We start from the raw sequence: 72,089 nt of genomic DNA on the forward strand, positions 1-72,089 counted from the left end.
CAGGTTAGTTTTAAAGAGTAAGTAAAAAGAAAATCAAATCTACCTTCCATTGTGTATAAAAACACTGGTCTCGGAAGCTTTGGAACAGATTTTGGCTGTTATGAAAAAACTGTCTCCATTGAGGAACTCTTTTTAGATAATATAGGAGTTAAATGGTGTATATTCGTACAAGTTATTCTTATAATGACGTTATTTAATGTAAAGATTTGTATTTTAAAATAGGGATTTTGCTCATAAACTTGCATTGGTTTTGATAAGTAATCCAAATGTACCTTTTCATACTTTGGACCTATCAAATAACCTAAAAGAAGATAAAGGTAATATATTTACTAACGAAAAAAGAAATATCAAAGACAAATAACAACAATAGCTCTTCATTGTATTTCTTAATGAAATATCTCTTGTCAATTAATTGTAAAGAAAAACAGAAAATAAATGTTACCAATAAACATTGTGGTGAACTTTTTATGAGGATATTATTTCTGCATTTTTCATAATAGCGCTGAACTGCCTATCTGTACGAGGTTGAATTCAGGGTTCGTACAAACCTGGGAAACTGGGAAAACTAAGGCAAATAAATAACTTTCAAAAATTCAGTGTTTTTTCTTCTTGGCGGTCTAGTGTAAACATGTTTTACTGTGCTTTGGTGTGTTTTATTGTAGTTTTGTTGTGGTATAGTGTAGTTTTAGAGTGTTTTATTGTACTTTTATTGTGTTTTATTGTAGTTTTATTGTACCTTAGTGTATTTTTTTGTGTTTTACTGTGTTTTATTGTAGTTTTTTTGTATTTTATTGTAGTTTTATTGTACTTTTAGTGTATTTTATTGTGTTTTATTGTACCTTAGTGTATTTTATTATGGTATAGTGTAGTTTTAGAGAGTCTTATTGTACTTTTATTGTACTTTTAGTGTGTTTTACTGTGTTTTGATTTGGTTTTATTGCGTTTTACTGTGTTATGGTGTGTTTTTATTGTAGTTTTAGTGTATTTCAGTGTATTTTGTTGTAATTTAAGTTATTTGTCATAAATTCACAAAGTTTCTGTAAGACTCAATATCATATTGAACATAATAATACGTGGAACAAAGTATTTAGTTTATTATTAGTTTATTTAGTTTATTATTATTATTAGTTTATTATTATTATTAGTTTATTTAGTTTATTATTATTATTTAGTTTATTATTATTATTAGTTTATTTAGTTCATTATTAGTTTATTTAGTTCATTATTAGTTTATTATTATTAGTTTATTTAGTTTATTATTATTATTTATATATATTATGCATTTATAACATTAAAGTAAAACGAAATAAATTTCCTTACCTACATCCCCAATATAACTCCAAAATTATTATGATATTTTTCGTTTGAATCAACTAACCATTCCACGAACATCTGTCACGACAAAACGGAAACAGTAGGTGTACCATTTTTGAACGCTTTTCTCCCAATACCAGTTCAGTATAAATCTCTTCAACTAGAAAGTGTATTTTATTGTCCTTTTCGTGTATTTTATTATGGTATAGTGTACTTTTAGTGTGTTTTATTGTACTTTTAGTGTATTTTATTGTGTTTTACTGTGTTTTATTATAGTTTTATTGTACCTTTGTGTAGTTTTAGTGTTTTATTTTACTTTTAGTGTATTTTATTGTGTTTTACTGTATTTTATTGTAGTTTTATTGTACTTTTAGTGTATTTTATTGTGTTTTACTGTATTTTATTGTAGTTTTATTGTACTTTTAGTGTATTTTATTATGGTATAGTGTACTTTGAGTGTGTTTTATTGTACTTTTTGTGTATTTTATTGTGTTTTACTGTATTTTATTGTAGTTTTATTGCAATTTTAGTGTATTCTATTGTGTTTTACTGTGTTTTATTGTAGTTTTAGTGTATTTTATTGTACTTTTAGTGTATTTTATTATGGTATAGTGTACTTTTAGAGTGTTTTATTGTACTTTTAGTGTATTTTATTGTGTTTTACTGTGTTTTACTGTAGTTTTTTTGTACCTTAGTGTAGTTTTAGGTTTTCGTGACACCTTAAGCAATATGGTTTTTTGTTGGGGCATGCAAAAACATTTTCTAATTTAAAATAGTCTTTTACAACGTGATTACCGTGACACCAATCGGGAATATTGTGCGGTAATTGTGAGGGGCGCGTCATAACATAATTGTACTGTAGAAATGAAAGTTTATAATGCGCTTTAACTCGAAAACCTCTTGTGCCGAAAGATAGTTTAAAATGTTTGAATCGAGACACTCACCGGTTGCAGCGAGTGATTCTTCCAGTTCAGTAGCGATATGAGTTGGTAAACAACCCGAATAAAGATCATGCCGAGAAGCGAGTTCATACTCGTATAGTATATTAAAAGTTTCGCGCGACGCTACTTTAGCCAAGGTATACAGAGAAGGTATGTTCGATAAAGACATGACTAACAGTTTTTTTTATAAAGCAAAGGCAAGGTTGGTTGATGTCAAAGATAATTTGAAATAAACGTATGACGTCAAGGTTATCCGTGATAAAAATATATTTTTATCACGGTATAGGCGCTATATTATTCACCTTGAGGTATAGAGAACCAACCTATTCGTTATACGTATATTTCAAATTATCTTTGACATCAACCAACCATGCCTTTGCTTTATAAAAACACCTGTTAGTTATAACGGAGCAAAATATAACACGGTATAGGCGCTATATTATTCACCTTCAGGTATAACGAAGCCTCGGATCCTAGCTAGCTTAATAGTATTTTATGGAACGAAGTCTATAACCAGCAACTGTTGGAAGAATCACTCGCTGCAACCGGTGAGTGTCTCGATTCAAACATTTTAAACTATCTTTCGGCACAAAGCACATTATAAACTTTCATTTCTACAGTACAATTATGTTATGACGCGCCCCTCACAATTACCGCACAATATTCCCGATTGGTGTCACGGTAATCACGTTGTAAAAGACTATTTTAAATTAGAAAATGTTTTTGCATGCCCCAACAAAAACCATATTTAGTCACGAAAACCTAAAACTACACTAAGGTACAATAAAACTACAGTAAAACACAGTAAAACACAATAAAAGTACAATTAAACACTCTAAAAGTACACTATACCATAATAAAATACACTAAAAGTACAATAAAACTACAATAAAACACAGTAAAATACAATAAAATACACTAAAAGTACAATAAAACACTCTAAAACTAAACTATACCATAATAAAATACACTAAAATTACAATAAAATACATTAAGGTACAATAAAACTACAACAAAACACAGTAAAACACAATAGAATACACTAAAATTACAATAAAACTACAATAAAATACAGTAAAACACAATAAAATACACTATACCATAATAAAATACAATAAAAGTACAATAAAATACACTAAAAGTACACTATACCATAATAAAATACATTAAGGTACATTAAAACTACAACAAAACACAGTAAAACACAATAGAATACACTAAAATTGCAATAAAACTACAATAAAATACAGTAAAACACAATAAAATACACAAAAAGTACAATAAAACACACTCAAAGTACACTATACCATAATAAAATACACTAAAAGTACAATAAAACTACAATAAAATACAGTAAAACACAATAAAATACACTAAAAGTACAATAAAACTACAATAAAATACAGTAAAACACAATAAAATACACTAAAAGTAAAATAAAACACTAAAACTACACAAAGGTACAATAAAACTATAATAAAACACAGTAAAACACAATAAAATACACTAAAAGTACAATAAAACACACTAAAAGTACACTATACCATAATAAAATACACGAAAAGGACAATAAAATACACTTTCTAGTTGAAGAGATTTATACTGAACTGGTATTGGGAGAAAAGCGTTCAAAAATGGTACACCTACTGTTTCCGTTTTGTCGTGACAGATGTTCGTGGAATGGTTAGTTGATTCAAACGAAAAATATCATAATAATTTTGGAGTTATATTGGGGATGTAGGTAAGGAAATTTATTTCGTTTTACTTTAATGTTATAAATGCATAATATATATAAATAATAATAATAAACTAAATAAACTAATAATAATAAACTAATAATGAACTAAATAAACTAATAATGAACTAAATAAACTAATAATAATAATAAACTAAATAATAATAATAAACTAAATAAACTAATAATAATAATAAACTAATAATAATAATAAACTAAATAAACTAATAATAAACTAAATACTTTGTTCCACGTATTATTATGTTCAATATGATATTGAGTCTTACAGAAACTTTGTGAATTTATGACAAATAACTTAAATTACAACAAAATACACTGAAATACACTAAAACTACAATAAAAACACACCATAACACAGTAAAACGCAATAAAACCAAATCAAAACACAGTAAAACACACTAAAAGTACAATAAAAGTACAATAAGACTCTCTAAAACTACACTATACCATAATAAAATACACTAAGGTACAATAAAACACAATAAAATACACTAAAAGTACAATAAAACTACAATAAAATACAAAAAAACTACAATAAAACACAGTAAAACACAAAAAAATACACTAAGGTACAATAAAACTACAATAAAACACAATAAAAGTACAATAAAACACTCTAAAACTACACTATACCACAACAAAACTACAATAAAACACACCAAAGCACAGTAAAACATGTTTACACTAGACCGCCAAGAAGAAAAAACACTGAATTTTTGAAAGTTATTTATTTGCCTTAGTTTTCCCAGTTTCCCAGGTTTGTACGAACCCTGAATTCAACCTCGTACAGATAGGCAGTTCAGCGCTATTATGAAAAATGCAGAAATAATATCCTCATAAAAAGTTCACCACAATGTTTATTGGTAACATTTATTTTCTGTTTTTCTTTACAATTAATTGACAAGAGATATTTCATTAAGAAATACAATGAAGAGCTATTGTTGTTATTTGTCTTTGATATTTCTTTTTTCGTTAGTAAATATATTACCTTTATCTTCTTTTAGGTTATTTGATAGGTCCAAAGTATGAAAAGGTACATTTGGATTACTTATCAAAACCAATGCAAGTTTATGAGCAAAATCCCTATTTTAAAATACAAATCTTTACATTAAATAACGTCATTATAAGAATAACTTGTACGAATATACACCATTTAACTCCTATATTATCTAAATAGAGTTCCTCAATGGAGACAGTTTTTTCATAACAGCCAAAATCTGTTCCAAAGCTTCCGGGACCAGTGTTTTTATACACAATGGAAGGTAGATTTGATTTTCTTTTTACTTACTCTTTAAAACTAACCTGATAAATTACTTCTTTTTGTCATGTAAATGGAAGCTTCGAGATCAGTAGCACTTCCTGGAGGAGTCTGGATATTTTTCCTTTAGTTCAGTTTTGAACTGTCGAAATAAGATACGGCTCTTTTCTTGATCGGTATCCTTTTCTTTATGGAATGAGTTGGCCATTTTCAGGCCATAATGGATGACAAAAAGCGTTATTTAAAACTGAAAATTAGTATCTTACAACGTGTAATTCGCAAACCTACAAAGATATCAATCAATGGGTTAGTTATCGATGGTTTCTTCTTTCTACACACGGTGGTATCTTGGTCTTACTTGACTTTTAAATTAAAGTCATTGTCTAAACCTTTCATCATGATAAGGCGCTGAATTTCTGCTGAAGAAGAAGGTTCGCAAGGATCTCTCCACAAGACTTCAAAAATGACAGCTAACTTATTAGTCATTGGTTCTCTATACCAGGCTTCGTAGTCAATATGTTTCTGACATTTCCAACAAAGCTCGATGTAAAAGAGGTGGGCGCCCATCATTTCCAAACGTTGTCAGTTTTATCCTTGGGTATTTGGGCTATTTCTTTCATTTCGAATGCGGGTACAAGGTAAACAGTTTTATCATCTTTTCGAAATTCGAGAAAGAGCCTATTTTCTCAGGCATACTCCAGGAACATTTCGTGGAGGTTATAGTTGGGCATCATATCGACGTCTAAGACTAATACAAATTCTGTGGTGGAATTTCTTCTCGCCACCTTACGTAATAACGTTATAACTTGGAGGTAGGTTAGGTTTAGACACGTTAGGACGAGTCCTGGCGTTTGGTGTTGGCCTGTAAACGGGGTAGTCTCTGCCTCTAACGTTGACTTTAGTACGATACTAATAGAAAAATTAGATGTGAATTGTTTTGAATACGAATGATTTGAAAGGAGAGTATTTACACACGCTTACTTTTCTGTGATTGTATTTTGAAACTAAGTACTGGTATTTGATTCCGTTTGAGCTGTCAAATCTTTGTTCCTTTTGTAAGTATAACTCTACACCCGTATCAGTCCTTTTCCAGTAAGCCATTACCGACCCAAACCTCTACTGTATCGTTATGAACCTGACACATTTTCATTTAGCAATGTTAAAACTTTACCGCCACCCCTTAATATACGTTACGCGATACAACAACTCTTCGAATGACGTCACAATTGTTGGATTATTATAGGTAAAATTTAACCAAGGCTTACAAATAGACGCTAACACACCAGTAACACTTTGATTTTCAGAGGTTAATTACGCTTTCTACTATTACGTCTAAGATGATTTTCTTATATATTAATTACGCTTTTACGTGTACCTTTTAATTAAAACAATACCATAATCAAAATAAACTCCTTGAAAAAAGGTTGAAATTTTGAGTCAAACTAAAAATTACAATGGATTGCGCAACTTCCAACAGACATTAACCCTTGGCAATGTACGTTTAAAGCTATCCATTCTCGTCTATACTACCGCCACCCCTTAATATACGTTACGCGATACAACAACTCTTCGAATGACGTCACAATTGTTGGATTATTATAGGCAGAATTTAACCAAGGCTTACAAATAGACGCTAACACACCAGTAACACTTTGATTTTCAGAGGTTAATTACGCTTTCTACTATTACGTCTAAGATGATTTTCTTATATATTAATTACGCTTTTACGTGTACCTTTTAATTACCATTAAAACAATACCATAATCAAAATAAACTCCTTGAAAAAAGGTTGAAATTTTGAGTCAAACTAAAAATTACAATGGATTGCGCAACTTCCAACAGACATTAACCCTTGGCAATGTACGTTTAATAAATTCTCGTCTCTTATCAATGACGTCACAAATACAGTTGTAGAAGGGAGGAGTTTCCCAATAGGCGGCGCACGGTGTTTTCCCGCCAATGACGTCATAGATACAGTTGTAGATTTTCCCGCCAATGACGTCACAGAGACAGTTGTAGACAGGACTGCCAGATTCCCGCGCAATGTTTTCCCGCGAGGGGGCGCAGCCGCCAGGGGGCGCGCGGGGGCCCGCGAGTTTTCCCGCGAGGGGGCGCGCGCGAGTTTTCCCGCGAGGGGGCGCGCCAGGGGGCGCGCGCGAGTTTCCCAAGGGGGCGTGGCGAGAGGGTGACCTTGAAATTCTACACCTACACTCTACACCTACATTCTACATTCTACACCTACGGAGGTACGAAGTGCGGCTTTACACTACTTACTTGTGGGTGCTTGTAGGAACTTGTGGGTGCTTTTAGGTACTTGTGGGTGCTTGTAGGTGCTTGTCGGTGCTTGTGGGTGCTTGTAGGTACTTGTGGGTGCTTGTGGGTGCTTGTAGGTGCTTGTGGGTGCTTGTAGGTGCTTGTCGGTGCTTGTGGGTGCTTGTAGGTACTTGTGGGTGCTTGTCGGTGTTTGTAGGTACTTGTGGGTGCTTGTAGGTACTTGTGGGTACTTGTGGGTACTTGTAGGTACTTGTGGGTACTTGTGGGTGCTTGTGGGTGTTTGTAGGTACTTGTGGGTGCTTGTGGGTACTTGTGGGTGCTTGTGGGTACTTGTGGGTGCTTGTAGGTACTTGTGGGTGCTTGTCGGTGTTTGTAGGTGCTTGTCGGTGTTTGTAGGTACTTGTGGGTGCTTGTAGGTACTTGTGGGTACTTGTGGGTACTTGTAGGTACTTGTGAGTGCTTGTGGGTACTTGTGAGTGCTTGTGGGTACTTGTGAGTGCTTGTGGGTACTTGTAGGTACTTGTGGGTACTTGTGAGCTCTTGTGGGTACTTGTGAGTGCTTGTAGGTACTTGTGGGTGCTTGTAGGTACTTGTGGGTGCTTGTCGGTACTTGCCCCGGGTACTTGTGGGTGCTTGTAGGTACTTGTGGGTGCTTGTAGGTACTTGTGGGTGCATGTAGGTGCTTGTAGGTACTTGTGGGTGCTTGCCCAGGGTACTTGTGGATGCTTGCCCAGGGTACTTGTGGATGCTTGCCCAGGGTACTTGTAGATGCTTGCCCCGGGTACTTGTGGGTGCTTGTAGGTACTTGTGGGTGATTTTAGGTATTTGTGGGTACTTGCCCCGGGTACTTGTGGGTATTTGTAGGTTCTTGTGGGTACTTGCCCCGGGTACTTGTGGGTGTTTGTAGGTACTTGCCCCGGGTACTTGTGGGTGTTTGTAGGTACTTGTGGGTGTTTGTAGGTACTTGTGGGTGTTTGTAGGTACTTGTGGGTTCTTGCCCCGGGTACTTGTGGGTGTTTGTAGGTACTTGTAAGTGCTTGTAGGTACTTGTGGGTGCTTGTAGGTACTTGTGGGTGCTTGTAGGTACTTGTGGGTGCTTGTAGGTACTTGTGGGTGCTTGTAGGTACTTGTGGATGCTTTTAGGTACTTGTGGGTGCTTGTAGGTGCTTGTCGGTGCTTGTGGGTGCTTGTAGGTACTTGTGGGTGCTTGTGGGTGCTTGTAGGTGCTTGTGGGTGCTTGTAGGTGCTTGTCGGTGCTTGTGGGTGCTTGTAGGTACTTGTAAGTGTTTGTAGGCACTTGTGGGTGCTTGTAGGTACTTGTGGGTGCTTGTCGGTACTTGTGGGTGCTTGTAGGTACTTGTGGGTGCTTGTAGGTACTTGTGGGTGCTTGTAGGTACTTGTGGGTGCTTGTAGGTACTTGTGGGTGCTTGTAGGTACTTGTGGGTGCTTGTAGGAACTTGTGGGTGCTTTTAGGTACTTGTGGGTGCTTGTAGGTGCTTGTCGGTGCTTGTGGGTGCTTGTAGGTACTTGTGGGTGCTTGTGGGTGCTTGTAGGTGCTTGTGGGTGCTTGTAGGTGCTTGTCGGTGCTTGTGGGTGCTTGTAGGTACTTGTGGGTGCTTGTCGGTGTTTGTAGGTACTTGTGGGTGCTTGTAGGTACTTGTGGGTACTTGTGGGTACTTGTAGGTACTTGTGGGTACTTGTGGGTGCTTGTGGGTGTTTGTAGGTACTTGTGGGTGCTTGTGGGTACTTGTGGGTGCTTGTGGGTACTTGTGGGTGCTTGTAGGTACTTGTGGGTGCTTGTCGGTGTTTGTAGGTGCTTGTCGGTGTTTGTAGGTACTTGTGGGTGCTTGTAGGTACTTGTGGGTACTTGTGGGTACTTGTAGGTACTTGTGAGTGCTTGTGGGTACTTGTGAGTGCTTGTGGGTACTTGTGAGTGCTTGTGGGTACTTGTAGGTACTTGTGGGTACTTGTGAGCTCTTGTGGGTACTTGTGAGTGCTTGTAGGTACTTGTGGGTGCTTGTAGGTACTTGTGGGTGCTTGTCGGTACTTGCCCCGGGTACTTGTGGGTGCTTGTAGGTACTTGTGGGTGCTTGTAGGTACTTGTGGGTGCATGTAGGTGCTTGTAGGTACTTGTGGGTGCTTGCCCAGGGTACTTGTGGATGCTTGCCCAGGGTACTTGTGGATGCTTGCCCAGGGTACTTGTAGATGCTTGCCCCGGGTACTTGTGGGTGCTTGTAGGTACTTGTGGGTGATTTTAGGTATTTGTGGGTACTTGCCCCGGGTACTTGTGGGTATTTGTAGGTTCTTGTGGGTACTTGCCCCGGGTACTTGTGGGTGTTTGTAGGTACTTGCCCCGGGTACTTGTGGGTGTTTGTAGGTACTTGTGGGTGTTTGTAGGTACTTGTGGGTTCTTGCCCCGGGTACTTGTGGGTGTTTGTAGGTACTTGTAAGTGCTTGTAGGTACTTGTGGGTGCTTGTAGGTACTTGTGGGTGCTTGTAGGTACTTGTGGGTGCTTGTAGGTACTTGTGGGTGCTTGTAGGTACTTGTGGATGCTTGTAGGTACTTGCCCCGGGTACTTGTGGGTGTTTGTAGGTACTTGAGGGATTATTTAGTGGTTCCAAGCAATCATTTTAGCACTGTTAAAAGCAACGCGTCGAGGGGCTATTCACTAATGAAGATTTTCTTTCATTGGTGATTTTTATTGATGCTTTTAAATGTGATAGGGATTTATTGATGCTTTTAAATGTGATAGGGATTTATTGATGATTTTAAATGGATGGGGATTAAGGGTAACTAATACCCATTCCAAAGATAGAATGTCCTCGATAGATGGAGCCTTACAAACGATGGGGCTCTAATTTGGCCGGGGCCATCTTGTTAAACTTTCATAAATAAAGTACAACATTATATGCTTATGAAAATCAATGTTATTGGATATAAGTTAAATGTAATTAACTCTAATTAAGTACTTCTTTAAGGAATTAGAAATAGATCAACCCCAAATATATGACGGTAAAGCAAAAATAAAATTATTCATATTTTAAATACATTAAGACTGAAGTGACAGATATTATAAAAAAACGTCTTGGTTTAGACCAAGGCCGAAAAAACAAACGATATGTGTGAGGTTTATCATTTGACTGAAGTTTCAGATATTGCAATTGTTTTAGTTATTTTTATCCGTTTAATCCTTAATCAATATTAAATTCAATCAACTGATTTTACTGATCCATTCCCTCTAAATTAATTTAAAAAATTACATATCTACGCTTTTTCAAGAACAATTACATTTTCCGAAAACATTTTATCATGAAATTAATTATTTTGAAGGGATTTCGTGTCGTCGATTACTAACTTGAAAGCACCTTGACGGGCATAGTTTTAATTAAGGCTGGCTTGACAAATTTTGAAGTTTGCACCAAAAAAGTTTAAATCTGTAGTAAGTTTCTGAGAAGACTGATGTTCAAGAAATTATGATAAATAACTTATTCCGGACGTGTCCGCCAACCTTAATAACCTAAAACTATAAAACATTCGAGTACATGAATGATTACGGTTGTGGCTTGACACTCGCTAGCGCCTGAAGGACCGATCACTCAGTGTAATCGGTGTTCATTTGTAAGTGAGTGGACCATTTTGGAAATTACATACAGATAATTAAAACACAGGGGTGATGCCACCATTGAGGTCTTCTCTCTCTCTCTTGCCTAGAAGCCCCGCTATAGGCAGTGAGAGTTGACTAGCCTCTGGCAAGAGGCTAGGCATGTAGTGAACTTTGGCACAGTCTGGCAGTGACCCTTAGTGTGAGGGAGAATAACCCAATGGTGGCCTCGCCCCTGTGTGTTTTCCGAAATGGTCTTTATGCGTACTAAAATAATTACACGTAATACGTAACCGGTGTACAAGTAGCGCCAACAATGTAGAAATGACGTTTCAAATGAAGACTGAATTATGACTAAGAAATTCTAAAGCACGGAGAGGGAAATTGCAGTGCAATCTATTCTTCATAGAGGCGACAATAGAAATGTACCATTTCGATTAACGAAATTAAAGGTATAAATTCATGCAACACCCTTGTTTGGCATCCACTATTAAATATTTACATTTTCCTTTCGAATTATGTCAAAGTTCTCCTGCTCTTTTTAGAAAGTCAGTAGAATATTTCAAATATTCAATATTGACCCCTCAACACGTACTCCCTTCAAAATAATTAATTTCATGATAAAATGTTTTCGGAAAATGTAATTGTTCTTGAAAAAGCGTAGATATGTAATTTTTTCAATTAATTTAGAGGGAATGGATCAGTAAAATCAGTTGATTGAATTTAATATTGATTAAGGATTAAATGGATAAAAATAACTAAAACAATTGCAATATCTGAAACTTCAGTCAAATGATAAACCTCACACATATCGTTTGTTTTTTCGGCCTTGGTCTAAACCAAGACGTTTTTTTATAATATAAAGTAGGTTTCAAGCTTTAATATAGCTTTAATCCCATGAAACCGAATTCCCATTCGACAGAAGGGGGTTTTTTGGAGTCCCATTCAACCGAACGTAGCCAAAAGGTGCGATTTTATTTATAATATCATCCCATTAGACCGAAATTCTATTCAACTGGAAGAAGACCTAGTGTGTGGTTTTGAATTAAATATATTTTTATCCTTATCAATGATTTTGATACTTTTTACAATTTTTTAACGTGACTTTTTTACTTCATTCTCACTCTGTATAAATATTAAGCTACCCAAAGTTTCAATTCATTGATTTGAAGTCCAATTAAAATGGAGCGTAACATTAATAATGGTTACTTTTTCCGTCTTAACAAGAAGAAAGATAAATCGTGCTACTATTCTTGTAGAACTCAGTCTTGTCGAATCAGAATCGTTACTTTGGATGGTTTAATTACTAGCCCGGCTCCAGAAACCCATCCAACCCACGAACCGGACACTACAACTATCTTACAGCTGAAAGCCAAAGCAAAGATGATAGAAGAAGTTCACTCTACAACGCCTAGTAATAAAAGAAAACGCATTCTCGACATCTTCAAAGATGCAAACACAGAAACAAAACGTCAAGCGATTGCTGATGGATTGGAAAAGCTTCAATGTCACGCCATATTACCAGAATTCACATCAATAAAATCAACTCTATTCCGACATCGCTCAAAGAGCTTTCCTTCCAATCCCCTGCCTCGTCAAGACATTCATCTAGAAGGTGAATGGCGCAAATTTGGAAACGCTGGCGGAACCTTTCTACTAGAAGAGGATGGTTCTGTAGAAAAAAATTCAATTTTTGCCTCTGAAGAATTTTTGAAATTACTTCGCGAAGCCGAGTACTTATTCATGGATGGCACCCATTTCTCATATCCGAAACAGGTCTCTCAACTCTATGTAATTCACTCGCCTTACAAAGGTATGATGCTACCATTGGTTTACGTGCGGCACTTTTACCAGGACATTCCAAAGTCGTTTATAATCGTCTTTTTAATGTCATCGTTGATGCTACCGGAACGTTCGGACTAACTTTTAGCCCAGTGAAGTTCCAAATAGATTTTGAAAGATCAATGATATCAACCATAAAAGATATGGTCAGTAGCCCTATCTTGGAACACTTTCTCGAACTCTTTGGAAAGTCAGATTTTTCAGTACCAAATAAGTTACTGAAGTAAACAAGCAGACCAACACATAAAGTTTGAACTATTGCCAATCTATTGCACCCATTTTCAGATTGCTAAGACGCATACTTTTCCTGCAAAATGGGTTTTAGAAAAGGTCGATTTCAGCCCTAACTTGGAACGGTTCGTCCTAAATTGGAACGCCTCCGTCCTAAATTGGAACACCCCGTCCTAATTTGGAACACCCTAATTTAAATACGAAAAAATCTGAGTTTTTGTAACAAATATTAAGCAAATACCTATAATTTGTTAGCGATGCTACGACCATCTAGCGACCAACGCTTCCCATTTTATACCTGTACATGGGTTTTGAAGGGCACTGAGTGTCATCTGCTTAGAGCTCCAAAAATTGGCGCGCTCTCATGTTCATTTAAATGCACTCTAACGCTTATGTACGGTATTTCAAATGAAATAATTACTAAGTTAGATCAAAGTAACCTACACTGTTATGTTTTTGTGGCGTAATTGTGTCAAATCTACATTTTACATCAAGTGAGTCATGATACGGTGTTTGGAAGTATAGTTAAACCAAATATCACTCGGCCCAAAATGCTAAATCAACTAAAATTGGCATCACGTTTATGACTAAATCTGGATACTGGGCTAAAAATTCCCGTATGTTTTCTGCATTTTAATCTACGCTTACGGGACCAACATTATTAGACAGGTAATGAATCGATGCATCTTCTAAGGTGTTTTTTGTTGTCTTTTAGCGAGTAAAACATTAGTTATGGATGTAAAAAGATAAAGTAAATTTCCGTGTTTCGGAGTGTTCCATTTTAGGCAAATGAGGACATATTTTTAATTCGAGTTTTCTCAATAAATTTTAGGCCTAACCTGGCGTTTAAAGTGTTTAATGTGAAGAGAAACATTCGAAGTTTTCAATGGAATGGTTTTCGTAAGCCTATGTTTTTCCCATCGGCCGTGAAACCTTATTTCTCGAGACCCATGGGAGAACTTTCCCTTCATTTTGGAAAAAATAAATTATGCGAAATATGAGGTTGTGTAATTATGCTTGTATCTTCTATGGATTTTATGATAGAGTCTTAAGGCCGTGTTTTATGGATAGAGGAAGTTTCAACCTTCCAAATAAGCCCTTAAAATATTCATTTGAAGCTTACAAACTTAAATCATGACCATTTTAAGAAAACAGTTAGAGCTGTTCCAAATTAGGGCTGCTGACCCTAGATTTCCATCAGCAACAATCAAAGGTTGTTTGTTCCATTTTACTCAGTCAGTATGGCGAGCAGTGAAAAACAAAGGACTCATCAGCGCTTACAGAAAAGATGAAATGTTTTAAAAAAATGGTGAAACGATTAATGGATCTTGCATTAGTCCCCATTGAAGATCACGGTAGTCTATGGCTATTTATTGAAAGTGATTCGCTGTCAAATCTTCCCAATGTCCTCAGTTTTCTCAATTATTTCGTGGAGACATGGTTGGAGAACTCCCTACATGAACCGGCAATGTGGAATCATTTTTCAACTTTCAAACTGAGAACCAACAACCATTTGGAAGGCTTCCATCACAAATTAAACAAAAAATTTAACGCAAAACCTCTTTTCTAGCCATTCCTTCTTGAAATTAGAGTTTTACAAGAAGAATACCATGGACAAAAATTAGACCGAGACGCCGTAAAAAGTGCCTATCCAATTTTGAAGAAGTATGCGGAATTTAACAAAAGATACCAAAATGCAATAAATAATTATCATGAAGAAAACAAAAACCCCAAGAAAAGCAAAGAAGACATCGCTTAAGCTCTTCTTGAAACAATTGTTGTCAACCTAACTCTTCCTGAAAACTAAAAATTATATGTTAACATCATTTATTTTCGTTGAAATAAAAATGAGTTGAAACTGTATTATTGCACTTAAGTACGTTTTACCTACGGTTAACCTAAACTAACCTAACCTAACTGAACCTAACAGAACATAACCTCAGCGGCGCCGATAGCAAATTTTTCCAGGGGGGGCTGGGGCTCATGATTTGTGATTTTGGAAATAACGGCTGTTAATTTTTTATCATAATTGCATACAATTAAAGATTGTTTTGAAGTAGTGGGCATCAACTTAAAATAATAAATGAAAACGCTGATAAATTCTCATTGACGCCAGGTGGGGTGCTTCTTTTATACATTCCAATGATATTATGCTATGGGTAATTAAATGTGAACATTGGACATTTTAAGGCACTCAAGGAGAACAAAATAAAAGTTTTTGCCAAAAATTGATGCTTTATTTATTTGTTTTATGGAATGTATTTTTCCTAATATCGCTTTTATCGATAAAATTATTCACTAGAATATTAAGGGGAATGTTGTCAGCCAAGCCTTTATAAATATGTAGTATAGCCAAGTTGTTTAACCTCAGTTGGCCCACAGTGTTCCTTAAATATGTTTTTAGCCTTTTTAAAGCGCTAAAAGATATTTCTGCAGTGGCAGAGCTTACCGGTAACGTTAGCAAAATTCTTAAAAGCTTAGTTAGTTCTGGTAGCATGGTCTTAAGCGATTCGCGCTCAAGCAAAAACGAAATGACATCAGCTACATGACAAAGCGTCTTTTTTTCAGACCTCGCAGTATCTAGAAGCATGTCTCTGTGTAACAACAGGCGGTTTTTGTCAAAGTCCGATCCATAGAAATTTGTTATAGTATCAGACCAGTTTATCTCTCTCTCTCTCTCTCTCATCTCATGCAGCTCGCGGCTAGCGCTAGCCGCTAAGCGGACTTAGAGAAATTTTTTCCTGGCCTTGTTGGCCCTTGAGTCCACAGCCCCTGAGCCCCCATGCCCCATTAGGTCACCCATATTCCAAGGGGGGCTCTGCCCCCCCCCCAGAATTTCCCCAGGGGGGCCCGGGCCCCGGAGCTCCCCCCCCCCAGGATCGGCGCCGCTGCATAACCTACCCGAAACCAAAATATTAACAATTTAGTTCTTCAAGACATTGTTGAAACTACCATTAAGACTATACTTCATTTTATGCACAATTTGTTTTGATTTGTCCATATATCCTGCCTTTAAAGGAATGAAAGAGAGCGTTTTAAATAGTATCACGAAACATTTACTTTAATTATTATTAAAATACCTTTCGGAGATTCGAACCAAAAACCTATCGCTTCGCAGTCCAACACCGTATCCACTACACCACCGAATCGCTGACGGCTGTAATATTTCAAGTTATATTGATGTATTTTTACGGGCATATTCGGACGACTGGGATTTCGGTCCATCGGGAATATAGCCATTGGGCTGGAAATCTAAAATCATTGCGGGATATTCGGTCGAATGGGATTTCAGTCCATTGGGAATTCGGTTGAAAGGGAACATACCTTAATATAAGCCTAATTTCATAATTTTCCACCATTTTATTGTCGTACAATCTAATTCTAAACATTTCACTTTTTTAAAGACGGTGAAATTACGCTAAGCCTTGGCTTACCGTTGATTTTTAGAATTTCATAAAAAATAATGGTTTGCCTCTCGTTTTTGTCCCCGTTACTTGGCCATCTAGTAGAGCCAAATATTTAAAGTTTAGACTTTGAAAGTAGTGCTTTGTTTTCTTATATTTAACTTAATTGTATAAGATTTCAATATAGTAATTGCGTTAAACGTCGGTATTTACGAATTCAATGTTTTTTTGTAGAAGGGAAGCGCCTTGCATTTGAATTTCGTTCCCTTTGACGGGTTGTTTTCGCCCTCTATTTTTATTCCGTCTATAAAACAGCTGTAGTCTACAGCTGTTTTAGGGGCTGAGGTATAGCCTGTAGTGGGCTAGTAGCTTGTGTTATTTACTAAAAATGTACGCGTTCAATGCGTTGTTTTTGCATTATTATGATTTTGTGAAATGCAAAACAAGCGAAGACACTGTATGATCTATGCTTGAAGAGGAATTTGGCGACGAGGGACGACAGACTCGACATTAAGTAAAATGGTATGAGGCCTTTTCTCCACGCTGACTGAGGGTCTGAGTCTGAGCCCCTTTGTAACATTATCTCAAATTATCACATATAATAATAATTTCAACCTCCTGTGACGAGAAGATTGTTATAAAGTTGGTAACTCTCGATTTTGAAGGTAGATACTGTCTTTTGACACTTGAAGTTCCGAATTATCTTCTAAACAGACTAACATCGTGAGCCGGTATCGTAATTTAACTGATGTCAATATCAAAGCTTAACCCAAATAAAAATTCCAATTTTTTAACTCAGTGTCAGTGAATCTTTAATACATATCAAAAATTATCTACTATACCTATTTTTACCTCTAAGAATTAAGCCAAAACCGAATTTATGTCCGATAACGATCACCGATAGCATTTATTACTCTTCTGAAATAGAAAACAAAATTTGTGAGTAGCGTTTAAAATATTTATGGAGCATTTACCTAATATTAACAGAAGCCGATTAGGCTTTACACATGAAGTACGTAACAGGTGCCTGGGAGAGCTACACGATATTCTCTAAGCTCCTAGGAAAGAACCTCCCCTTACGCGGAGGAACAAAATTCGGTAACGTGGCTCTTTCTGATCCTTGCGATCCTTCCGCCTTCAGAACCAATTTACCTGGTACGTAAATTAGGGAACTACTATAAAGACTGAGTAGGGTGTCTAAAATATTCTTTAGATAAAACTATTCACAATACCAAAGATTATTTGGGAGTAAAGAACAAAGATCTTATCAATCTGGGTAGCTTTTGCTTGGACTATTTAAGACGCCGTTTATCTGTTTTTTACGAGGAATGTTTTCTGTTCTCGCGGTTACGGCGAGCTCAGCCGCCGGCGGCTCGGGAATCGGGAATTCGGGATACCGCTGTTACCTAGCCAAGGCTTAGTGTAGTTTTCGTCGAGTCTACTATAATTCGCAGAGCTATTTTTCTGTTGAAATTAGGGAACTACTATAAATATTGAGTAGAGTGTCTGAAATATTCTTTAGTTAAAACTATTCACAATAGGAAAGATTATTTGGGAGTAAGGCACGAAGATTTTATCAATCTAGGTAGCTTTTACTTGGACTTTTAAGACGCCGTGTATCTGTTTTTTACGAGGAATGTCTTCTATTCCCGCGGCTACGGCGAGCTTAGCCGCCGGCGGCTCGGGAATTGGGATTCCGCTGATACCTAGCCAAGGCCTAGTGAAGTTTTCAAGTCTACTATTATTCGAAGAGCTATTTTTCTGTTGAAATTAAAAAAAATCTTATAATATTTAGTTGAAGACTTATTAAATGACTCGAAAATTTTCGAAACTTGAGCTTTAAAACGTTCAATATAACATAACGACTAACGAACGATTACGGTATTTTGCCTTCCGAGCTTTCCGGTTATGTCGACGGCGAGGTCGAGTCGAGGTCCCATGCAAGAAAATAGTAATAGCCGTCGCCGATTGGTCTGGCATTAAAGCGGTTATCTACGGTTAGGGGCTTATGATTGGTTAAAAGCTTTTTTTTTCCTCTGCTTAGTTTTTACTTCGGGAATGTCATGAAATCCATGGCCAAAGCTATGGAATAGTGGGACTTACGTACTTTATGTGTGAAGCATAATCCGCTTTTGATATTAATACTCGGCAATCGTCTCGATTAGTAAAATCTACTATCGGAAAGGTTACTTTTATCGAAACTTGATTGCTTTCCTCTATAAGAACTAGATCAAAGGACGATAAACTAGTTGAAGTTTAAATTGGTCCACTAATATCATTAAAAAATTTCTGTTTAAGAGTAGAAATAGCTTCGGGAATGACACTCCCAATTTTTGTGTCAGAAAATAAGAAAATTTACGTTGTTTTGGAACATAATGAGAGAAATAATAATAATCTAAGCTTTGTCTACGAAGGGAGTTCCACACTAAGCCTGTGGCTTGTTTACAGGTGGGTCCCTTTACAATGCATAGAGGGGTGGTGGCTAGCCCCCATGCCACAGCTAACCTACAGCGCCATATACTAACTATTACCGTTAACCTCTGCAAGTTTTGATGGAAAGGAGAAACCGGGTTAGACCGCGGAGGAAAACTCCCTTTAACAAGCGGGGAGAGAACTTGCAATTAAAAATAGGTTATCTTTTTAAGTAGATAATTGGTAAACCTCGATATTTGAATTACATCGAGTTCAAGAGACATCCTCTAATTAACCATTTCGGCCATCACTAATATTTAAACTAAATTTCAAGAAAATGGTTCACAAACTTTAGGAAAAGATTAGTTTTGAAATGAGTTAAATTGTTAAAATTAATTATATGGACTAGTTAATTGATAATAGTAACCTAAAGTCTAAATAAGGAAGCGCCTTGCATTTGTATTTCATTCCCTCAATTTTACCTAATTAAAGGTTTTTTTTTCACACACCCTGCATTTTTATATCCCGCTATTTTTCCAACTCGAACGTTTGCGTTTTGATGATCGTAATCAAGCTGCGCGTCGCAATTTACGAGTCCAACGTGTCTTTAGAGATGGTAATCAAGCGTGAGAGCTTGATGACCTACGCTTCAAGAGGAATTTTAGGTTGACAAGGGAAATGGTCTTAGGCTCTTGCCGAACGTTGACTGAGCCTCTTGAAGGTGTTCGAACTACCTCGTTGCCAGTAGATTTGAAGGTAGAAAAAATCACTATTTGAAACCCACAAAGGATTTTTCAGTAGTGAATAATGGTTTATGATTAGGTGTTAATCGCATTGCGGTTTTATGCACGAGGATCGTACCAGCTAGATGTGGGTCAAAACATTTTCCTCGGTGTTAGCCAGTCTAGCTTGAGTCGTTGCATACTATATGTAACGAAAGCGATCAACGGGGCACTTGTACATAAGTACATAAAGTCTCCCAAGACTGAGGTGCAAAAAACGGCCATAAAAATGCGTTTTCAGGAGGAATGCAACTTTCCCGGAACTATAGGTGCAACCGGTTGCACCCACGGCGCAATCGTTCCACCAACGAACAACAACCCAGACTTTCCGGAATACATTTATGTAAACCGAAAGTCTTACCACTCGTTGAATGTCCAATTGGTGTGCGACTATGACTTGCTGATTCTATCAGCTAACACCAACTTTCCGGGATCGTGCCACGACTCCTACATCTACCGATCGACGGATTTGCCAACCAACTTGCAGGAGTCTTAACTCAATGGCTCTTTAAACGACTCTTGGCTAATCGGTAAAGTTTCTTGGTATGGATTTCGAATTTCATTATTAATACTTTAATCCCTCTAGTAGGGGATAGTGGATATCCATTTAGCCCTTGGTTAAGGGTGCCATCTTTGACGCGGAAGAGGGTACGCCAGAATTCCGCTTCATGGAGGCTTTTTGTAAGGCTCGATCTGCCATTGAGAGGTGTAATGGGTGCCTGAAGCAACGCTTTCGTAGCTTGTTAAATGCTAGGGCGCTGCATTACTTGCCAGAATTTGCCTCCCAAATAGTCATGGCATGTTGCATTTTGCACAACATGTGGATGATGAACGGGTTTGGTGAAGAGGTTGAGCGGGAAGATGACGTCGCTCCATTTGTGGCGGATGATCACCCCCATCCTCCGTCATCCCTCCTTGTAATGGGAATTACAACCCCACTGGCCAGAGGTTGTGACAGAGACTTGTTCGTCGTTTCCATTGAGGAGAAAAAAACGGCGCTTAAAAATTGTCCGCGATACTTTACAGTCCCCTTAATTTAGGATATCGGCTGTTTGTTAATTTGGAACTAAATAATGCCAATAAAATGATTTAAATCCTTTGGATTAATTTTGAAATGAATTAAATTCTAATATTAATTATATATGTGTGTGTGTAATTAATTTATCGTAGAAAAGCGTGTATGTTTTGGCCTTGCAAAAGGAAGTTTTCAACCCTTGCCACGGGAAGGCAGTATGCTCCGCACATGCTCACGATGTTAGTCTGTTTATAAGAACAGTAAATACCTCCAAATGAAGAGTTTGCATTTTTAAAATAATCTCCTCGTCACAGGGTATCCGACGTTTTAAGTCATCATGCGTGACGATTCAATTCTTAAAAAAACGAATCTCTTTATTTTGGCGGTATGTCACTGTCTAATGGCCCTTAAAAAGGCCGCTTATTTTCTCCCAACACAACTATTTGTTTGCGAAACTCGCAGCAAGGTTCTCAAAGGCAGCGGCAATCCTCATTTGAGCTTGCGCCAGCTCTTTGATCCCCGGTGCCATCTCTCTCTGCCCCTGAGCAAGATCCTGTAAAGCAGTGGCAGCTCTACCAACCCCAATTTTAATTCCACCCAACTCTGTTGTGGTGGCTTGTTGGGCAGCCTCCAAAGAAACTGCAGCTCTTTCTTCGAGACCTTATTCGGTTTTTTTCCTTTCATCATTGAATTCTATGGATATTTGGAAAGTTATCACATATTATGTTTTCACAGATGAAATATTATTATTGAAATATTACTCCTGGCAGATTCAACGACTGACTCGAAAACAGTTTCATTGGGGAGATCTTCCTCGGTGGAGTCTACATTTACTTCTACTCGTTTTTTTGTAACGTAGGGTGTTGATTTTGGGATGCTTTCGCACCCAGAAACGAATGGCTCCCCTACTTCCATGGTAGACTCCATCGCAACTTCAAAATTCTCGTCCAAAGTGACGTAGGAGCATGATGGACGCTCCGATTGCGGTGGTACATTGCTCGAACTTGATTCATCTACTGGGGGGCCAAACCCCGCCTCAGGAACAGAATTTAGCCCCGTGACTGTTCCCCTTCAAATAATTGAGAGAATTCGCTCCTCCAAATCTGTTTGTGGCTCGGCTTGCGGGCCACCACCAGACTTATTCTTTAAAGCCTTGGAGGCTTTGGCTCTGACGTTGCAACGCCATGCAGAAAAACACTACCGAAAAAGATTGCTTAATGTAACATAAATTATAAATAAAATTGTACTTAAAGTGAGACATACCTTCTTCCACTTATCTACTGTTTTCGAAGGGCCTGCACCACAACTGTTAAGCCTTGTTGCAAGTTCAACCCAAAGGGCATTGAACTTGGCCTTAGTGAAACTAGCACTAAATTCCATATAGAATAAATCCATATTAGCTTCCAAAAATTCAATGTAAATCAATTGCTGCTTCGTGCGCACTTTAACACCCATTACGGAAATAATTTTTTAGCAAAAATTACTAATTAAAAGCTTCACAAAACAAGTACTTCCAAAAATTCAACGCAAAAAAAACTTTACTTGTATATAAAGGAAAAACTACGTCATGAAAAAGTAAGCGCGGGAAAATAATTGACCAATAAAGAAAGAGGAAAATTACGTAATGGAAAAATAATGAAAGAGGAAGTGACGACGTTGGGATAACGGTTTGGCGAGAAATCCAAATGTCGATTTGGATTTGGGTTAGAGAATACGGTTTTAAGCGCCCTATCCAAATGGAGCCGATCCAAACGTTTAGATTTGGATTCTCATACAAATGATTAGGATCTTTAGAGAATAGGGTCTATGGTCTGACTTTTGACCCCAAAAGTTCAATTACAATAGCTTTTGTATGGTAAACCTCTTTTTGGTGAAGGAAAAGTATGTATTAGTGTTCCTTTTACCGCAAATAGTAGCCCTCTCATTCGTCGAGGAAAAATATGTATGATCGTTCCTTTTAGCGCAAATAGTAGCCCCTCATGGGACGGGGACAGGAAACCTTGGTATAAACCACCAATAAATACCAAACTTTTCTGTTGCGCACTTCACTCTCTTCACTTCGACTCTACAGCCAACACCCTCTCTGCCTGCCACCGGATCGCCAGCACCTTCTTCTCCATCCACCGGATCGCCAGCACCCTCTTCTCCAGCCACAGGATCGCCAGCACTCTCTTCTCCTGCCACAGGATCGCCAGCACCCTCTTCTCCTGCCACCGGATCGCCAGCAGCCTCCCAGCCTGCCACCGGATCGCCAACACCCCCTCTGCCTGCCACCGGATCTCCAACACCCCCTCTGCCTGCCACCGGATCGCCAACACCCCCTCTGCCTGCCACCGGATCGCCAACACCCTCTTCGCCTGCACCCTCTCTGCCTGCCACCGGATCGCCAACACCTTCTTCGCCTGCACCCTTTTCACCAACCACCGGATCGCCAGCACCCTCTTCTCCTGCCACCGGATCGCCAGCACCCTCTTCTCCTGCCACCGGATCGCCAGCACCCTCTTCTCTTGCCACCGGATCGCCAGCACCCTCTTCTCCTGCCACAGGATCGCCAGCACCCTCTTCTCCTGCCACCGGATCGCCAGCAGCCTGCCACCGGATCGCCAACACCCCCTCTGCCTGCCACCGGATCGCCAACACCCCCTCTGCCTGCCACCGGATCGCCAACACCCTCTTCGCCTGCACCCTCTCTGCCTGCCACCGGATCGCCAACACCTTCTTCGCCTGCACCCTTTTCACCAACCACCGGATCGCCAGCACCCTCTTCTCCTGCCACCGGATCGCCAGCACCCTCTTCTCCTGCCACCGGATCGCCAGCACCCTCTTCTCTTGCCACCGGATCGCCAGCACCCTCTTCTCTTGCCACCGGATCGCCAGCACCCTCTTCTCCTGCCACCGGATCGCCAGCACCCTCTTCTCCTGCCACCGGATCGCCAGCACCCTCTTCTTCTGCCACCGGATCGCCAGCACCCTCTTCTCCTGCCACCGGATCGCCAGCACCCTCTTCTCCTGCCACCGGATCGCCAGCACCCTCTTCTCCTGCCACCGGATCGCCAGCACCCTCTTCTCCTGCCACTAGATCGCCAGAACCCTCCTCTCCTGCCACCGGATCGCCGGGAGGCCTTCACATGAGCAGTTCCCTTATGAGCGGATTTCATAATAGCGGTCCTCATAACAACAGTTCTCTAAATGGCAGTTTCCCATCACAGCAATTACCGATACAGCGGTTCTCGTAAACGCGGCGTACCGTTATAGCAGTTCTCTAAAATGCGGATAAACAGATATGCGAAAAACCATAGTTGTTTATTATGGTGTAAGCTTGCCCATCAGGGTTATATGAACTCAAAAAGAACTAGGTCAGATATTTTGGTTAGGTCAAAAAGAACTAGGTCAGATATTTTGGTTAGGTCAAAGTTGATTATTTCAACTAAATAGCATTAGGGCAGGTTAGGTTAGGTTTTGTTTCGTTTGGTTAGACTTAGGTTAGTAGTATTTTGGAAGTGGTGTAACAATGTTACACCTTTTCCAAAAAAATTAATGTTTACAATTATCTACTTCCGAAATAAGATAACCTTTCTCGAATTATGATATGCCTTTTCCATGAAATTATGTTTACAATTATCTACTTCCGAAATAAAATAACCTTTCTCGAATTATAATATGCCTTTTCCAAAACATTACTATTTACAATTATCTTCTTCCGAAATAAAATAACCTTTATAGAATTATAATATGCCTTTTCCAAAATATTACTGTTTACAATTATCTAATTCCGAAATAAAATAACCTTTCTCGAATTTTAATATGCCGTTTCCAAATTATTGTAAATTTGATACAGCCTGAAGAATAGTACAATTCTAAGGGAGCGGTAGTTTTTTAAGGGAATTTTGAAAAACTAGAATCTTAGGCCGTTTTGTTCTTCAGCTCTCCTAGTTCCAAACACTTAATAAGTGACCCTGTGGACTCGCAGTTTTTGCGTTCTGACCACATAAAGGGAATTTTAAAAAACTAGAATCTTATGCCGTTTTGTTCGTAAGCTCTCCTAGTTCCAAACACTTAATAGGTGACCCTGTGGACTCGCAGTTTTTGCGTTCTGACCATATAAAGGGAATTTTAAAAAACTAGAATCTTAGGCCTTTTTTTCTTAAGCTCTCCTATTCAAAACACTTAAGAAAGTGACCTGTGGACTGTCGATATAAAGTTAGTTTAATACTTAAGTATGACTCCCTGTGAAACTGATTTGAACATTAGCATCTCTAAAGCGCGCATTGGAAATTTTGACGAAAGCGAAAAATGGCTCTCTTAAACATATGTCAGATCAAATTCCACGAGAGTTGATCAAAGGCGGAAACCTATTTGTTTTAATGGTAAATGATGATCGCCCAGAGGAATATATACTAAAACAAGATGGCAGGTTATGGAGAGCAAAGGCATCCACCAAAAATAGAGACAATCACGCAGTGATTAAACGTTATTTCCATATACGAACTGGTAATGGGCGAGAAGCTCACTCAGTTAATTTTAAAAGGGAAATTTATACGCTACGGAATGTAGATAATGAATATCCCATCATTATTCACTACATTGGTGATGAGAAAATGGGGATATCGCGCCAAAACAATGAGAAAAGTCAATGAATAAACCGTGTCTAGTACAGACCCTTGATCAATAGCCAAACTCTCATAAAGAGACGGAGTCTACAATACCCCTCATAGAAGGTACAGTTTCAGAATCTGAGCAATTAGATAAAAGCCTTAGTGAAACATTTCACGCTTCAGATATTCATAAAGCAAGACTCTGCCGGCCTTCACTTTACTCTGTAATTGCACTAAGACAAACCGTATTTCAAGAGACTGTACGACATTTCTCAATAAAAAAAGATGTTAGAGTGATTGGTGGGCACAAAGAAGCCATAAATCTGGCCAATCACCTGCTTAAAGCGAAACATGCCAAGCATTACATATCTTGTAAGACCACAAAAAGTCTTGGTGGTTTTTACGTAACAACTATTTCAATGCGCTATATTGAAATAGCGTCTTGTAGGCACCCAGGTTATGTAAAATTCAAAAGTTGTAGGCACCCAGGTTATGTAAAATTCAAAAGTTGTAGACACCCAGGTTATGTAAAATTCAAAAGTTGTAGACACCCAGGTTATGTAAAATTCAAAAGTTGTAGGCACCATTTATTTGAGAATTGCTCGCAGTTAACTTTAAGTCGCGTTTAAATTAATCAGCGCAATCTCAAATGTATATGTACCAACTTAGTTTGAATTCCATCCAAAATTAAGTTAAAAGAAAGCGTTTTGGTATAATAGTGTCTTGTAGGCACCCAGGTTATGTAAAATTCAAAAGTTGTAGACACCCAGGTTATGTAAAATTCAAAATTTGTAGGCACCTTATATTTGAGAATAATTGCTCAGAATTAACTTTAGATCGCGTTTAAATTATTTAGCGCAATCATAAATGTAAATGTACCAAATTAGATTGAATTCCATCCAAATTACGTGAAATGAAAGCGTTTTGGTAAAATAGTGTCTTGTAGGCACGCAGATTATGTAAAATTCAAAAGCTGTAGACACGCAGGTTATGTAAAATTCAAAAGTTGTAAGTACGATATATTTGAGAATAATACCTCGCAATTAACATTAAGTCGCGTTTAAATTAATCAGCGCAATCTCAAATGTATATGTACCAACTTAGATTGAATTCCATGCAAAATTAAGTTAAATGAAAGCGTTTTGGTAAAATAGTGTCTTGTAGGCACGCAGAATTTAAGTGAGATAATAGCTAGTTATTAAATATTTAAGTAGTGTATATTAAACCAAACATGTTTCGGATTATGTTTAGTAAATTTGAATTAATTTTACCCGTAATTTACTTAAATATAATCATTTTCTGTAAAATAGTATATTTGGAGGCACCCATGAATCTGCAAAATAGTGTGTTGTAGGCACCCTGAATTTAAGTGAGATAATAGCTGGTTATTATTAATTATTTAAGTAGTGTATATTAAACCAAACACGTTTCTGCTTATGTATAGTAAATTTGAATTAATTTGACCCGTAATTAACTTAAATATAAGCATTTTCTGTAAAATAGTAAGTTGTAGGCACCCTTAAATTTAAGTAAATTAGTTCGGAATTAAGTTTTAAAATGGTTTATAATAGACTAGCCGTTACCCGCGGCGTCGCGCGCGTGTAATAAGAACTTCCATCTAAAATGATATAAAGAATGTGTAGATTTTACTGATGACTAATATTTTTGTAGCACCCTAGGAGCGAAGGCACTCGGCGTTGCCCGTCAGCCCGTCGGGATATTTTTTATTACTTTTCACGCGGACATTATTCCATAAAGAAGGGTTTTTAAGTTTTTGGCCGCCATTTAAAAAGATGGCAACAAATCGAAGCCAAAATACCATTCAGCCCGTCTATAGGTTAAAGGAAACCATTGTACTAAATATTTGTGAAATCGGTTGAAACGCGCGGACTTAATTGCATAGAGAATATTTTCTTACATTTCTGGGCGCCATTTTAAATGATGGCGAAAAATCGAGCCCGAAAGACCATTCAGCCCGTCTTAAGGTTAAAGCAAACCAGTGTACTAAATATTTGTGAAATCGGTTGAAACGCGCGTACTTAATCGCATAGAGAATATTTTTTACATTTCTGGTCGCCATTTTTTAAGATGGCGGCGTATTGGAAAAATCTTTCTTAGTACGCGCCTACTACATATGAGTAACGTTCCTGCAAATTTTCAGCCTTCTAGGGCAAGCGGTTTGGGCTGGGCGTTGATTATCAGTCAGTCAGTCAGTCAGGACTTTGATTTATATAGATATAGATCATAGCTTACTTATTATATATATGCAATTTTGAACCAGTTTCACCGGTAATTAACTTAAATATAAGTATTTTTCAATAAAACTACTGCTATAGTAGTTTTCCTACTGAGGGCACTTTTAGGCACTATCTGTAATTCTGTAAAAAGGTGGCGGCCCAAAGTTTCCGACGATGAGGATAATGATGCCCCGCAATACGCTATTGCTGATAATCGTGAAACATCAAGTGAACGCGAAGCAACCTGTTGCAAAAATATCGATTCAAATGCGGTTGTAACCTCCCATAGTTCAATTCCGTATAAACGTGGAGCAGCGAATGATAAAGATACTGCGAAATATACAAAAACATTAGCTTTATGCCTGGATGAAAATGTGGCTCTCAATTCTCGAAAAGAATTGTTCCATAATGACTTTGACTCGTCTGATAGCGACAGCGATGATGCTTCGAAAATTGACCAACGAGGTACAAACAAGGATGGTATATTGAAGCCATCGAGAAAATGGTTAAATAAAGATTTACAAAAGAATAATAGAAGTACTAAGGCTAAACAATGCAGGAAAGCTTGGACCGAGGACGAAGAAGATCTTTTGTTTACTGGTCTTAAAAAATATGGTGTTGGTTCCTGGTCTAAAATTGCCAAAGAATACGGAATTGAAAGGTCAAGTCAACAGCTCTATGGTAAATGGAGAAATCCCTCCAAAAGTAAAGATTATATGCTAAAGATTAAATCTAGGGTCATTAGCAAACAAAGGAAATAAAAAAATCTTCATTAAATTTTTAGAACTATTGTTTGTTAAATTTCTGCAATAAAATTAAGAGGGTAACCATATAATAAGTTGTTAGCCACTAATATTTTCCGAATTTTTTGTTCAATTCCTAAATAATATTTTAAAAATCAGAAACTTTATTTTAAAAATATTTTCCGAGCTTTTAGTTAAATTCCTAAATAATATTATAAAATTCAGAGACTTTATTTTAAAAATATTTTCCGAACTTTTAGTTAAATTCCTAAATAATATTATAAAATTCAGAGACTTTATTTTAAAAATATTTTCCGAACTTTTAGTTAAATTCCTAAATAATATTATAAAAATCAGAAACTTTATTGTAAAAATATTTTCCGAACTTTAAGTTAAATTCCTAAATAATATTATAAAAATAAAAAACTTCTTTTAGTTAAATTCCTAAATAACATTATAAAAATCAGAAACTTTATTTTAAAAATATTTTCCGAACTTTTAGTTAAATTCCTAAATAATATTATAAAAATCAGAAACTTCTTTTATAGGCCAGGAACGATACACTAAAAAAGGGCTTGACCTAGAACATTTGAACATAAAGATGAAAATTGGTACATGCGTAGTTTTTGACCCAACAAAAATATACTAAAAGTCCCCTGCTGTAGAGTGCGAGCTTTCGCCGCCATCTTCGAAAATGGCCGCCGGGAATGCCAGCATCAATGTATTCCACGTTCTTCTTCAAAAGTTACGAAAATTGGTGCATATTATGAATGTTACCACATGAACATCATAGTAAAATTTCACAGCTCTGTGTTTGATAGTTTGGTCGCCATACTGGAAAATGACCGCCGTGAATGCTAGGTACAGTTTATTTCATTATTTTGTTGGAAAATTATGAAAATTTATAGATTTTATAATCAAAGCTGTGTGAACCTCATAGTAAAATATTGAAGCCATTCATGAGAAAGTTTGGCCGCCATGTTGGAAAATGGCCGCCGGGAATGTCATGTAGATACAGTATATTTTTTAAAAATTATGAAAATTGGTAAATTTATTGTTGAAGACCGTCTCTCTAAACACCATACTTGAATATTGAAGACGTGCTGCTGATAGTTTGGGCGCCATCTTGGAAAATGACTGCGCGAGATGCCAAATATATTACCGATATATAAATTTTTTCGATATTTCTTTACTGCATAGATGATTTTCATGAAAGTAATAAACACCATAAAAATAAACTATTTCCAAGTCTACGTTATCGACCCCATCTTTAAAAATGGTCACTGAAAGATTACTATCCTAAAATCTGAAACAAAGAAAAGCAAAGCTATATCTGATGCAGGAATCAGAGTGGTGTGAATGGGTCTTTGACTTTAGCGATAGCGAACCCATCCCCACTGTTCGGGATTAAATCGTTTCCTAGATCTTGTTGACTTAATATTTTCATTAAAAACTCTCAACGTATTTGTAAGATGTTGATTATCTGTCAGTACTTTAAACCCGTGCCCCTTATCATAACCACATCCAGTTACAGCATGTAAATGAAAGAATTGTTCTATGAACCTTTTTTCTCAAATGCCTCGATTTGAGACTCTCTTCTTGGTGTGGTTTTGGTTTCAGATTTAAGGCTGAAGACTTTTCAATTCGGGTGTGATACTTTAGCAAAAGAACCAAGGCATTCCGCTACTACAAGGGCTAGGAAACGATTTAAACCGAGAAGAATGGGGATGGGTTCGCGATCCCGAATCCGAAGTCCCATTCAAGCCACTCAAGACCAACGTTTAATACTCATTATCTGTAACTGCGGAACCTCTACTACTACTGTGGATGTAGATGATCCGAATTAATTTGCTCAGCATTGCGTGGACATTGTCGCTGTACTAGCTGTGATGGATCAGAGCAAAAGGGCTTCTTGTAGCGGAGGGAGCCCGAGTTCGGTGTGCCGGTTCGGGTGTTGATTGGGTTCGCCCTTGGTTCAGACCGTTCCTTGCCCCGTTCGCCCAGGTTTTGCCTTAATTGGCTCAACCCGCTATTGGCAACCCTCTGAGGGTCGCGAATACATTGTTTCGGTCGTGTGGCACTGATGTGCTTGGAGGGAAATCCTCCGTCCTCTTGAGCCTCCTGGTGCCTTAGTCCTTCCCTGTCACCGACCACCTTTTGAAGTGAAATAAACATTTGTACTTTAATATTAAAAGACGAAAAAATTAAATTATAATGACATATTATAGAACCATTTCAGACGAAATGAAAAGGAAATGAGTAAAAAATGTATTTACTGAAACATTAAGTAAAAAACATTAATTTTACAATACGAAAGAATCATATTAGTAAAAAATATTAATATTAAAAGACGAAAAAATTAAATTATAATGTCCTATTACGAGGGGATCTAAATTATTAAACCCCCATTTCAGGGGCTAACAGGGGAAAATTCTCGTTTTTGGGACTTTTTTCTTTCTTTGTATGCTAAGTCCTACTTGTATGCCAAATTTTATCATTCCCGCAACACCGGAGGTGCCCTAGAGGTTTAGATGATGAATATAATTCTAAACCCCCATTTCAGGGGCTAAAAGGGGAAAACTCCCGCTTTTGGGACTTTTCCCTTTCTTTGTATGCTAAGTCCTACTTGTATGCCAAATTTTATCATTCCCGCAACACCGGAAGTGCCCTAGAGGTTTAGATGATGACTCTAATTTCAAACCCCCATTTCAGGGGCTAAAAGGGGGAAACTCCCGCTTTTGGGACTTTTCCCTTTGCTTGTATGCTTAGTGGTACAAGGATGCCAAATTTCATCATTCTAGCACCACCGGAAATGCCCTACAGGTATAGATGATGTGTCAGTCAGTCAGTCTCATAATGTGTCATTTTCACATAGGATTATCACATAAACCAAATGAGTTAGAAAGCTGGAAGTTGGAGGACTTCCTAGGATTAACACTGTGCCCTTGAGGTGCAAATATGAGTGGTGTACTATTCCCCAGTACCGAGTTACGAGGGGGTGAAAATGAGGCTGAAATGTTTCGGGTAAAGGATTGCTGGTAGTGCACGACAACTTGGCGGGTGCACTGCCGTGCACCCAGATTTGGGTTGTCTTATGTGTATCTTTGGTTAAAAAGTAGTATTTGTATTAATTTAGGAATTTATTCTGTACCCGTTCGAGTTTGGATAATTGATATTCGCGGCAGCCGTTATACACCAGACCTCCAAATATTAGTTTTAGTTTGACCAGCGTTAAATAAAGTTTTACAAAGCAGGTTGGTGAATTTATATCTTTTGCAATTTTGAAACTTAGTCCCAGGTTTTGATAACAATCAGCTAAGGTATGTTTAACATGTTCGATAAAATTTAGTTTTTCATCAAAGATGACTCCTAAGTCTCTTATGGTTTGGACTCTGTTAAGGGTTTTTCCATTTAGTTTATAATTATAAGCAATTTTAGAAATTTTTCTAGTAAATGACATTATAAAGGTTTTATCATTATTTATGGGAATATTGTTTAGAGTGCACCAGTTGCTGTGATTAATGAGATCCGCTTCAAGTTTTTCGCAGTCTGAATCCGTCGATACAGAGTTCCCAAGTTTAGTATCATCGGCAAATTGGAAGATTTTAGAGTGGTTAATAAACGAGGGTGCGTCAGCTGTATAAATATTAAATAAAAGCGGGCCAAGGGATGACCCCTGTGGAGCGCCACATGTTACATAGAAAGTGACATGTTTTTTCCCCATTAATTTTGAGGGTAGTTTTTCGGTTACTTAAGTAGTTTTTAGTCCACTCTAGCAGTTTACCCGATAATCCATAGTGTTGTAGTTTTTGGAGAAGTTTCCTGTGTGATACCCAATCGACCGCTTTAGATAGGTCGACATATATAATGTCAACCTGTCCTCTATTTTCCGCAATGGGTGCAACGTATTGCAGTGTGCTTATAAGATTTGTCTCAACGGATCTTCCTTTTACGAAACCGTATTGGCTTTCCGGAAGATTTACTTTAAACCATGAGTATAGTTTGCCTTTGGCACTCATAATCATATCAAAAAGCATGCTTAAGGGACCGTCCATAAACTACGTCACGCAAAAAATGGCATTTTCTGACCCCCCCGTCCCCCCAAATCACGCTTCGTCACGTTTTCTAAGACCCTTCCCCTGAAAACCACGTCACATTCCTTTAACACCCCCCCAACGGACTATGATTTTTCTTAATTTACCAATTTAATTCGATTAATTTAAAAAGAGATTCTTTCTTCTTTTCCACTCAGAATTTTTTTGGCTCGACTTGAAAGTCAAAGTACATTTCCGTTTTAAGCTTTTACAAATATCGTTTGCCTCTGATTGAGCTTTAGAACTTTATTGTCTGGATGTGCTTTTTTATAACCTTCCAAAATATTTCCATAAAGCTAGGTTAAAGGGGCACAGTTAATAGTTATCAACATTGTCACTTGAAAACCTTAGGCTAATCGACCTTGGTATTAAGATTTTAAAAATGTGCGATGGAGGATCCGATTCATCCTTGCTAATGCTAGTGGCGAATAAACAGTGACAGATTTTAAGCTGACACTACACTTAGCAGTCCATATGCGTACGTGTATTTTGTTCTGCAGTGAACGGGTCTCTTTATTTTAAATGCGCTGTTTAAATTGGCTACACGTAAGAGTAAGTATGTGATCATAGCTTACAGTTTCTACTATTTAAGCGATGATGGAATAAAAATTTTGTTTAATTATTGTAGAGGTCGATCTCACGGTGGACTTTGAAACGTTGTGTTTTTTCTTTTATAATTAAAGGGTCAATCGACCTCTTACTGACTTCGTAATAAAATTAATTTTAAATGTGACGTCACGCATCGAAGGACCCCTCCCTCCCCCCTCGTCACGGACCGTCAAAAACTTGCAAACCCCCTCCCCCCATAAGAGTGAGACGTAATCATATTCGTCGAACGCTTTATAAGTTGAAATTTTCTGCATTTTTCTTCGAAATTGATGCATAATAATTGTGCTGAGTACCCTTGTATTGATTCATTTGCATAAATACTAAAATAACCCGAAAATTAACCCGGACCGTACTCTTAACTCCGATAAGCAGCATCGTCGTTGCGCGCACTTAAGCCTTCCCCACTCCCCACACCTAAGAAAAGTAGATCGGCTACCTCGTTATTGGTTGAAATATGAAACGAGGGGCCTATGATGCGCCTTTTAAAGCACAGGCAATGTCTATGGAATTAGGGGTGACGTCTAATGAAAAGATTTTGAAAACGAAGGAGACCCATTTCGGAGAAACAGAAACGGAAAAAAGAGAAAAAGAAGGGGAAAGAAGAGAGAAAGAATGGTAAAGAAGACAGAAAGAAAGAGAACGAAGAGAGAAAGAACGGTAAAGGAGAGAGAAAGAAGGGTAAAGATGAGAAAAAGAAGCGCGAAAATTATGATGAAACATGCACATCGGGGAACGTTACAACTTCAAAGAACAAAGACCCTTTAAACGCTGAAATCCGTATAGTATCAAATGAAAAGGATTTTAAATTAAATGATACAAGTGTCGAGAAAAAGATAAAAAAACGAGGGCCGAAAAGAATTATGAAAATAGTATAGGGGAAATAGTCTTAACCTATGATGCGCCTTTAAAAGCACAGGCAATGTCTATGGAATTAGGTGTGACGTCTAATGAAAAGATTATGAGAATGAAGGAGATCATTTCGGAGAAAAAAAACGGGAAAAAAGGGAAAAAGAAGGGGAAAGAAGAGAGAAAGAAAGGTAAAGAAGACAGACCTTTACCTGTTTTAAAGCCGAATTCTTCATGATACTAGTTTTCACTTCATTTTTCAAGCACTTTCTGAGTTATATAGATAACGTTCCTCTTTTCGCTAAAGTTTGTATTCAGATCTATTTTAAGTGAAACGCAATGAAAATTACACTTTTGCGTCGCAGGAAATTAACTTTAGGTAGTAGTTCGCGTAATGTTACTTTCTTATAACACGAAATATTGAAATCTACTTTGGTCAGCTATTGGAAACAAACATTCACAGCCCTTACTTTTCAATTAGCTTTTCGTTAGACATGGGCTAGCTCATATCGACATAAACTAGTTTGGAATGTATTTTGGATAACTATTGCAAAATAGCAGTAACAAGGATTATGAAATTAAATTGTGTTTGATTATGGGCAAATTGAAATAAACTAGGTGCAAAATTGTCGTACTAACAAATGGAAGCCTTTCGTTTTCACGTAACTTTTCATTAGCCATGAGCTAGGCCATAAGGACATAGAAAATGATCTCTTGGAATTTAGTTTGGTTTGCTATTGCAAAATATCACTAATATGTGAAATTAATTCAAATCGCGTTTGATAATGTATAGGCTAAATTACAAGAAACCCAAAATGCAATATTTCCATCCCTAAATTGAAGGCATGTAAATTTAAATTACCTTTTGGAATGACATGTTATTTCCTAGAGACAAATTTCATTAAGGCAAATTTTGCAAATAGCATGTGAAAATTTTTCTTGTTTTTCATGAATTAATTTACGTATGATTTACATCGCTGTTCTCTATACCTCCATTTTCCTTGATTATTTGACCTTAATAGTGATTAAAAAAACTTATACGTATATTTATTACTTTTTATTGTTCAAACTAGAGATACAACAAAGTTTTAGTTAGAAAAAAATGATTTCATTACTGAATTTATTTACGTTTTTTAAAAGGTTTATGTTACTGACAAATTTTGTTTAAAATTTGACATTTGTCTTTTTTCTTTACATTGCTTGGGAATACGATATTTCTTCTTCTTTGTTCTCCACTTTTTGTCCCTGTTCTTCGATTTCCTCCATTTCTTCTCCTTCCTCTTCTTGATTATCGCCATGTCCTTCCTCGATATTATCCTTGTCTTCTTTGATTGGAAATTTGTCCAACGGCAAAAAATTTCCGAGGCTGATGCAGGAATTGATATAACTTGCGCTGTGTAGGTCTATATCGTATTCTTTTCCATTTACGAAAGTCGCTATTATGGTTACCCCCTCCGTCCTTTGGTTCATGGTAATAGTCCCGCCAAATTTTTCTATAAGATCTCTCATTTTAAGTCTTTCGGAAGTTGGATTCACTTCAGCTATGTAAAATTGCATTGACTTTCCGTTCGAAAAAAACAATTTCTCCGCAAGAAGATTAGATGCCATCTGAAATGAAAAAGCTTCAGAAAAAAATAAACTCTTCAGCGTCCGTGAGCGATTGCAATGTTAAATATTTGAAATTTCGAATAAATAATGAAATAAAGTAATGGTTTATTTGCCACTGCATTTACTAGTAAATATAAAAATCATTTGACACACATGCTTCGACATATTTAATTAAAGAGCACACGCAAAAATCAACCTTGAATAAAACAAGTTTCAAAACGCCAAGAGTTTGCCGTAGCCAAGGGCAAATTGAAATTCGACGTGAGCCTACATTTAAAAGTAAAACGTAACTCACAATTAATTTATCGCTTTAACTTCTCCAACGGCGAAATGAAAAGCAAAGGGAGCTTAAGAATTTAAGAAGGAACAAAGCATGAACAGCTCTTCTCACCAACGTATTTGGAAGTAAATGAAATCTAAAGGACAAATCCGGTATTTATAAGCAAATTTTACTACAAATAGCGCCACATGACGTCGGATACATCAATGTCACTGCCCCCTTTCATTTTTCCACACGCCATCTATGGCCAAATCTAAAAACTTCGCATTACATAACAAACTATTCCACTTCAAAATATTTTTTGAGCGAGCACCCTTCGCAGGTTAGGGCAAGAAATCTTCAGTACGGTTATTTGCTATGTTCTGTTTAACAAACGCAGTACTTCATTACTTCGTTCAAAACAACTTCAAATTAATTAAATTAGAAGAAACAATTGGTTGAATAAATTTGTAATATTTAACTCGCATATAATTCAAACCTTCTCCTAGTGGTTAAAATATTTTTCATTATTTTAAACTCGGTATTTAAATCAGAATATTTTTTCTCGCGGATAAAGTTTTGGATGTAGTTATTCGAGTCCAGCTCTTGCATTTAAATTCCTAACTTTTTACCCAATATGTCATTCGAAAGATAGTTTTGAGCTCTGTCGATTAATATAAGTTTCAATTAAATCCGTCCACTAATGAAAATGCTGCACTAGAAAAACTTAAAAATTAGGAAGCTTCCATATTAAATCTTAGAGGGCGCCATGTCTGGGTATAGGTTAAAATCTAAACTTCTCATAACACGCAGTATTTTTCCTCCTATGCTGGCATGAAAATAATGCTAAGACTTGCGGAACGAAGGGCAAAAAGAAACTGGTCGGTTGGCTCCCGCAGCGAGATTTGGAGTTCTTTTGTTGTTCAGAAATACAGGGGAATGGGTACGTGAGACTAGAATGAGATTTAGGAAGGCCTCGTACTCCACTAAAAAGGATGCTTGTGTCGTACAATGATCATCCCCCCAACACAGTAAAACCTTAGGTAAAACTGTAAATTCTTGGGACTTTGGGGCTTGGTGTATTATCGCATTCAAAATTCCAGTTTATACCTTTTGAAACCTGGGTGTTTAATTAGTAGCATTAAATAAAATTAACGTTATAAAATAACTTTTAATAATTACAGGGAGTCTGAAATGGTCATACAATCAGTTTTAATCAATTTAGATACATTTATAATAATTTTGAAGTTATATGGAGTTGGCACTCCATGTCAAAATCCATTACAGATTAATGCAGCCAAAGGCAGGAAGACCCGTTTCCCTATATAGTAGTGGCGGTAGAGATAGTTGTTTCCACTAATAAATTTCCTCCCCCTATCTGCTTTAGCAGCAGTACAGTGTTGTCAGGCCCTCTGTAAATAGCCTCTGTTGCCATATCCATTTTTGAAGTTAGCGATATAGTGTTATGGTTTACTAGATAAATAGGCCCTTTTGAATAATACGAAAGAAACTCTGCGTAAAAGCAATGACGTGGAATATACCAACTAGACCGAGCGTTGCATGCTTCAAATTTACGAAAAGTCAAGCTCACTTTTGCTTTTATGAATATGACGTAATGTAGAACAATGATGTCACTGACGGTTGACAAGGAGCCGCAAAGCCTATTATTTCATTGCCGGCGCGCGCGCGCGGTTTTTTCAAATCAGTGACGTCATTGTTCTACATTACGACATATACATAGGGTACGTTCAGTAACTGCTAGCGAACGCAGCGCTGCGCGCATCGGATACCGATTTTTTTACTGTACGGTTTTTCGCACTTCCGGTTTCTACGTCACGCTACGCATCGATGGGACACCGATCGCAGCGGCTGGAAGAGCAGGTTTTTTCGATGCGAATCGGATTTGTGACGTATTTAGTTGAAGTTCAACATGGCGAGCAATACCATGGAGCAAACTTACGCGAATTATCAAAATATTTCATTATCAGATAATAATGGAAACGTACACAATTTTGCTGTATCAGTTGAGGACTACAACCGAATCATTACAGGTAAGAGTTATATTAATTCCATTTAAGAGTAGGCGAAGCACGATAACGACCTGGATACGAGTTTATTTGCTAAGCCTTTGCACAAACAATGACCGCTTTAGCTTGGGCTTTACATTCTACTGAACAGACAAGCTACATTTTATAATTATTTACAGAACCAAAATTTGCTGCTGCTGTTCTGACTAAAGCAATAAAAATAGGTGTGAAACCAGAAGGTATAAAACCACCACTAAATTCAACTATCTCCGAAGAAGTGAGTGACACACAGAGTGAAAGGAATGAGTCTAATGTCTCTTTTTCTACGGTGTTTGATAAACCAGGTAAAAGACAACGATATCTTACATAAAAGGGCCATTTAAGGTTAATATTTTGTCATATTGCTAACAAGGAAATGATAGTGAGCCTAATCCAGTAGTTTGTAAATGGGGGAAGAACAACACATTGTTGCTCATTGAATTATTTCGAACGTACAAGGATGAATTTGAAAATTCACGTCGGAAGAAGGACGTCTGGATGAAGATTAGTGCAGAATTGAAAGATAAAGGCTATGGATTCAATGCAGATGACTGTGATACCAAGTGGCGTAATCTTAAAGGGAGGTGCGTGCCATTTATTTTACTTAAAAAAAAGTCACAGTCTTTCTACGCTTCAGTATTAAAATGCAGATATCCTTAATTTCCTTTAGAAATAAGATTATTAAAGACAAATCGAACAAAAGTGGTAATGGAAAGCAGTCCTGGAATTTTTTTGAGGCTATGGACGAAGTGCTTTGCACTGAACACTCAATAAATCCAGTAAATCTTTTATACTCAACGAAGTCATCTTCAGGTCATATTATTATTATTATTATTATTATTATTATTATTATTCAGGTCATAATAATAATGAATAAAATAAGCGGTTTAAATTATATTAAGCTATAAATTTGTAGGTGTTTCAATCAATCGTGATGATTCAATGTCAAGCGATTCTCCAATCAGTGTTTCTGTATCCGATTCTCCAATCGATGATCCTCGTGCATCTGACTCCCCAATTGATAATGCTTCTCGTGACTCTACGACATCAATCTCAAATGAATCTTCTTCTACATATCTAAATAACACTGAAATGGACGATACTAAAGATTGCACTGTAATTCAAAGGTAAAAAATGAGGAAGGTTATGAAAACAACAGCAGCTCCAGACTGGTTCGTGCAGTGGAACGAAGATAATCGCAAGGCCGAAGAAAAGGCATAGCAACAAACCAAAGATTTCCAAGATCAACTATTAAAGAGGCTAGATGCCAAAAACTCTACTCTAGAAAAAATAGCTGACAGTTTTTTAAAAATATGAATTTTTATTATTAAAAGTTTCATTCCTAATCAGCAATTTGTCTTAATTATATCAAACATTTCACGGGAGTCTTTGTCCGATTCTTAATCTCTGAGCAATAGCATCTCTTTTATTTTTGGCTATATTTAAAACTTGTTGTGGTTCAGCTTCTTCAAAAATATCAGCTGTTGGATCTACTGGGTCGATGAACTCATCAACATCTTCATCACCATCATGAATTAATAAAAAATTATTCAAGACACAGCAACACATTATCACTTCCGATATTTCTGCGATAAGTAACAAATCAAGAGCTTTCAATCGTCTGAATCTTCCTTTCAAGTGGCCAAAACTCCTATCATTTGCCTTGCAGAACTTTGCAATGTATTGTATTTTGTTTGGCGCTCTGTTAAATGTCCATTATTTTTAAATGGTACCATTGTAAACACATCCAGAGGGTACGCAGAATCCCCTAATAAATGGCCATCAAATGTGGTTTTCCTTTTTTGCAAAAGGTCATTGTATATCACACTGTTCTTCCAAACACGGGCATCATGCACTGAACCTGGCCAACCGATACAGAGGTCAATAAACATGAGTTTTTCATTACACACTCCCAATGGATTAAAAGTGTTAATATTTTATTTTAGTTATTATGGAAATATTACCTTGCAACAAAACTGATGTTCTCTTTTTTCGGTTATAATAAGAGTTTTTCCCTTCAATTGGTTCCTTAATGTCGATATGACATCCGTCAACTGCTCCGACAACCCCAGGAAATCCATAATGATTTTCACAATATAGCATGCATTTTCTCATACACCATTCATTCGGCCAAACTACAAATTCTTTACACTTTGAACTAATAATCTTAATAAATTCTATGAACACGTAGTGTGCGTTCCCTTTAGACAGATCAAAGCGATCTCCCACACTTCTAAAACATTCTGGAGTGGCCAAAAGCCACAGGCAAACCAAAACACGTTTCTCGACAGGTATAACAACGCTGGTTTTTAACGCCGAAAGAACAGTGCCACACAACATAATCAATTCCTAAACATTAATTTGAGTTAATTAATTAGCAGTTACAAATATTTAATTTGGAGACACGAACCTCAACTGCATGTCGGGTCATTCTGAAATGTGATTTAAAATCTCTTTCAGTGTAGAAGGGGACAATTGTTTCTACGTAATCAAGAATTCTAACCGCACGCACCTGTGACTTAAAAAAGTCCTCCAAAGCCACTAGCGAAACAATTAAACATTTTTCTTTTTTAGATCTTTTCGAATTAGCTGGAATTAAGGTTAATTCCGTTTCATCATCGTTAGATAATTCGTTTAATAGCAAATATAACAGTTTTCGTTTTCGACTCAAAAGATCTCTAGCAGACGCCATCATCCCATCAATGAAAACTATCAAACGCAATTTACGCAAAAAAAAACGTTCAGTGACGTCTGACGTCACTCTGACGTAGCGCTCGGAAAAAAACACATCGGTAGCGGTAACGGCTTTTTCCGATTTCCAGTTACTGAACGTACCCATAAAAACGAAATTGAGCTTCACCTCGAGCCTATTCAGCGCTCGCTCTAGGGGTATTATTTTCCAAAATCATTGGGTAAAAGGTCCGAAGGCAGCAGTTCCGCGAGTCAGTTAAGGGACCCTATTCTGTAACTTTCTCCAACCAAACCGTAACGTTTTCGGTTCCGGTAAAGTTTCCAGTTCTCGGTTTCCCCGTATCCCCGTAGAGTTTTGGAAACGACTTGAAATTCTCTTGTAAAATCATTGACCCCGCAACACGGGCCTTATATTTTCTAAAAGTGAAGGTCACTTTTAATTTTATGGATATGACGTAATCCGGAACATTTTGACACGTGACCATACGAAGCCTCTTAAATTCCCTCGAGAGATCTTGAAATCGTCACGTCTGTGTGTGTGTCCGTTTTTTGAGTTTCTAATATTGTATTATATATAGTATATAATACAATTAATATTAACATTAATAATTAACGAATGGTAACAAATGTTAACAAATGAGCACAAATGAGGACAAATGTGAACCAATGAGGACAAATGTGAACAAATGAGGACAAATGTGAACAAATGAGGAAAAATGTGAACAAATGAGGACAAATGTGAACAAATGAGGACAAATGTGAACAAATGAGGACAAATGTGAACAAATGAGGACAAATGTGAACAAATGAGGACAAATGTGAACAAATGAGGACAAATGTGAACAAATAAGGACAAATGAGAACAAATGTGAACAAATGAGGAGAACTGTTAACAAATGAAGACAAATGAGGACAAATGTGAACAAATGAGAACAAATGGGAACAAATGAGGACAAATGTGAACAAATGAGGACAAATGGGAACAAATGAGGACAAATGTGAACATATGAGGATAAATGTGAACAAATGTGGACAAATGTGAACAAATGAGGACAAATGTGAACAAATGAGGACAAATGTGAACAAATAAGGACAAATGTGAACAAATAAGGACAAATGTGAACAAATGAGGACAAATGAGGACAAAAGTGAACAAATGTGAACAAATGAGGAAAAATGTGAACAAATAAGGACAAATGTGAACAAATGAGAACAAATGTGAACAAATGAGGAGAACTGTTAACAAATGAAGACAAATGTGAACAAATGAGGACAAATGGGAACAAATGAGGACAAATGTGAACATATAAGGATAAATGTGAACAAATGAGGACAAATGTGAACAGATGAGGACAAATGTGAACAAATAAGGACAAATGTGAACAAATATGGACAAATGTGAACAAATGAGGACAAATGTGAACAAATGAGGACAAATGTGAACAAATGAGGACAAATGTGAACAAATAAGGACAAATGTGAACAAATGAGGACAAATGTGAACAAATGAGGACAAATGTGAACAAATGAGGAGAACTGTGAACAAATGAAGACAAATGAGGACAAATGTGAATAAATGAGGACAAATGGGAACAAATGAGGACAAATGTGAACATAATAATAATAATAATAATATTGGGCTTTATTCATCGGATATTCCCGTTCAGAAATTTTCTGGTTTACGAGGGAGTCCGCCTTTTAAATTACATAATGTACAATAGCTATTTTTGTTTCAAATAAATTTTCATTTGCTTTACAAAACATGGTTTAGATTCAATTTGTTTTATACCCACTGGTAAATTGTTCCATAGTGTTACGCCTCTAGTCTTTATTTGTTTTTGATTAAATTTATTAGAGGTATTCATCATGTATAAATTATATGAGCTGCCTCTAGTTTGATAGTTTTTAGGTCCATTTAGAGCGTAATCAAAGATATTTAATATACACTGAGAGAAATTTCTGTAGTTTAAACAGAAGAATTTTACAATATTGAAATGTAAAATATATTAACGGAGTTTATCTGCAGAAATACAAACACAGTAAAATCGTTTTTACTATTTTACGGAAAACATCTGTATATTTCACTTATTGATCTGCTATTTCTAATTATAACTGTAAAAATTACACATTTGTTTCTGTAATTTCCGATCCTCAGTTTTGAACGGTGAATTCCACAGAAATGTTTTACAGGGTGACTGCTCGATAGGCATTGCAGGCATTTACTGTAAATTTTACAGAAGATATTTTATAGAAGTATCTGTTAATTTTAGTACGAAACTGTGAAAAATACAGCTTTACTTATTTGATTGGTAAAACAGATGCTTTCTGTAAAGTTTGCAAAAATATTACACAGAGTGACTGTTTTTTAGGTATTGCAGATATTTTCTGTACCTTAAGTACTTCATGGTATTATCTGTTAGTTTTAGTCCGAAATTGTGAAAATGACAGATTTACGTATTTGATTGGTAAAACAGATGCCGTTTGTAAATTTTACAGATATTGTGCTACCATGACTCTGTTAACGTTACTAACAAACTGTGAAAACTACAGTATATTGGCGATTAAACAAGCAAAATATGTTCCTTGTATAATTTTCAGATATGTGTGTTACCGGCAACCTGATAATAATGCTTCAAAACTGCAAAAACGAAAAGATATGATTCTTTAATGTTTCATTCACTTTTTCCCGCAAATTTTACGGTATCTATTTTGGGAAAATTACAGTTAAACCCATATAATTGCTACATTAATTTTGACAGACTATTTTTTACAATGGCAAGGTTCTGTAATTTTTAATTGCGCCCGAGCCACTTCTTTAACTATTGAGGAACTCAAAAATAATCGACCTCTGTTTGACAGTAAAAATACTAGACCCAATTTAGAAATAGCTCCTATCATTTATGGTTTAACTAATATATAATTTTCGAGCTGCAAATCTTCAAATTCCACCTTGTCGGTTTACGTTTAAGTTCAGGGTTCCAGTCAAGGTGGAATGGCCCGGGACAAAACCTGATTGTGTGGCATTAAATATCTTGTTGTCAATACTAAACCTCATTAATTGAGTATGTACACATTTTTCAATAATTTTGGACATGCTTGGTAATATAGAAATGCCTCTGTAGTTATTTGTTAATGTAGGGTCACCTGATTTAAATAATGGGATAACCTTAGCTATCTTCCATTGGTCGGGGTATATGCCAGATTTAAAGCTTAAGTTTATAATTTTTCTCAAAATTGGGGCTATTAAAATTGCTGCGCCCTTAAGAAGCGCGGTCGAGATCCCGTCAGTGCCTACGGCTCTACTGTTTGGCAACTTCTTTATTATTTCAAAAATTAGTGTATCAGTAACTTCTGTGAATTGAAGTCGAGGTCCGACATGTTGAAAAGAGTTGAATGTAGCTAGATCTATGTCCAAGAGAGCCTGGTTATTTATGAAGTGTCTATTAAATTGGTCTGCCATTAAGTTGTTATCTGTCTGTAGCTTTGCGTCTTTGTCTGATTTTAGGGCTGTAACCGTATGCTTTTTACTTTTAATAAAAGGTTTTAAGTTTTTCCAGGTAGTCTTTGGATTTGAGGCCTGGACTAAATGGTATCGAAAATAATCATTTTTAGCTTTGCGAATCATTGCTGTTACCTTATTTCTTAAGTTACGATAGCTGCATATTTTTGCGGGGTCTTTATATGATTTTTTTTTCTCCAAATCGCGTAGATGCATATTGTACTTTATTTCATTATTAAGCCATGGTGGGGACTTAACATATTTACGGTAATGGATGAATGGCATAAATTGGTCAACGTTTGTAATTAGTGTTTCAGTTAATTGTTTAGTAGCTTCGTTAACATCGTTGACTTGGATGTTATTTAAGTCCTGCTTAAGTGTTTCTATAAAATCGTCCATTTTTACTTGTCTGAAATTTCGAACCTTTGCAAGAATTTTTTGAGGTCTAGGACAGGATTTTTTCCGAATAACCAGAATAATATCGTGGTCCGAAGCACCATTTGGGATAGTTTTGACATACTTCGTATACTGGGGGTGAGAAGTGTAACAATGGTCTATTAACGTAGAACTTGTGAAAGTAATTCGCGTAGAGTCCTTAACTAACTGGGTGAGAGAGTTCAATGTTAATGCTAGTAGCTTGGTCTTTGCCGTTGCTGGTTTTTGTAGCAGGTCCGTGTTAAAGTCACCCAGAATAATTAACTCTTCAGTGGTATTTGAATGGATCTTCGACATCACTGTACCGATGTCTTCGAATGTGGTTTTATAATCGAGACTGGGGGGGCAGTAACAACACATTATATTTAATGGCTTGGAGTTTTTCTCTAGTAGAGAACACCACAGAAATTCCAATGATGACATGTCCGGTTGATGATGCTCAAGAAGAAGCTCACAGATGGTTAAATGATCTTTAAAATACAAGGCAATACCGCCTCCACGCTTATTTATCCTGTCTTTTCGAATTAAGTTATAGCCATGAATTGTAAAAAGGGTATCTGGCATTCCCGGTGATAGCCATGTTTCCGTAATTGCTAGAATATCTATATTATTAGTATATAAAATGTTAGCTACATCAGTAGTATGAGCTTTTAAACTACGTATGTTCACATGTGCGATATGTAAACCTTTAATACGATCTGGGGATGTATTGTCAACTGCATTGTTTATCAGTTGTCAATCACTAGGTTTCGTACTCTGTCTATCCCTATAACGTCGCACTCTTATGGGATTGGGCCAGTTACTTGGGTCTAGCATGATGTCATCACAGGTGGTAGCGCTTTCAACAATGAAGCTCTGGGTCCAATTTGTATTTTTGGACGATGGTATTATTTTTATGGAGTTTCCTATGCCAATATCAAGTAGATGTTCCCTAATGGTATCACATGTAAGTGTTTTATCACAGTTAGATATGAAATATTTCATTAGTGGGCTATTGGAGAGCGCTAAACACTCCTCAGATATGTTGTTTCCCCAGATTTTAGGGTTGTTTGTTGAGTTGCCAAGTAGAAAACACGAGACTCCTTGAGGCCAGAGATTCGGCTGAAGGACATCACCAACAGCTGATGGGGTTCGTAAGATAAAGCAGTTGTAAGTGGCTGAATTTGACTGGGATTTAAAGGATGGTCTTATTCCAGTAACGACAAGACCTTGTGTGGTGAGATAGCTGGTAAGATCAGGTTCTGTGCTAGTTTTGGCACAGTTCCCTATGAAAAAGTCATTGACATTAAGGGACGGTTTAATTTTACATGTATTAAGTTTGTCTGCGGGCATTGCGCCTAAGCCCTTAGGCTCGGACTTCTTTTGTTGCCTTGATGGTAGATTAGGTAAAGGGTGAAAGTTTATGGCCCTTGGTATGGGGGCGGGCCTTGTTCTAGGGTTAAACCTAGTTGACGAAATATGGGAGAGGGCCTCTGTGGCTCGGGTCTGTTGATTAGACGGCATTACTAGTGGTACGTCTAATGATCCCGATGTTAGAACTTCAACAGCGCGGTTAGCTGGTAATGGAGGCGCATTTATAATGCTGAGTTCCGATATACTATCGGACGCAGGCGGTTTATTAAATGCGTGCAGTTGTCTCTCTAGTACAGCGAAGCTTTCTTGTAAGTTTGCTTGGTTTATTTCTACTTTCTTATCCACATCGTCAATAATCTTATGTTTCATTTGTTCTATGGTATTTACTAAGGTGTCGAAGGTAGAATTACAGGTAACTCGATGGGCCGAAAGTTGAGTTGAGACTTGGTTTATGGTTGCTAATTGTTTAAGCTCTTGTTGTACGCGTACTTTATCCTCCTGATGAGCCTTTCGAAGGGCTTGAATTTCTCCCAAAGTATTAGAGACGGTTAATTCTACTTCCTTAATCTTTGATGCTAAGCCTTTGCATTGGCAAGGTGTGTTGAATTTATTTTTACAGTCTTGACAAAGATATAATCTTTTCGCGTCAGTAGTCTTAATTTCAATACATATTATGTGATAAGTCTGTGAGCAAAATTCACACATTACCGTAGAAGTTCTGTTTGATTTCTCTTCCCTTCGATCGAATTTACATCCGGACCGCAAACAAAATTTCGCAACGCTCGTACTATTCCGTCGTCCGCTTGAAGGGCTGCCTTTGTCCATAGCGCGAAGTTTTGAAAGTGTTCAGAAAAACACAGTTTAAATAAATAAATATCGGTTTATAATTTAAACCTCGTTAAAATCCGTGATAAAACAAACTTTGGATCTATTAAGATCTACCGTAGTTGAAAAATAATTAAAAGCGTGAACTGGCAAGGCTTAAGGTATCAACGAGCGTAAAAACATGCGACCGTCCCCGACAAGAAGAACATCACACATATGAGGATAAATGTGAACAAATGAGGACAAATGTCAACAAATGAGAACAAATGAGGACAAACGTGACCAAATGAGGACAAATGTGAACAAATGAGGACAAAAGTTGTAAATTTATAAACAATATTGTAACGTATGCTAATAATATCAAATTATTTCAGCCCTTGAAATGAATGAGAGAGAACTTATTAATTCGAAATAAATCAAATCCAGCTTGAACAAAATTTATAATAACTTCACGGCCTCGAACCAACCATCCTTCATTTATTTATAAGTGGCGCGTTATACTCGACAATAGCATGATATATAAAAATCTTATTTGTAAACATGGTACAGTCCCGGACAAAAGTTTCTGGACATTTTCATTTGGCTGCCATTTTGATCCTATTTGAGCTAGAGTAACAAAGTAGGACATTCTAAATAGGTTTACTTCTCAAAATTATATTAAAATTGCAAATGACAGTGTGGTGCTAATAGGGCGTTAGCCATAGCGGAAATAGTAAAGCCCCCGATAATGACGTTACGAAATAATGCTTCAAATGGATCAACAATGCTATCGTTGCACGCGTCTTGTCACGTAGATTCCAAAACTGTTTTCAAATTGTAAATCGGTTCAGAAAATCAAAAGTTATGACAAAAAATATGACGATCAAAACATTGGCAAATAAGCCTAACGATTATTTATTTTATCTATATAAACTTAGCTCAGTAGTAAAACATTACGATCAGAAAAACAGGATGTTCAAGCCATAGCATAGTTTTACACTGAAATTATAGAAATGAGGTTTTAAGAATTACGTTCAGTAATGTGGCGATTTATTAGTTAATTGCCTGTAGGGTTTCGATTTTAAAAGGACAATAGGGTTCCAACTTAGAAATAACGGTTTTGGATGGCTCTTTGGAAAGTAGAAATTTTGGATTTGTGCGAAGGGTAGTGTTAAGTCTGTGAATTTGGAATAATAAGCAAGTTGTGATTGCTAAAGTGGAAGGATTTTCGACATTCAAAAATTTGCAAATATTCTATAATGCGCGAAGTTTGCGTTTTGGGTTGAATTCTTCTGTGGCTTTTCTGTAGTAAATGTTTTAAGCTCTTAAAGAATAAAATATTTTGTGTAGCTTCTGGGTGGGTGGGTTTTCGATGATTAATGTTTTTGTGTCTTTTCGGTATAAAAATGTTTGGTTGGATTTTGTTAGGAAATGTTTTGAGTGCTTGGAGAATTAATATCGTGGCAGAACTCCAGTTTGCAGAATAGGTGAGGTGTCTACCATGGAAATATAGCGAAGAATCGGGAATGAAGATTCACGATGACAAGAATTAGAGAAGAATCTAACAACGACAAATTCTTGAAGAAGGATGCGTATATTAATTTTCATTTAATATTAATGGATGGTAATGGTTCGAATTATTTTATTTTTAAATTAAAAAGACTCACTTGTCCTAATGGCATGAAAATATTGATATTCGAATACTCCTCCTTTTGTCTGGAAGTTTAATTTGTCCACCACTTTTGAAATTAGACAACTATCTCTTTAACTTTTAGAATGCCATATATTTTTGTTAAATCTAAGGTTAATTATAGAACGTTGTATTTAAAAAAGAAGTCTTCAAACAATGAAGGAAATGGATTTTCAATGTGTATATAAAAACTATATAAGTAGTTCACTGGAAATAACACAGTCATCAACATCATAATGAAATGAAAATTTGGTTTATTGTGTATAATAAAAGCTACTACAGCTCACGAGATAATACACACTTATTCACAGAAAATATCAACCGGTATTCATAGTACATACATAACAACAAATATATCTTAAAAAGAACCGTTAAATACACTATATACAATTCAGAGGGTATTGTCATACTGATATCATATACAAATCAGAGAGTATTGTCATAATTATTGACCATTAACACTGTTTGCCAATTATAAACAAGAATAAGCCAAAACTGAGGAAGAATGTTAGTTGGGTTACTTTTTTACTTTATATCTTTCAATTTTGCAGAGAAAATGTCAAATTTGTCCTGGAGGTCATTGCAGGTTTTCTGCATACGTAGTATAGGGTTTAATTTTGTTCTTGAAGGGTAAAACGTGGTAGTCCGTCTTAGGGTAGTGGGCACAAAAAAGGCAAGTTGGGATAGTAAGGTTGGTGATGCGAAAACACCATTAAGTAACCTATGGACAAATTTTACATCTTCAAGTTTCCAGATGTACTCCAAAGAATTTAAACCTAAATGTTCTAATAGGGAAGCATAAACATATTCTTGGTCTGTTAGGAAATACGTATGGCAGAATTCAATAAACTTTCGTTGCACACCCTCCATTTTATCACGAAGATAGTGACTACAACCGCTCCACGTTAAGCATCCGTATAAAACTCGAGATCGAACTAAACTAAGATATAATAATCTGAAATGTTTTAGTGAGTGAAGTGAACGAGATAGTTTTAAAATAACCGCTAAAGTACGACGAGTACGACTGACTGTGAAATGGATATGTTCTCTGAAAAGAAGTGTCCTATCAAATATAACTCCTAGGTCCTTTACAACTGCTGTCTGTGGGATGTTTAAATTGTTAATTTTATACTTAGAGAGTACTTCGCGGCAAACCCTTCTCGTATAACTTACATACACCGAGTTTGTGGGGTTGATAGGTATGTTGTTGGTATCACACCATACAGAGATAATGTCGAACTCGCCCTGTAACCGCAAGCTGTCAGCAAGGAAATCTATAGATCTACATATTTTAATGTCATCCGCAAACTGAAACAACCTAGCCTGCGTAATAGCGAACTGCAAGTCATACGCGTAGATGTTAAATAGGAGCGGTCCTAGTGATGAACCCTGCGGTACTCCACAAGTTACCGTAAAATGAGAAGTAGTAACTTTTCCATTGCATTTAATAATGTTTTCGCGATTCGAAAGATAGTCACCTATCCACCCTAATACCATACCGTCCACACCAAGGTATCTTAGTTTTGAAAGTAGTAGATTATGTGAGACCCGGTCGAAAGCCTTGGCCAAGTCAAGGTAAAGAACGTCTACCTGGCCACGGCTTTCTACAACAGGGGCAACATAATCCATAAAAGCCGCATGATTGGTAGCAACACTTCTACCCCTTTGAAAGCCATGTTGACAATCGTAAGGAAATGCCTGAAACCATGTTTGTAAATGTTTATGCATAATTTTGTCAAACAGCTTTGCAAAAATGCACAAGAGGGAAATTGGCCTATAGTTTTTAACATCAGTTGCTGGACCACTCTTGTAAACTGGTACTACCACCGCCTTTTTCCATTGAGTTGGGAATATGCCAAGCTCAAGTGATAAATTAAAAATGTGCTCGAGGATAGGGAGCAATAAAGTGGCGCAACCTTTAACTACAAAAGCAGGGATGTCATCAAGACCGGTCGAGAATTTAGGTGGCAGGGACTGAATAGCCTCATATATGTCTGTCGGTGATATCAGTTGTTTAAGGTAGGGGTTAGGGACAATATTGTGGGCGGCCATAGAACAGACAGTATCAGTCTTGGTATTGTCAATAGCAATACTAGAGAAGTGAGAGCCGAAATGCTTAGCTAAGTCATCAGCCTCTGTAATAATGGCATTATTGACCTTCAGGGAAATAGGTACCGAGGCCCCCTTAATATTTCCGTTGACGTATCTCCAAAATTTTTTGGGATGGTTCTTCGCATCTATACAGATCCTATGAGTTTCCGCATTGCGGTCTCTAGCCGACAAGCGCTTGACCACGGCCCTAAGTCGTTTGAATTCTACAAAATCCTCTATTGCACCTGTTCGGCGTTTCTTTCTAAAATAATACTTTTTCCTTGCTATGGCTAGCTTTAGGTCCCTCGAGTACCAAGGCGGGAACTTAGCGGAAGAACGAGCGCTACTCATAGGGATAGCAAGGTGCATGGCGTGCGTAATACTAGTTACAAGTTGATCAACGCAATAATCAGGTTCCCGTGAGGCAAGTACTGTCGACCAATCTGTATCACGAATCGTAGAGTAAAGTAATGTATAATCCCCTTTATGGAAAAGAAACCGGGGTGGTATGGCAGTCTTAGGGGAGGAGTGACTAACGTGTATGTGATTGTAAATGGGGGGTGAAATTTATCTATTTTTACTAGTGGAGTAGACATAGGAACAATATTTAAGCCATTAATATTCGTAAGACAAAGGTCCAAAAGGTTAAAATCATCCGGTTTAACGTTAATTTGATGTAGATTTAATGAGAAACACATTTCAAAAAGGTGAAGTGCCTTAGTTTTCGTTATAGAGGAGCAGCCCTGAGTGCTGCAATTATCCCAATCGACCTTAGGGAGATTAAAGTCACCCAAAATTAATAAATCATGGTCATTCCCCTGAAGGTTTTGGACCAAGCAGTCGCGTAGCTGACTGTATTGCTGGTCGTCATTGGAAGGGCGAAAGTAACCATTATAAATCAAGAAAGACCTATCGACTCCAGTTTTGACCTCAACACAGACACCCTCAACCGTGGTCTCTAGGTCACTGCGCCGAATAGTACGTAATGACTTTTTTACAGCGATCAGAGCCCCTCCTCCTCTAACACCCCGATAATAAGGGTCCGGTCGATCCGCCCTATATACTACATATGTACAAGGAAAGTAGTCACAGGTAAACTGTACATCTCCAAACCAAGTTTCAGTTATACAAACTACATCGTAATCTTGCCCAATGATATTGTCTAAGAATTCTATAGATTTTGTTCTCAGCCCACGAACATTCTGGTAACCAATAGTTAGTTGCGAGGTCATTCTGTAGCGGAAGATTCCGTGTCATTCCGCGATAATTCGGACTCGTGCTTGTACTCGTCACGAGGAAAACCAGTGAAATCAGCGATAATGCAATCTTCAGGCCAGTTGGCCGGATCAGCTAAGGAAGCGAATTCCGCCTGATCTGAGCACGTCACATAAAAGGACGAATGCCTCGCTTTAGGATTTTTTGTGCGTAATCTAATACATTGAGCAGATGAAATTCCAATGTCGTCGACGAGGGCTTAATAATAATAATAATAATAATAATAATAATAATAATAATAATAATAATAGAGGCTGGGCTCCATGAAACGAGAAATAAATACCTTTTGTATTTTATTTCCGAGTAGGTAGGCAGCCTTGTTTTTTAAGCTTGCAGCATGGCAAGCACTTAATTCATCAACCACGCCAAAGTGTATAATCACGGTAAACAAGTGCCTGCCTACGTTGGATATGATGTTACGATTTACGTTTATTCACTAATGAAAATATTCAGGAATTTTATCATAAATATTTGGAAAAATTTAATCATGAATATTTTTGAAAATTTGATCATGAACATTTTTAAGAATCTCATCATGAATATTTTCAAGAATTTAATCATGAATATTTTCAAGAATTTAATCATGAATATTTTCAAGAATTTAATCATGCAAATTTAGAAAAATCAATCATGATAACTAAGAAAAATTCCATCTTGAATATTTGAAAAACAGTTCTTCATGAATATATAGAGAAAAAATGCATCATGAATACTTGGAAAAAAATACATCTTGAATATTTTCAAATTATAACGAATGGTATTATAGATGTTAAGCCTAAAAGTGTCTGACTTTTACTAGACGTCCTTAAGATTTAAATTGAAAGTCCCAATGTAAAAAAAAACTCGATGTCTTAGATTAGTGGTGTCTTAGAAATTTGAGTAACAAATAGGGCATTGTAGAACATGGGTTTGATTTACTGGTCTTCCAGTACTAATTTCTGTATTAGTATACTTACGACGGTTTATTTACTTATGCAAAAAACGCGATACAGGATTGATTGACGTATAAACAGCTGGTAGTGTGTTCAAAACCTGTTCAATATCTCGATTTATATATTAGAACTGAAAAATTGCTTTTAGGTTATATCGATTCACACGGGTATACGGACTAAACACTTCCAAGACAAAGAACCCCAGGCATAATCTCCCATTACTGAAATTGTAAAAAATCCCCCATCCCCAGACAAAATCCTCGGTTGTTAACCCTATCCGAGAAAAGTGAAAAACCCCCCGATAATTATTCCCATCATAGAAAAAATACATTATCAATATAATCCGAAACACTTCAGCAATCCGGTAGTGCAATAGATCAGGCGTTGGACTATTTCTAATTAATTTGTTGACTTTCATTCATTTCAAGGGAAAAATAAGTTCAACCACTGAAAGAACACTTATGGGAGTTTTAGAATTACTCATACCATTCACGGGGTCTCAGGAAACTCTTTGCCAAATTTCAACCTTCTGTTTTGGATAAAGAATGCGCGCGAGGAAATTTGTTTTCACGCTATAGGGTAGGCAACTCCCCTATCTCCGACAGCAGCTTATTCTGTATATACTCTATTTTCAGCTTCGGTTGTTAGCACGCGCAAAGCTAGGTCTCTATGTTATGTAGCTTTCGGCGTGCTGACAAGAGACGAAGAAAAAAAGGATTATAAATGTCCGGGAGATTTTTATCTCAAATGCACGGACCTGTAGGCTTTAGTTTCAAATACATGCATAGTCGTATGTAATCAATTGGTGGGTCCTTCAAACATTATCAAGGAACGTTGTGCTATTAAAAATAGCGAAAATTATTTCTTGAGATTCCCAAAAGATTTAGAAACGTAATAAATATTAATAATACTAACACTAACATCCTTCTGTAATAGTCTAAATTAGTATTACTTGAAATTTTAAAAGTCACTGGCTCGACTATGAAGTCGACACTCGACAGTCGAGGCACTTCAACTTTTTTCGAAGCCTACTAGAATTTCCGCCCATACATTTGACCTAAAACTCGCGGATATTTTAAATCCAGAGAAACATTATTTTCTTCGTCTCTTGTCATCACGCACAAAGCTACGTTACACAGAGACCCAGCTTTGCGCGTGCTGACAACCCAAGCTGAATCAAATTATACAGAATAAGCTGTCGTCAGAAATAGGGGAGTTGTATATCCTATAGTGTGAAAACAAATTTCCTCGCGCGAATTCTTTATCCATGCTCCTATGACACCCGGAAGTAGGATAAAAACCCTTGGAAAGAAAAAGAGACTGAGATCCGCCTTTTTACATAAATAGAAATTGATTTTTAACATTTTTAGCGGTAGAACTTTTGGTAAACATTATATTTTACAATATTATTACAATATTTACATAGAAATATACGAAAAGGTTTCCTCTAAAATAGCGCTTAATAAAAATTATAATATTTTAAAAATGCTAAAACCATTCATAATTTGATATCGCAGCTTTATGAAGATCATTTCATCACCTAATAGAGAAATTATGAAAGGCAACATATAAATTCTATTATTTGAGTTGTAAAAAATGGCATTCTTTAACTTCCGTTTTAAGACTTTTACCCTACTAAACCACATTAAGCCTTTCGAGTGGATGGGCATAAATTGGTGCACATCCAACCTCTAAAAAATTACCTGGCCATCGTGTCCGACGACGAAACGTTTATGATTCGTAAAGACTACACATTCTAACTGCTCGAGTGTCAAATTTGTGTGCTCTGTTCTAGGGTTGTTTGATTTAAATCAAGCGATTTTTTTAAAAAAATCATTTGATTAAAATCAAGAATATATTTTAATTTTTAAAAAATGTTTTCTAAGATTCCTAGAAGTGGGTTAAGAAACTCGAGAAGAAACTTAACTAGAAAAGACCTATAATTAAAAACAATCATAGTGTTGTTATATTTCAGTTTAAGTTTTTCCCAGAACTTCAGTTTGTCTTGCTGGATAGGCTAAGAAATGAAATAACGGTCAAGCTAGTCTTTTTATACAAGCATTTCAATAGCATCAATATCCAATAGCTGCTTAAATGTCACGATTACTTTCCTTTTGGTTAGTTTTGACTCAAGACTTTTCATGTTGGTAATTTACTATCTAGTAGTTAAAGAAAAATCAATTAAAACGATTTAAATTAAAAAATCGTTTTTTTGTTTTATTTGAAAAAATCAAAATAATCAAAAAGCCTGCTCTGTTCCAAATTGAAGCCTGTTTAGACTTTTAGAGAAAGTGCCACGCGAAGCATTCAAAAAGACCCTGTCTCCTCAAAGTTCATCTTAGGGTTTTAAACTTATTTGAAGTTGCTCACAAGAATCACGCTTAAAAAACTTCTCGGTAGGTCAAATCTTTGGTCGTCCTATTCTTTGCCTATCACCTCCATCGTTAAATTAAGTTTTTAAGAATGTCTTTTTTCAACCAAAAACTAAGTTTTACCTTCCACTCGACGAAAAAATATTTTCACCTTTTCACGCTTACTATATAAAAGAGACCGCAAACCACTCTTTTTATCACTTAATTTTTATATTCTCCGAACAAGTAAAATGGCTGATAGAGTATTAATTCGTCGTCAAATTGTTGAACTTCATGAGCAAGGTTTTTGTAATCGCGAAATCGCTCGGCAGTTAAATGTTTCACCTACGACAGTGGCTACTTGGATTGACCGTGACAGAAATAACGAGTTTAACGGTGGAGCTGATAGGCAAAGAGGAAGACGACCAAGGGCTTTAACCAATAGAGAAGTTCGACTAATTGGTAGGACAAGCAGGGCACAGCCATTTCTAACAGCGCGGCTCGTTAGAACGGAACTTGCGCTGCAGACAAGTGTGAGGACCGTACGAAGAGCCTTGGCAAGTCAAGGCCTTCATGTAATAAAGAAAAGTTGAGCGCCATGAACCGACGAGGGAGGCTGGAATTTTCACGTTTACATTTAAATTGGACACTAGAGCAGTGGGAAAGAGTAGTTTTCACGGACGAGAAAAGTTTCGTCGTCGGACATAATGGGCAGGTAATTTCATTTATTGAGAGGAAGCTATGAGATGAATGACAGGATAAGATCAACATAGTCTATTAATAAAATTATCAGAAAACTTGAGTATTCAAATATTTATATTTCTTTAATGTTATAAAGATATGGGTGAGGAGACCTGCCTGCACGCGCTACAATGAGCCTTACATCGCCGAGGTCCAACGCAGCGGCCGTTTCTCGATCAACGTTTGGGGCTGGCTATCGGCAACGAATTCCGGGTGTTTGGTTCATATCGAAGGACGGAACAATGCCCAACGATATGTCCTACTCCTGGAGAACGATTGCTTTCCTAGCATATTGGAAAGGTTCCCCGACGGGAACTTCACGTTTATGCACGACCGAGCTCCGATCCACACGGCAAGAGTGACCACTCAAGCTCTGGAAAGGCTTAGTGCGGTTCATGGTTTTACGGTAAATATCTTGTCACTGTAGTTAACAATGTAATTCATTAGACTGATTTAATCTCTATTTTTACGTTGCAACCGTTAATTTCTCATGAAGGTGATGAATTGGCCTTCAAAAGGCTGTGACCTGAACCCAATCGAAAACCTGTGGGCAGAGATGGTTCGGAAAGTTGACCATGTCAACGTCAGGAACGCTGCTGAGTTGTTGGAAGCGGTACAGAATGCTTGGCGCGATCTCAAGTTGAACGTGGAACTATTCCAGGCGTATCATCATTCAATGCCTGGTAGAGTTCGGGAGGTTTACGAAAACCAGGGATATTGGTCACATTATTAGACCGTTAATTTCGTCATGTAAAAACTTTAACTGGTTTTGTGTAATTTTTTTAGAGTATGTTTAGATCTAATATTAGATTTGATTAAAATTTTCTTAAAATCTTGTATTATAAATATCGTAGGAACTATTTCTAACGGATAATTATTGGTTTTAGTGGAAAGGTGTCCACACATGTAAATACTGAAATGATAACTAGCGATGTCAATGTTTTTTCATTGATCAAGTTTTAATAAAAAAAGCATTAAATATGATCGTATAGTTCTTTTAAAATTCATTACACAAGTTGTCCTGTGATCTTATTTAAAAGCTAATTACTTCCAATAACCGAAATGGCGACATTGAACTGCACGCAAACCTCTCTCGCGTTTTCAGCAAAAGTAAATAAACCGTCAAAAGTATACTACAACCTAAAACAATACTCGAAAACCAACAAATCAAACCCGTGTCCTAAAGTGTTCTCTAAACCATTTATTACTCAAACTTGAAAGACACTACTAATCTAAGACAACAAGTTTAATTTTAAACTGGAAATCTTAATTTAAATCACAAGGACGCCTACGTAAACCTCAGTAACTTGTATGCTTAACATCTATAGTTACAATTTGACTGATATTCTACTCCGAGTCCAAACAGCTTTGTCTAGAGGTATGAAATTTTGCAGGGACGGTACTCAAAGGCAGTAGGCGGGCTCTTAGATTTTTTCAATTCCTCATCATCTTGAAAAATGGCGGCGTCTACGTGTTTCAACCGAATCTATAACATTTAAAACACTGGTTCCCAATTTCCGTAAGACTGACTTCATGTCTTTTGAAGCTCGATTTTCCACCTTCGTTAAAAATGGCGGCCTGAAATGTAATAATATATCTCGATGGGCAACGCCGGTTGTTTTTTTTTTGCTACTCTGTAAATACTAAAGATTGAAGATGGATTTTTTATTCTAAATATTAAAGTTGGAATTCTCCTAAATATTCAAGATGAATTCTTTTCTAAATATTCATGATATAATTTCAGTAAAACTTCATCTGCGAAAAAATACATAAATAAAACAAAATTTCTATCCGAACAACCTTGGAGAAGCCTCAACCTTTGACAGGGCAAGAAAATGGTATTTAACTCTATACATGGGCGCCGGTTAAATTTATCATTTCAAGTAAAAAATCCAAGTCGTCTTAGATTATTGTGTAAATCTAAGTGTCAAGGTTAATAATGGAAGCAGACTCAATTTAGTTTTTTGCCAAATTAACGATAGTAAAATTGAGATATTAAATTCTCAATGTCACAAACCAAGGCGCTTACCGACTATATTATTATAGTTAGAAAAGTATGCACTATTGAGTCTGATTGTTTTCAGATGATCATTGAAACTGCTCTACTCTAAGCTAAAAAATATATAGAGCAACCTTCATACGCTGAAACACGACACAATTGCAAACGCTGGGTTTTTATCGTTTGTAGGGCCTCTCTCTCTTTTTTGCTCTATGTTCCAAAAACAGCCATAATTTTCAAAAAAACAAATTCTTAAGTAAAGTTTAAAGGGATAGTTATCACGTTTAAAATGTGCTGGGAATAAGAAAACTTGCAGAGTAAAGCCTAGAAAGCGGAAAATACGTTAAAATTATCCACGTCGTAAAATATTTTCATGTCATAAGAACTTGCGAATAATGTAACCTGTATATATATATATTATTATAATTCAAACCATTCTCATCCACTTCGAATTGAACAATGTCTTCTCAACCATCCTCATGAATTTTCCGTCGAAATATTATTCCCATAATATTATTTTCAGAGCATTTCTCAACATCCAATTCTCAAGCGTCCAAACATTTATTACCGAACGTCAAATAAGTTCTGTTACACCTGTATTTTAGTCATGCCACCTATTTTGCTCCATAAACTATCTCTGTTACACCCGTATTTTAGTCATGCCACCTATTTTGCTCCATAAACTATCTCCGTTACACCTATATTTTAGTCATGCCACCTATTTTGCTCCATAAACTATCTCTGTTACACCTGTATTTTAGTCATGCCACCTATTTTGCTCCATAAACTATCTCTGTTACACCTGTATTTTAGTCATGCCACCTATTTTGCTCCATAAACTATCTCTGTTACACCTGTATTTTAGTCATGCCACCTATTTTGCTCCATAAACTATCTCTGTTACACCTGTATTTTAGTCATGCCACCTATTTTGCTCCATAAACTATCTCTGTTACACCTGTATTTTAGTCATGCCACCTATTTTGCTCCATAAACTATCTCTGTTACACCTGTATTTTAGTCATGCCACCTATTTTGCTCCATAAACTATCTCTGTTACACCTGTATTTTAGTCATGCCACCTATTTTGCTCCATAAACTATCTCTGTTACACCTGTATTTTAGTCATGCCACCTATTTTGCTCCTTAAACTTTCTCAAAGTATATTCTTGAAACAGTGTCCATCATCCAATACCGCGGCTCGTCCAACTTTTAATAGCGATTCAACAGATAACGCCGTCTGCCGTAAAATATCCGTCAAAAGAATTATCCCCAAATATCCACCCACTGTATTAGCAACCAGGAAATTATAAAAAATCATTAAACATATCCAAATCTCTAAATATTTAGACGTTTACAAACCGCCACCAACAACCCTCCATTTCTGAAGACTGAGTCTAATTCATAAGTTCTCATTTCTCATATGTCAGTGTGGAACTAAAAATTCTCGGGTTGGAACATCTTGTTTTTCTGATCGTAATATTTAATACGGAGCTAAGTTGATATAGATAAAACTAATAATTGTTAGGCTTATTTGCTATTGTTTCGAACGTCACGTTTTTTGTCATAGCGTTTAATTTTCTGAACCGATTTAGAATTTGAAAACAGTTTCGGATTCTACGTGACAAGACGCGTGCAACAATAGCATTGTTGATCCATTTGAAGCATTATTTCGAAACGTCATTATCGGGGGGCTTTACTATTTCCGCTATGCCTAACGCCCTATTAGCGCCACAATGTTATTTGTAATTTTAAAATAATTTTAAGAAGTAAACCTATTTAGAAAGTCCTATTTTGTTACTCTAGCTCAAATAGGAACAAAATGGCAGCCAAATGAAAATGTCCAGAAACTTTTGTCCGGGACTGTACATAACACGCCTAACTCCTCATCACTGAAGTTAGGTTTACGAGTTCTAGCTCTACCTACGTTCGAACGTTTCATTGTGTCAACTTAACAGTTCAGAGTCAAGTTAAAGAATGAATGTGTTCTGCTTGTATAATGCCAATTTAACACTAATGTCAGTAATAAATACGAGGGTAGATGGCGCAGTACTTAGTGTTTGTACGGGGTTCCGTGGGTGCGATCGTACCTAACAAGCCAGCCGGCTGTTGGTTAGGCGCTTTATATTTTTGGCATTTATCGCAGGAAGCCACGTATTTTATGCAATCCGCGGCCATATTGTCCCAGTAAACCGTCTGTCGCAATCGCCATAGCGTTTTCTCCATTCCGAAGTGTCCTGACTTAGGATGGTCGTGGAGTTCAAACAAAACATTGGGACGGAGAGCGACTGGAATTACTGGGCGCCAAGCTATAGGGTTAGACAAACGTCCCGCGTGTTGACAAGAACGGCTTTCCGCAAGAAAATAAGGGACACCATCCTCTGAGACGCTATAATGGGGCGCGTTAGCTTTGATCTTGGCGGAAGGTTACCTGTCAACAGATACACTTTTAAAGGACCTAATTGTGGGTCAACGTCTTGGGCAGAAGCCAAGAGTTTAAGGTCACGGAGTAGAGCTGGCGTAATGGACGGAGTTGTGGTACAAATTACAGGATTATCCGATACTCGGAAATCATTCGTGTCTGTAAAACTGTAGATATCTTCGAATCTCTCTGATCCGGTGTAAGCGTGATCTGGGGTATCTATAGGGTTGCGCGACAACGCGTCAGCCACTAAGTTTTCTTTCCCTTTTCGGTGCACTACTTTAAAGTTGAACTCCTGGAGTTCGACCGCCCACCTAGTTAGTTTAGAAGAGGAGTTTATCATTCGGGCTAGCCATTGCAATGCGCTGTTATCAGTTACTAACGTAAAAGGAACACAGCCGACGTAATGTCGGTACTTATTAATACTCCATACGACTGCTAATAATTCTCGTTCCGTCGCGTGGTACCGAGTTTCAGTGTCCTTTAATTTTTTACTTCCGAATGAAATAACTCTTTCTTTACCGCGGGGGTCAATTTGGTACAGCACGGCGCCTAGGCCTATCAAGCTAGCGTCAGTTCTTAGGAAAAAGGGGAGACCATAATCAGGAAAGGTGAGAATGGGGGGTTGGATGAGGGCGTCTTTAAGGGACTCAAAACTCTTTTCGCATTCATCTGTCCATTCGATTTTGGTAGTTTTGGCACCCTTTGTGAGATTTGTCAAGGGCAGGGCCAACTCCGCGAAATGGTCGATAAACTCGCGGTACCAACCACACATTCCCAAAAAGGATCTAACCTCCTTCAGATTAGTAGGTCTCGGGTATTTCCTGATAGCCAAGGTCTTTGAGTTCTCAGTTTCTATCCCCTCTTCACTAACCATGAAGCCCAGATACTTAATCTTTTTTAGTAGAAAATTGCATTGTTCTCTCTTACAAGTTAATCCAACCTGGCGCATGCGCTCTAACACCTGCTCTAGTACTTCTAAATGTTTCTCTATCGTTTGGGTTTTTGTCAGAAAGTCATCGAAATAAATTTCGGCACGCTCAGTCAAAAAGTCTTTGAAAACAAATTCCATAAGCCTTTGGAAAGTCCCAGGTGCGTTAATCAATCCAAAGGGCATGACATAAAATTCGAATAACCCTTTGTCGGTTACAAAAGCTGTGTATTGTTTGCTTTCTTCGCTGAGTTCGACCTGCCAAAACCCGTCTTTGAGATCGAGGACAGAGAAATATCTGTTTCCTAGCAATCTGTCTAATTGCGCCCTAATTAAAGGAATAGGATAGACATCGGGAATAGTTACGCTATTTGACTTTCTAAAATCTCCGCAGAAGCGAAAGCTAGGAGGCGGTGCTTCGGTAGTTGGATCCTTGGGAGGAACACTTGAGATGACTAAGAGGTATTTTTCAGTAGGAAAAATACCTTTTCGATACTTTTACATTGCTTGGGGAGGGGAGCCAAATACGGGTGTTACACCATCTTCTACGAAAGAGGTACATATTGTTGTACTGATGAGGAGTATGCAAAGATAGTAACAAGCAATATCACATACCATTATCCTCAGGCAAGGGTATCTTATTCGCCAAACACATGTTGTGAAGAATGCAACAAGCTGTTATAATGCGGCACACTTTGTCCGGATGGTAGCATAATTTGCCTCCTGAGCCAGCAAGGCAACGAAACCGTGACTTGAGGACGCCGTTAAGGCGCTCGATGACGTTTCGTCCTACATAAACAAACATAAATTTCACAGAAAAACTATTACCGGCCACACAAGGAAATAATGCACAACCTACCACGAATATGCCGGGTGTTAAATTCAACCTCTGCCGGCGTTTGTGGGCGGTATACTGGCACCATGAGCCACGGTTGTAAGAGGTAGCCTCCGTCACCAAGAAGGTAACCATGGGGCATGTCCCCTTCAACAAATGCCTCAAACAGCCTGCTATTTCGCCAGATGAACGAGTCATGAACGCTACCAGGCCACCGAGCCGCCACATTCATGATGCGCAATTCGTTGTCGCTGACCTATTGTAAACGACATTTTAATTAAAACGGATTTGTTATGAATAAAGCAAAATGTCTCACAAGTTGAACGTTAATGTAGAATGTCCCCTTTCTGTTCCTGTACGCATTACTGTTTAGTGAAGGGCCTTTGATTGGAACATGCGTACAATCAATTGCTCCAATAACGTTTGGTAAGCTGCAGGTGGCCATAAAAGACGCCTATGATCGTAACTATTACAATAAATAAACGTTCCTTTAGAAAGCTAATATCTGAGTAAATTCATACCTTCATAGACCTTACTGACGCCTCATCTGTTGGAAACGATATCAAATCACTTTTGACATTAATTATGGCATTTGTGACCCGTTCAATGCTACGACTGACTGACGCCTGATTCATGCCGTGTTCGTAATTGCTGGCCAGAGCCATAAAACAGCAGTGTTACGAGCACTTCATCCTCCACCCTAATAACATCCACACCACGGTCGTGGTCTTTTTCCAATTGCGGTCTAAGAAGTAGGCATAAGGCGCGCACACTTAAAATATCCAAACGATACTGTGAAAGAAATTCCTTCTCAGGTAACAAGAACGCATTACGCCTTTGTCGGAGATATTGCTCGTCATCGAAAACAACAGCAATAGCTATGTCGTTAGCTATCTGCGCCATAATTAAATACTCTTAACTGATATTTAAGGGTGTACTTTTAATATGCATATGCGACAATAAATACATCTAACTGTTCCCGCTGTAAACTCAATGTAATATGCTTCCCAGTGCTAAGATGAAACCTATAGCGCCACAAGCGTCAAGTTTTCTCTGTTTTCAAACTTCCCGCCATTTCGGGTTCTGTTCTACTCTCCGTTTTGGCGCTAGTGAGCCTAACATGATAGCTGGATATGACTTGACCCACTAATACGCCGAGGGGGCGTGGTCGTATTAGTGAGTTTTCAGCTGAAAACGGCTGCAAATTATTTCATTTGAAAATAGCCTACAAGAAAAAAATAGTTTTTAAACAATAAATATCTGAAATTTCCAAACATCGCAAAGATTTTTTGTCCTTACCGAGCTACAATACCACTCACTACTTTATTCATGGCGGGAAATTTAAATATGTTGGCAAAGTAGGCCAATAATAGGCTTTGACACAAACGGAAAAAAGTGAAAGCAATAAGAGTGTAATGATAAAGAACGCTGGGTAGTCACATGATAGTTGATATTTAATTTTTATTTTGCTCTCATTTCTTGCGCAGCCGCGGTTGGTATATGTCTGCTCTCTCACTGGTTAGTCACCGCAACTAGTCATGTTATTCAGTTTAAATTATTATGTTTTAATTTAACCTTAATGTTAATAAAATGAGTCATTTACCAAACACGCTTGTTATAATTCGTCCGCCATGAAGTGTTTAGGCATGGGTAAAGAATGCGCGTGAGCTTGAAATTTGTTTTAACTCTATAGGATTGGCAACTACCTATCTCGAACGACAGCTTATTCTATATATTACAATTTCGGTTGTCAGCACAATAAGTCGTGGACAAAATGGAAAAATTCAACTTAGTTTTTTTAGGGTGCAATGTTTCATAATAACAAAAAAAGAGAAATAAACGTATTAAAGAATATAATTAAAATAGTAAAATACTGTATTAAAAAGCCAGAGTATTTATCTTTTAAAATCACTAGCTGTTACCCGCTAGCGTGTAATAAGAACTACCATCAAAATGAAAAAAGGACTGTCCATAAACTACGTCACACTCTTATTAATACTGCATACGCACTCCATACTAAAAGATAAAACACCGACCATAATCCCCCGTAACAGGGAATGCAAAAAAGAGGGTATATGGACTAAAGACCCCCGGTCATAATCCCTTATTTTTGAAAACGTACAAAATCCCGCTCTCTAGAGACCTATCAATTTCATTTCTATGTTCTAATTCAGGCTGCATATTAGTAATATCCACTTCAATTTCCCCATTTTCAAAATCTGCTACGGCCTGATCAACGGCCTCTTCGTCAATTTCGTTATGAAATTCTTTCCTAACTTGATTAATAGTTTCGAGACAAAGCTCTTATTCTGATTTAATATTCTTCGTCAAAATATCATTAATTTCATCGCGCCAGGGCTTAAACAACATTATTTGTTCACGATAAAAGTTGTCGGGATCTTTTTCCAAATTGAATCTTCTGTACCGTATAATTTTAGAATGGCCACGTTTCCTGATAAACCCTGAGCCATCTTTAAGTTTCAGCCACTTACCACAAGATTCAATTTCATTACTCTCTCCCTCATCAACGTGATTGAGGGTGGCTTTAGTCACTCTACGGGATTTGGAAAATTCGTACCAGGCACCAAATTGAGCTAAGGTTATTGCCTCTAGTTCCTCTGGCCTTTGGGCATAATGTTCTAGAATCCCAGAGGCAAAAATATCCGTACTGTCATCTGGTAATTCCTCAAGCTCAACTCTACTCTTAATAATGTGTACGCGATTTTCAGGGGCATTAGTGTTTATAAAAATGCAGGCGCGACTACACCGGGAGACAGGAATTTGTAAACCACTGTAAGCCGCTTCCTGCGCGCTTACCTCGTGGGCATTCAAGAACTGATTAGCTATTAGTTTTAACTTCTGTTTTACTGTGCATTTATCATTTTTCGCTTGTTTAGAAGCTTCGCGTAGAAGCAATGACATTCCACGTTGAGACTTCCCTATATATGACACAATATACATAACTAGCGCGTGAGCATCGAGAACGAATTGGATGTCCATATTCGCTTGCCAAAGACGCAAAGCGCAGGAATTGTACGTATTAACTCTAGTATCTTTGGGGTGTCTTTTCAATAAAACTGTTTTCCTTTTTAGATCATAAGTAACGGCATTAATGTATTCCTCTTCCGTCATACGTAACTTAGCCAACAACTCCTCAAAACTATCTACCCACATTTCTTTTTCCTTTGACTGCAAAATCTCATACAATTTTTTAGACATTTTCTTACGTTCGTGTTCCTCCTCAACGCTACCAAGCTTTCTTAAATTGGGATCATAAATTATGGTTCTGGGCATGGGTGGGAAAGGAATTCCAAAACGGCAAACAGAAATATTATTAACCTTCTTTCTACAAGTCGTTGTGTGTTTGTGAACTTGTAAACGTGTTAATAAGTCTAAATTTTCGTCATTGTGCTCACCAGCACAAGAAATAACTTTATCAACAAACTCCTCAACTTCCTTGACATTTGAAAAATCATCCTTAAGTTTTGGAGCATCTTTAATCCAAATTAAGCCATGTTGGTGGGGCGAGCCCCTTTGCTGTATTTCAACTCTAAAATAATAATCTTCTATAACACCGAGAGGACCTAATTTATTCAGAGCCTTTAGATGAGCCCGAAAACGGTGGTCAAAATATCTTGCGCAAGTAACAGGATCATCCTGAATCAGTTTCGCCCTTTCAGAAAAACTTAAATTAATTATTAATATCATCGTTCGATAAACGGTCCTGCCCAGAGGTTACTCTTAAAATATTTAAAAGCTCCGGCCATTTACTTTCCGCAGCAGAAAACGTTATGAAAAAGGTTGCAGAACCCAGCTGTCTGATCATACCCATCAATTCTTTCTGCCTGTGTTGCCAATAGGAAGGAGAGCTCTGTATTCTTTCTAAAACTCTAAAACCATCATCCTGCAGAGGCTAACAGCCCAGCAGTATAATTCGAGCCATCTGCTCTTCTAGTTTTTCTCATGCAAACTTGTATAGCTTGACTAACTTTCAAAGTTTCTAATTTGACAAAAGAATAAAACAATTTCGAGGGATTCTTGGCACAGCGCCTATCGATATTACGAAGCTCCCATTTAAAAATATCACCAAAACTCCCCTTAACCTTTAGGTTTCTTTTTTCACCTACGTAAATGCTAGGGAATGACAATTCTTCCGCATCCTCGTCAAAGAGTAAAGACATTGGGGTTTGACCTTCACCAGGAGCAAACTTAATATGCATTGTATTAGTTGGTAAGAAATCTTTTAAGGAAACAAATAATGTGTCTTGATTCCCAACTGGTAACGAACTACTTTCGTTGGGTTCATTCCACTTATCATCGCTGTCATTACCTGTGTTTAGTGGCGCTAGTGGATTATCTCTTGAAATATTATCTTCATTAACCTGACGGTCATTTTCATCAACAATAAAATCAATTTCTTCAGGAATTGGATCTAATATATCACTCTTAATTGTAATTCCCTGTTTAACATACAAAGGGGTATTCACAAGAACATTAAGGGCTTCTAGAATTACTTTCGGTCTAACAGTTTCATACAAAAACGGTGTGTTATACTGCATTCTTCTCATGAACTCAATTTGAATTGTATCTGTGTCTCGAGGTAACCTAGGTAAAACTGACACAGTGGACTCTACATTAATAGGAACGTTGACCACATTTCCTTTAATTCCCCTTTGTTGGTCACATCCTAGCCTTCTTATTTGCATGAAAGGTATTCGTGGTGATATCATTCTTTCTTCTAAATTACTAATGTTAGCTAATTCCGTAGGAATTTCAGGAAACTCAAATCCATTTTCCCTTGCAAATTTTGGAATTTGGTTTCTCTTAACAGCTTTATTGCAACTACTACACAAAAATATTTCATCATTCAACTCCCGTCGTTCAATACCAGGGACTGACAAAAAATCTATGGACTTAACTATGGTGCCAGATGACTTAAAAAAGATTTCAACATCCTTCACACGGCCAGGTTGGACCTTCTTTTATGCTATCAAAATATGTCTGCTCTATAAACAAAGGATTTTCTCGCCTATCTGCCGCAGAAAATCTATTTCTTGAACGTTCAGAAGTCCTAAAACCTATATCTTCACGCCTGGCAACCATACCGGTCTGGTTTCTATGACGTTCATTTTGTCTGTATTCTGGATTTTGGCGTTGAGCAGTCATGCCTATCTGGTTACTAACTCGTTCACCTTCCCTATACTCTGGGTCTTGTCGCTTAGCTGACTTATATAACTGGTTACTAGCTCGTTCACCTTCCCTATACTCTGGCTCTTGTCGCTTAGCTGACTTATATAACTGGTTACTAGCTCGTTCAGCTTCCCTATACTCTGGGTCTTGTCGCTTAGCTGACTTATATAACTGGTTACTAGCTCGTTCACCTTCCCTATACTCTGGGTCTTGGCGTTTATCAGCCATACCTATCTGGTTTCTAGCTCGTTCATTATCTCTGTATTCTGGATTTTGGCGTTTAGCAGCCATACCCGTTTGGTTTCTGGCTCGTTCACCTTCCCTATATAGCCCAGGACTTTTAGGGTTTGACCTAGAACATTTGAACATAAAGATGAAAATTGGTACATGTGTTATTTTTGACCCAGCAAAAAATATACTAAAAGTCCCCTGCTGTAGAGCGCGAGCTTTCGCCGCCATCTTGGAAAATGGCCACCGGGAATGCCAGCTACAATGTACTCCACGTTCTTCTTCAAAAATTATGAAAATTGGTACACATAATGATTCGAACCACATGAACATCATGGCAAAATTTTACAGCTTTGTGTTCAATAGTTTGGTCGCTATATTGGAAAATGGCCGCCGTTATTGCTAGGCACAGTATATTTCACCATGTTGTTGGAAAATTATGTAAATTAATAGATATTATAATCAGCGCTGTGTGAACCTCTTAGTAAAATATTGAAGCCATAAATCAGAAGGTTTGGCCGCCATGTTGGAAAATGGCCGCCATCAATGTCATTAAGATACAGTATATGGTTCAAAAATTATGAAAATTGGTAATAATTATGTTGAAGACCGTCTAAACATTATACTTGAATATTGAAGACGTGCTTCTGATATTTTGGGCGCCATCTTCGAAAATGACTGCTGGAAATGCCAAATATATTTCAAATATATAAATCTTTTTGAAATTCATATTTTGAATAGATGATTTTCATTAACGTAATAAACAACAAAAAATGGATATCTCGAAATTGAAATTATCGACGCCATCTTTAAAAATGGCCACGCGAAAATCATTGCCCCAAATTCTGAACGGAAGAAAAGTTATTCAAAGGTGTAAGTCTCAACATGTTGATTAGAGAATATGATTTAATATGGGGTTTATACATTCTAGTGTCGTTTAAGATTAGATTTTAGACAAATCTCTAACATTTCATTCATATTCATCGTCATCCTGAAGATTTTTCATAATAATTGTATGTCATAACCCTTGATTAGGCGCTACACCTAGCTGGGGGCCTTGTCAGCGCCCCTTCCCATCATATTCCAAATTGAACCTGCGGAGCCGCAGTCATGGCACACGGGATCGGCCAGCGGGCCCAACAAACGCCACTTGAGCAGGTGACAGAAGCTGGACACCGTCAGCGGCGAGCCCAGTCGGGAGGTGGTCGGTGACAGGGAAGGATTAAGGCAGCAGAAGACTCGAGGGGACGGGAGAGTTCTCTCCAAGCACAAAAGTGCCATACGGCCCAAACAAATAGTGTATCCGCGACCCCTAGAGGGTTGCTAATAGCGGGGGTGAGCCAAGGCAACACCTGGGTGGGGGCGAAGCGGACGGGCAAAACCTTCACGGAATGGCGCAAGGAACGGTCTGAACCAAGGGCGGACCCAAGGAACTCCCGAACCGTCACACCGAACTTGCGCCCCCTGCGCCACGACAAGTCCTTTGAGTTAGAAAGGTTAAGAGAACACTTCTTTCAGTTACGTGCTGTAACTGGGCGTGGTTCTGATAAGGCATGGTTTAAAGCAATGATAGATAATAAACATCTTACAAATTTGTTGCGCTTTTTTAATGATCATATTGCATCTAAGGAAGTCATAGCTGCTGCCGAAGAGATATTTCTTTTCGCTTTTTTTAGGGTGATAATTGACGCGTCACGCTTCAACTATGTAGATATTACACGTATAATTGAACTATTTTCACACATACTGTCAAGTCCTCACTTGATCTCGCTACGTTTCATCCAACAACCGACGCCGCAAAACTACATTTTTCCCGAGCGTATCTTCAAGTCCAACAATAGCTAGGAAACGATTTAATCCCGAACAGTGGGGATTGGATAGCGATCACGAAAGTCGAAGACCCATTCACACCATTCTCCTTCCGGCATCAGATGAACTTTTAACACTCATTATTTGTACCTGCAGTTTGCAGAACATCTTGTATAAAGAACTGTGAATGTAGACGATCTGGATTAGCTTGCTGTGCAATGTGTGGTCATTGTCAAGGTATTAGCCGTAATAAAAAATCTTCAGGATGACGAGAAATATGAACGAAATGTTAAAAATGTGTCTTAAATCTAACCCTTAACGACAATAGAATGTATATACCACATATAAAACGGTTTTTCCTAACCAAAATCCGAGTTATATGGCTTTCCTTTTATTTTTTCCAGATTTTAGGATAGTGATATTTCAGCGACCATTTTTGAAGATGGGTCGATAATTTAGACTCGAAAATAGTTATTTTTATGGCGTTTAATACGTTCATGAAAATCATCTACTCAATAAAAAATATTGAAAAAAGTTATATATCGGTAATATATTTGGCATTTCAAGCAGTCATTTTCGAAGATGGCGCCCAAACTATCAGTAGCACGTCTTCAATATTCAAGTATGATGTTTAGACGGTCTTTAACATAATTATTACCAATTTTCGTAATTTTTGAACCATATACTGTATCTAAATGACGGTGATAGCGGCCATTTTCCAACATGGCGGCCAAACTATCTGACTTATGGCTTCAATATTTTACTATGAGGTTCACACAGCGCTGATTATAATATCTATTAATTTACATAATTTTCCAACAACATGGTGAAATATACTGTGCCTAGCAGTAACGGCGGCCATTTTCCAATATGGCGACCAAACTATTGAACACAAAGCTGTAAAATTTTGCCATGATGTTCATGTGGTTCCAATCATTATGTGTACCAATTTTCATAATTTTTGAAGAAGAACGTGGAATACATTGTAGCTGGCATTCCCGGCGGCCATTTTCTAAGATGGCGGCGAAAGCTCGCGCTCTGCAGCAGGGGACTTTTAGTATATTTTTTGTTGGGTCAAAAACAACACATGTACCCATTTTCATCTTTATGTTCAAATGTTCTAGGTCAAGCCCTTTTTTGGCCTATCTGTCCTGGCCTAATACTCTGGGTCTTGGCGCTTAGCTGACTTATATAACTGGTTACTAGCTCGTTCACCTTCCCTCTACTCTTGGTCCTGTCGCTTAGCTGACTTATATAACTGGTTACTAGCTCGTTCACCTTCCCTATACTCTTGGTCATGTCGCTTAGCTGACTTATATAACTGGTTACTAGCTCGTTCACCTTCCCTATACTCTGGGTCTTGGCGTTTATCAGCCATACCTATCTGGTTTCTAGCTCGTTCATTATCTCTGTATTCTGGATTTTGGCGTTTAGCAGCCATACCCGTTTGGTTTCTGGCTCGTTCACCTTCCCTATACTCTGGGTCTTGGCGCTTAGCTGACTTATATAACTGGTTACTAGCTCGTTCACCTTCCCTATACTCTGGGTCTTGTCGCTTAGCTGACTTATATAACTAGTTACTAGCTCGTTCACCTTCCCTATACTCTGGGTCTTGTCGCTTAGCTGACTTATAAAACTGGTTTCTGACACGTTCTTTCTCCTTGTACTCTGGATCTTGGCGTTCAATAGCCTTACTTAGCTTGTTCCTAACACGTTTGCTAGCTTGGTACCATTCATCAAGCCTTTTTACCTTGTTGGAAAATAAACCACCCTGATTTTCTATTTCACGATTTGAATGATTGCCATTGTTACTATATTCTTTGTTTTGTCTAAAAATTCTTAACCTCTCTAACGGATACACATTACCATGGGACGTACTAGGTACTTGTTCATCGTTCTCGAAAATTTCAGTAATATCAGGATTATTATTATTACACTTATTGGGTTGCTCATTAGTAGATATCCCTTCATTTAAAGAACTTGCGCTAGCGCTTACATCTAATTCTTTACCCTTCGTAGGATCATGACAAACTGGTGGCGCGCTAAGACCAACATTAGGTGTACTTGAACCTGGTTCTAGAACTTTAGCCTTTTTCTCAGCTGCTAACACTTTTCTCCTTTCATTTTCTCGTTTCCTAAATTCAGGATCCGACCTCTTTGCCCTCATTCTTTCCCTTGCCTTACGCTTTCGTATTTCCTCTTTAGTTAATTCATTGTCTTCCTCCATTTTAATAAATGCTACAATACTCACAAAATAAGCGAACTCACTTATTTTCCTCAAATCTTCAATCTTCGCAATTTTATTTCGCCAGTAGTTAATTGATAGTCTACTGCCTTCAGAATTCTAAATTAGAATAAACCCCGCAGATAAAAATAGGGTATTTTTTCAACTTGGTGGGCGTATCAACTCAACTATGTCTTCCTATCATTTTTTAAAAAACATATATAGATTGCCAGCATATTTATTCGACTAGATTTATGCCGTTTTTCATTGGCATTTTCTATGGAGTAATTTAAGTCCATTTAAAATTGAATTAAATGCATCTATATCTAATTTAATATTTCTCCATTTTGGCAGATTGCTAGCAGCCAATGAAAATCGGCATTAATGATAAGCGATTTTTGTTGAATTTTATTGCGTTTTCCTTTGGGTCCTCGCGGAGCGCTCCCAAGGAGCAATAAAAATGGTAGTAGTAGTTTTCAGCTTCGTTAAAGACTGTTTTTGAAGAATATGATCTCCTAGTTTTATTCCTCCATGGGAGCGCTCCGCGAGGACCCAAAGGAAAACGCTATTAAATAAAGAATAAGTCTCGCGCGAAAAAAATATCTCTGCACCACTAGCAGACTTGCCAATACACCTAATCTTATTAAAAAATATATTATAAAAATATATTTAAAAAATATTCATAGATGGCCAGCGTAATT

The 72,089-nt window shown here is 37.3% G+C and overlaps 2 protein-coding genes and 1 long non-coding RNA gene across 8 annotated transcripts; 1 reads left to right on the forward strand and 2 right to left on the reverse strand.

Moving 5' to 3' along the window:
• Positions 1 to 4,851: 4,851 nt before the first annotated feature.
• Positions 4,852 to 7,534, reverse strand: LOC149640194 (uncharacterized). 5 transcript variants are annotated; one of them, XR_016372264.1, is made up of 3 exons: positions 6,251 to 7,534; positions 5,628 to 6,178; positions 4,852 to 5,553 (listed from the first exon to the last, which is right to left on the reverse strand). It is a non-coding gene; the product is annotated as an uncharacterized LOC149640194 (long non-coding RNA). The 5 variants fall into 5 exon arrangements; XR_016372267.1 differs by having other exon boundaries at positions 4,852 to 5,450; positions 5,558 to 6,178; XR_016372266.1 differs by having other exon boundaries at positions 4,852 to 5,455; positions 5,558 to 6,178.
• Positions 7,535 to 30,258: 22,724 nt separating this feature from the next.
• LOC149640195 (uncharacterized) lies at positions 30,259 to 32,443 on the reverse strand. The gene is made up of 4 exons (XM_089850668.1): positions 32,158 to 32,443; positions 31,558 to 32,042; positions 30,398 to 30,560; positions 30,259 to 30,290 (listed from the first exon to the last, which is right to left on the reverse strand). Exons 1-4 carry the CDS (start codon positions 32,441 to 32,443, stop codon positions 30,259 to 30,261), a joined length of 966 nt encoding a protein of 321 aa, XP_089706794.1.
• A 5,125-nt stretch (positions 32,444 to 37,568) lies between these two features.
• LOC149640196 (uncharacterized) lies at positions 37,569 to 39,235 on the forward strand. 2 transcript variants are annotated; one of them, XM_089850663.1, is made up of 5 exons: positions 37,569 to 37,873; positions 38,029 to 38,193; positions 38,262 to 38,472; positions 38,559 to 38,701; positions 38,805 to 39,235. In XM_089850663.1, exons 1-5 carry the CDS (start codon positions 37,753 to 37,755, stop codon positions 39,017 to 39,019), a joined length of 855 nt encoding a protein of 284 aa, XP_089706789.1. In that variant the 5' UTR covers positions 37,569 to 37,752; the 3' UTR covers positions 39,020 to 39,235. The 2 variants fall into 2 exon arrangements, with proteins under 2 accessions (XP_089706789.1, XP_089706790.1); XM_089850664.1 differs by having other exon boundaries at positions 38,559 to 38,667.
• Positions 39,236 to 72,089: the final 32,854 nt, after the last annotated feature.

Source organism: Phalangium opilio, unplaced genomic scaffold, assembly GCF_054372755.1.
Source record: "Phalangium opilio isolate 3A_F unplaced genomic scaffold, DU_Popi_V2 ptg000093l_1, whole genome shotgun sequence".
In the NCBI taxonomy this organism is placed as follows: domain Eukaryota; kingdom Metazoa; phylum Arthropoda; class Arachnida; order Opiliones; family Phalangiidae; genus Phalangium; species Phalangium opilio.

Bases quoted from the DNA above. Each gene is read 5' to 3' on its own strand.
- LOC149640195 (XM_089850668.1), bottom strand. From the start codon at position 32,443: ATGCTTTTTGATATGATTATGAGTGCCAAAGGCAAACTATACTCATGG. The intron at 30,561-31,557 runs GTACAGAATAAA...TCACTTCAAAAG, and splicing joins AATTATCCAAACTCGAACGG to GTGGTCGGTGACAGGGAAGG. The intron at 30,291-30,397 runs GCAAGGAACGGT...GATCCATCACAG, and splicing joins GCAAAACCTGGGCGAACGGG to CTAGTACAGCGACAATGTCC.
- LOC149640196 (XM_089850663.1), top strand. From the start codon at position 37,753: ATGGCGAGCAATACCATGGAGCAAACTTACGCGAATTATCAAAATATT. The intron at 38,473-38,558 runs GTGCGTGCCATT...AATTTCCTTTAG, and splicing joins TGGCGTAATCTTAAAGGGAG to AAATAAGATTATTAAAGACA. The intron at 38,702-38,804 runs GTCATATTATTA...ATAAATTTGTAG, and splicing joins CTCAACGAAGTCATCTTCAG to GTGTTTCAATCAATCGTGAT.